The sequence below is a fragment of the Pseudorasbora parva genome, chromosome 23 (genome assembly GCF_024679245.1).
Source record: "Pseudorasbora parva isolate DD20220531a chromosome 23, ASM2467924v1, whole genome shotgun sequence".
Taxonomy (NCBI): domain Eukaryota; kingdom Metazoa; phylum Chordata; class Actinopteri; order Cypriniformes; family Gobionidae; genus Pseudorasbora; species Pseudorasbora parva.
Window position 1 is genome coordinate 17,073,810 of NC_090194.1, and position 52,802 is coordinate 17,126,611.

A 52,802-nucleotide genomic window follows, 5' to 3' on the forward strand; every position below is an offset into this window, starting at 1 on the left:
TCAAAGCAGATTTACAGGAATAAACATGAAAATAATTATTTAATTATTCAAACAGAGTTAAATTCTGCAGTAAAGCAGCCCTAAAAAGAAAATAGTGTCACAGCTGAAGTCAGGTCAGTGTTGATTCAGTTCTGTTCAATAACTGTGTAAGGTTCATCAATTATGAAATCAGTTCAATTTGCTATAAAGCAGCTTTGCAGAAAACATGATCCAGCGCAGTTCAGTTCTCCTCCAATAGCATCAGTGCAATTAAATCAATATTATATAGACATTAGAAATACCATAGACATTTTGTAATTCTTGCTGCCAATGATACAAAAAAATTGTGCTTAGAAACAGTCTCTCTGACAGCGTGCACATGTCGTCAAACGAGGTGTCTTTCACTGCTTACTGCACTTTAGCAGTTTAAAATCCCTTGTTTTTTAACCATAATGCTTAAAAATGCAGGCAGATGATAAGATTTCATTACCACACAAGCAGAACAGCAACGTAACTACGATAGAGATGATGGTCCAAAATCAGTAGCAGTTGATACATTTCTACCAGTTAATCATATCTACCAGTATATAGCCCACCCCTATTGTAGAATATTAAGCGTCCCAAACTAAACAAGCCAAAGGCGACAGTGGCAAGGAACCCAAAATCCATCAGGTGCCAGAAATGGAGAAGAAAAAACGCTTGGTAGAAACCAGGCTGAGTTGGGGGACCAGTTGTCTCTGGCCAACGAACATGGTGTGAATATGATTCAGGCTGCATTACAAGTCAGACTATGGATTGCAATAATTCAGAATATTTCATCTAGATCCACCAGCTTGAAGATCAGGATACAACATGCCGACATGGAGTTGAAGCTGGCCTTAGGGGTCTGTGCAGAGGACAGAGGATCTGTGTTGATGGCTGTTAGCAAGTTCCTCACAGGGGATCCGTCTCTAGGAGTTGTCTAGTTGACATGTTATCTGTTGACATTTAGGGCTGCGTTGATGTCTAGGTGCAGGTCCACCATCTGATCTGGATTTGGAGCAGATCCAGCTGACAATGGTAACCTCGGGATAAGAATGAAAGATTGTTAGCAAAGAATACACCAAATAAAACCATTACTGTACCTTATCGCTGCCATATTTATATAAAAATGTGTATGTCACTTTTATGTATATAGATTATAACATCCTAAACACTATAATTTATTGTTATTATATTATTATTTGTGTATTATTATCAGGACCCACAAATATTCCCCCATTGCATTATTATTAATTATATTTAACATTATGTTTTGTCATTGTATGATTCTATGTAATGAGATTATTAATGTAATAGTGTCACTGAAACTCTGTAAATTAAAAAACAAAAATCCCTCACGAATTACTCGCACTTTAAATGCAGGCAGCATTGCTCATGCTCGCTATGTCCTGCTGTTCCTGCTATTAATGCAGTATAAGAATGAACCATCTAAACTGCTTTGAATAATCATACTACTAAAACAGGGTTCTTGCAGGTTTCAGTAAGTTAAATTTAAGACCTTTTTAAGACCTTTTAAGACCATTATGAGTGAAATTTAAGACCAACACGACGCATTACTAAAAGCATTATAAATGATCTCAGAAACTCTCAAACATTCTATTTTTATTGATTCAGTTATAGAAACATTAAATAAACTCAGAAACTGATATCAAAATACTGAGTCCGATATTTTCGCATGCGGTTTTTCGTATTCTGAAAAATTCGTTACGCACAGAGATCTTGCACACTGAGTCCGATGCGTATTAATGAATGCGTTACGGGGATAAAAACGCAAAACAAGACAAAGTGACGTCTAGTGAGGATAATTTGTTTGTCCTGAGGAGATGTGGAGAGACTCCTGTGATCGCGTAGAGTTTCCCCTCCTTATCAAGCGGGATCAAGACCGACCGATTAAAAGTGTCAAATTGGTGCTTTGCTGGCGATACTGGAGACACATATTAAAAAGAAGAACACTAATTTCCGTGAATCAATTGATCCCCCAACACCTGGCAGTATGTCTATGGATCCGATCACACACACACACACACACACACACACACACACACACACACACACACACACACACACACACACACACACACACACACACACACACACACACACACACACACACACACACACACACACACACACACACACACACACAGAGCTTAACAGAGACTTGATGTGCTATAATTATAGCTGTGATATAATAATATTATTTGTGGTATTTTTGCTAGAATAATAATTTACGCACTTCCAAAAATAAATTCGACCTCACGTTATGTCAATCACGCTTGCACACTGCCTCCGAAACTTTCGTCCGTCAAAAAGAAATTTGGAACAGGTTCGATTTTCTGCGTTTTCGCATCCGTAAAAACGCATTTTGAGACGTTTTGACAACTCAGAGCCACCATACATATTATTCTAGCAAAAATGCTACAAATATTATTATATCACAGCTATAATTATAGCACATCAAGTCTCCCCTTACAAAAGGAAAATATATTTACCAAAATATTTTCTTGAAATATATTTTAATATATGGAATAATATATTGATGGCATTATAAAATATATTATATATTCATGCAATATATTGGAAAATATACAAATGATGGCCGCTTTCAATATATTGCAATATATTGGAAAATATAAATATTAAATCCCATAACGTTATATGTGAATATATTGCATGATATTTTCAAATATATTGCAATATATTTTTGTTTCGTAAGGGTCTGTAAAGCTCTGTCTGTGTGTGTGTGTGTGTGTGTGTGTGTGTGTGTGTGTGTGTGTGAGATTGGATCCATAGACATACTGCCAGGTGTTCGGGATCAATTGATTCACAGAAATTAGTGGTCTTCTTTTAAATATGTCTCCAGTATTGCTAGCAAAGCATCAAACTGAGCCACTGAAACTGCAACTTTGAATCGGTCGATCTGGATAATCCCGCTTGATAGGGAAACTCTCCTCTCTACGCGATCACAGGAGTAACGTTAAATGAACCCAATATCTCCTCAGGACAAACAAATCATCCTCACTAGACGTCACTTTGTCTTGTTTTGCGTTTTTCCCCGTAACACATTCATTAATAAGCATCGGACTCAGTGTGCAAGGTCTCTGTGTGTGACGAGTTTTTCGGATCACGAATATGAAAAAACGCATGCGAAAATATCGGACTCAGTGTGCAAAGACCCATGTTCTTTGAAAACGCGCGTAGACACAAGTGCAGACCAGACAAAACAACCAACCTATGATAGGGGCGGATCTATGGTTGGGCCTGAGATTGACAGCTGCCCACCCAGTCAGATCAAATACATCAGAATACATTACGCTCAACCCTATTAGAATGCGAGTGTTGGCGCCAGCATATTAAAGCGCTATTTGACCGTAAATCCTCAACATTTGGCGCGCTTAAAAAAAATCCTTAAAGACAAATAGAGCTTTTTGCCAAAATATGGTTTATTACGGTAATTTCTTGCTTTCCGTTTGCCAATCGCAGCTTTCTGAAAAGCTGAAGGAAAAGTGTAAGGAGTAAAAATGCATGAAGCAGTCGGGTAAAGAAAACTAAAAGGTTTTGTTTCTGAACGGAAGTAAAAGTTAAGACTTTGGTAAATTAAATTTAAGACCTAGGATGAAAATCTGGGCGTTTTTAAGACTTTTTAAGGCCTTAAATGTAACTTTCTGAATTTAAGACTTTTTAAGACCCCGCGGGAACCCTGTAAAACTAAATGTGATCTGGTGATTTAAATTATGTTTGCGCTTTCACTAAGGATTGCCGCTTTAAATGGTGTTTGCACTTTGACTTTGGAGGAGTGCCACTTTAAATAATGTTTGCGCTCTCACTTTGAAGAGGGTCATTCCAGCAGTGCATGCATTTCAGATGATCAATGCAATCAATCACAGTTCTAATCGCAAGAAAGTGTGTCAAAATGGCCGCTCTCAAACTGTAAATGTTTAGCTCATCCAAGAATTTTAACTCACTCTCATGTTGTTTTCGCATGTCACGCAATCATTTGAACGTCTGTGTTTACTACAGAATGTTCACTGTGTTAAAGCTACACTGTGTAACTTTTTTAGTTTATTCTTAGCTAAAAACACTTAGTTCTTTCAAAAATATGTGCTAATTAATGTATGTAATGTGATGTAATGCACTTCTTTCAAGTAATAAAGTATTCTCGTAAGTTTATAATATACCATTGAAAATACATACGGGTGAGGGGTTCGAATGCCGGTCGCCATGTTGCCCCTCCATCTTGAAAGTACATTAGCCAAAGAGGGACATACCCGTAAATTCAAGCTTCGCCTTTCGCGTTTTAACACTCGATGGCACTCATGGACGAGGTTGAACTGGATGCCATGTTAATCTTGGACTAAATTGGCCACTGTAGGAGTTAAAACAAAATCGGAATTGAGAGGAACAGAAACTAATAATCACTGGTTGGTCAAATACCTTTTCACCACTAGATGGGGGAAATTATCACACAGTGTAGCTTTAAATATTTTCACCACATAAAGCCATTGTGTCTATTCAGAAGACTTGAAGATTTCAGAAGATTTGGATTAGACCACTTGATTACTTTATTTTTTGCATCGTTTAAGTTTGAGAGTAATGGACTTTAAAATGGGTTTCATAAAGAATATCTTCATTTGTGTTTGGAAGTTAAACGAAAAACGACATTATGGTGAGAATTATGACAGAATTTACATTTGAGGTACATTTGTAAATTTGTGTCTGGGTAAATTGTACCTTATAAATAAGCTTACTACAGCAAGTTGAGCCTTGGATAAAACAACTATATTGCAAATCATATCGTTTCCATCAACGATACATATAGTCACATTTTATTAATGCGATATAACAATTTATCATTACATCCCTATTAACGTTACTGCAGTGTGAAGCAGAGCAGGAGCGAGTGTTGTGGAGCTGAGCAAGGCTGCTGGAGTGATTGTTAATGAGATGAACAACACAAGCCTCACGAGCAGCGCGAAAAACTTTGATTATGCCATAGTCGCCGGCACTATTTCTGCTTTTCTGGTAATGAGTATGAGGTAACGCAGCTCTGTTTATCATATAACACATTTGAGTGAGTTTTAAATTATGTTATGACGTTACTCTGTGCGTTCACTCAGTGGCTACTGTGACACTTGTTAACACTACAGTCGGAGTAAAGCGCATCAGCAGAATAAAACCAGAAACCGAGGATTAAGAGATATGATGACATCGTTAGGCGACGCCCTCACACGTCCCGGTTCCTTGGTTAAAATAGCAATTTTCTCACGATTTACAAATTGATGGAAACATTTGGGATATTGAAGGTTCTCAACTGAACAAAATATGTAGTATTGGCCTAGTGGTTTTGGGATATCTTACTGCAAATGTTACATAATGCTATTTTACAAATCTAGACGCACCCTAGCGGCAGCAAATCAAATTTGCCATGAGTTTAGTCTAGCAACTCTAAATCAGGGTTCTTGCAGGTTTCAGTAAGTTAAATTTAAGACCTTTTTAAGACCTTTTAAGACCATTATGAGTGAAATTTAAGACCAACACGACGCATTACTAAAGGCATTATAAATGATCTCAGAAACTCTCAAACATTCTATTTTTATTGATTCAGTTATAGAAACATTAAATAAACTCAGAAACTGATATCAAAATACTGAGTCCGATATTTTCACATGCGGTTTTTCGTATTCCGAAAAATTCGTTACGCACAGAGATCTTGCACACTGAGTCCGATGCGTATTAATGAATGCGTTACGGGGATAAAAACGCAAAACAAGACAAAGTGACGTCTAGTGAGGATAATTTGTTTGTCCTGAGGAGATGTGGAGAGACTCCTGTGATCGCGTAGAGTTTCCCCTCCTTATCAAGCGGGATCAAGACCGACCGATTAAAAGTGTCAGTTTGATGCTTTGCTGGCGATACTGGAGACACATATTAAAAAGAAGAACACTAATTTCCGTGAATCAATTGATCCCGAACACCTGGCAGTATGTCTATGGATCCGATCACACACACACACACACACACACACACACACACACACACACACACACACACACACACACACACACACACACACACACACACACACACACACACACACACACACACACACACACACACACACACACACACACACACACAGAGAGAGAGCTTTACAGAGACTTGATGTGCTATAATTATAGCTGTGATATAATAATATTATTTGTGGTATTTTTGCTAGAATAATAATTTACGCACTTCCAAAAATAAATTCGACCTCACGTTATGTCAATCACGCTTGCACACTGCCTCCGAAACTTTCGTCCGTCAAAAAAAAATTTGGAACAGGTTCGATTTTCTGTGTTTTCGCATCCGTAAAAACGCATTTTGAGACGTTTTGACAACTCAGAGCCACCATACATATTATTCTAGCAAAAATACTACAAATATTATTATATCACAGCTATAATTATAGCACATCAAGTCTCCCCTTACGAAAGGAAAATATATTTACCAATATATTTTCTTGAAATATATTTTAATATATGGAATAATATATTGATGGCATTATAAAATATATTATATATTCATGCAATATATTGGAAAATATAAATATTAAATCCCATAACGTTATATGTGAATATATTGCATGATATTTTCAAATGTATTGCAATATATTTTTGTTTCGTAAGGGTCTGTAAAGCTCTGTCTGTCTGTCTGTCTGTGTGTGTATGTGTGTGTGTGTGTGATCGGATCCATAGACATACTGCCAGGTGTTCGGGATCAATTGATTCACAGAAATTAGTGGTCTTCTTTTAAATATGTCTCCAGTATCGCTAGCAAAGCTCAAACTGAGCCACTGAAACTGCAACTTTGAATCGGTCGATCTGGATAATCCCGCTTGATAGGGAAACTCTCCTCTCTACGCGATCACAGGAGTAATGTTAGATGAACCAATTATCTCCTCAGGACAAACAAATCATCCTCACTAGACGTCACTTTGTCTTGTTTTGCATGAATGTAACACATTCATTAATAAGCATCGGACTCAGTGTGCAAGATCTCTGTGCGTGACGAGTTTTTCGGATCACGAATATGAAAAAACGCATGCGAAAATATCGGACTCAGTGTGCAAAGACCCATGTTCTTTGAAAACGCGCGTAGACACAAGTGCAGACCAGACAAAACAACCAACCTATGATAGGGGCGGATCTATGGTTGGGCCTGAGATTGACAGCTGCCCACCCAGTCAGATCAAATACATCAGAATACATTACGCTCAACCCTATTAGAATGCGAGTGTTGGCGCCAGCATATTAAAGCGCTATTTGACCGTAAATCCTCAACATTTGGCGCGCTTAAAAAAAATCCTTAAAGACAAATAGAGCTTTTTGCCAAAATATGGTTTATTACGGTAATTTCTTGCTTTCCGTTTGCCAATCGCAGCTTTCTGAAAAGCTGAAGGAAAAGTGTAAGGAGTAAAAATGCATGAAGCAGTCGGGTAAAGAAAACTAAAAGGTTTTGTTTCTGAACGGAAGTAAAAGTTTTAAGACTTTGGTAAATTAAATTTAAGACCTAGGATGAAAATCTGGGCGTTTTTAAGACTTTTTAAGGCCTTAAATGTAACTTTCTGAATTTAAGACTTTTTAAGACTTTTTAAGACCCCGCGGGAACCCTGTTAAATACACTTCTGAGCTGTAAAAACCAAACTCTGGTCAGGCCAAACACATTGTGTGTAGAGCCAGTGGGCGGGGCTTAACATAATGACGGCAGAGAAGGTTCCGAGAAGGTTGGTTTTAGCGCTATCCTATCGTGTGCAGAGGTAGTTTGAAAGACAACCGTTTATCCCGCCCCTCGGACTGAGCCCTGTCAATGGTGAGTTCCCAGAGCTAACTTCCTGATGTGGCTCTGGCTTGTCAGGCTAACTTAATGCAGTTTTAAGTGAACATTTGGGGAGCAGTTGGGGAAATGATGTCTAACATTATATTAGATCTGTGAATTAGGTCTTTATATTTATGTTAATGAAACAATAAAAGAAAAAAGGTAATCACTCACTGTTCTTAACTGAACTACATTTGTAGCTTTAATAATGATCAATTAATTTGTAACAAACACACTAAAGACTAAACATTGATTTTTATTTTATTTGATTATTTGTTTTTCTTCCCTAAAAAGTTTAGATAAGTAAAACACTACAATATCTATACAGCTCTGGGGGGAAAAAATTAAGAGACCACTGCAATTTTTTTCTTAAATCAGCATCTCTACAAGTATGGAAGCCTACAAGTATATTCTGGCTTTACTGGCATAGGGATACAGTGAGTGTCGGGTTGCTTCCATCCTTAAAATTTTAAAGACGGCGGTTCATAAGAACAAGGTCAAGCAGCAGACATTGGGGACAACAAAGTTACAGACTGGCAGAGGGCGAAAATAACTCTACACTGACTGGAATGACCACCAACTCATTCGAATGTCACTCAACAACCATAGGATGACCTCAGGTGACCTACAAAAAGAATGGCAAAAGGCAGCTGGGGTGAAGTTCACGGCGAGGACAGTTCGAAACAGGCTCCCAGTGGACAGGGCTGAAGTTGTGGAAAGCTAGAAAAAAGCCCTTCATCAATGAGAAGCAAAGAAGAGCCATGCTGAGGTTTGCAAGAGACCATAAGGATTGGACTGTAGAGGACTGGAGTATGGTCATCTTCTCTGATGAGTCCAATTTTCAGCTTTGTCCAACACATGGTCTTCTGATGGTTAGACGGAGACCTGGAGAGGCCTACAAGCCACAGTGTCTCACACCCACTGTGAAACTTGGTGGAGGATCGGTGATGATCTGGGAGTGCTTCAGCAATGCTTGAATTGGCCAGACTTGTCTTTGTGAAGGACGCATGAATTAAACCACGTACAAGGTTGTCCTACAGTCTAAAAAATGCTGGGTTAATAACAACCCAAGTTGGGTTGAAAATGGACAAACCCACACATTGAGTTGTTTGAAAAGGTCCATTCACTGGGTTCAAACAACCCAATTTCTGGGTTTGTCCATTTTCAACCCAACTTGGATTGTTATTAACCCAGCGTGTTTAGAGTGTAGAAGAAAACATGCTTCCTTCTGCTCTGACAATGTTCCCCAACTCTGAGGACTAGTTTTTTTGCAGTGGTCTTTTAATTTTTTTCAGAGCTGTATATATATATATATATATATATATATATATATATATATATATATATATATATATATATATATATATATATATATATATATATATTAGGGATGCCACAATACTCAATATAATATTGAACCGTTAGGTACGGCATTCATGGTTCAATATGCGCTGGTGAATTGTGTTTTTTTTCGGTTTTGCATTTAATTATTTATTTCCATTTCCCCCCGTTTGAAATATTCCCATAGACAGTAAAAGAAATGGACAGAGCTATCCCATTGACTTCTACGGCGTTAAGTGAGATCAGTAAAGGAGCACTCACTTCCTGATGGCTGAGCGAACTGTGCAGGCTCAGACTGAGATTGAGGACGTAGATGTGACGTGAGCCTCCTGTCTGACAGCTGTGAGTCTTCTAGTAGTTGTGGAAAGTGAAATCTGAATCACATTGTTTAAATATTTTCTCCCATTGCTTTTGGTTCTCTATGGGCTTCTCCCCATTCTTCTCCCTTGACTTTATCAGACTTTATGTCTCCACGTCCCCCCGACGGCCTCATAGACAGTAAAAGATTGCCTGCGAGTGTCTCCTCAGGTCTATATGGTAATTTCTCAACTGTGCGACAGAGTCGCGTTGGTTATGACGCAATAGTTAGCCTATTTTTACAAAAACAGCTTCTGCGGGGCGATAGTGTAAGATACAAGGTAACGGAGCCTTTTATGCATTGTCGTGTTTCTTTAGAAATAAACAATGGACAAATGGAGTCTTTAAACGCCTCTGATGTAAAGTTATTCACCGTCAAAGTGACTCAAAAATGAATGGGAGTCAATGGGATGCTAACAGCAGGTGATGGCTTGGTTAGCAATGGTCTGATCAAGTCAAGGGAGAAGAATGGGGAGAAGCCCATAGTGAGCCAAAAGCAACGGGAGAAAATATTTAAACACCCTATGGGTGGAACGCTTTCCGAGCGCTAGATTACCCCCTTGAATATTCCTCTTTATTTATTCTGCTCTTTTTTTAATGGTTTGCCTGAGTCTATGCGCTGATTTGAGCAAATATCCAATCATATGCACTAAAGTTAAGGGTGTTTACCCGCATTTACGTTTATACTCTACATTTATTCATTCAATTTCATACTTAAATGCTACTGTACATCTCTGAGCTGCCACTGTAAATCTTTATATATATTTATTTTAGTTAATACAATACACTGGGAATGTGTATATATTTTTTTATGTAAAGTTTTAAGTTTAAGTAAGGGTTTTCAAGTCTTTTAAGTAAAATAAAGAAAGAGTATTGCAATAAAAACCATTTTCTCCTTAACCTTTTTCTGTTCCTGTCACCTAAGAATAGAAGAGCAAAAAAAAAACCGAACCGAACCGGAAATCCGTGGTTAAAAACCAAAGTAAGGTTATGTATTGAACCATGGACTAAATGTATTGTTGCATCCCTAAATATATATATATATATATATATATATATATATATATATATATATATATATATATATATATATATATATATATATATATACAGTTTCTATTACTGTTTTTTATTGCATATTTCTTCTAATTTTTATTAACAAAGATGAAATAGATGAGATAGACCTAACAAGTGAAGTGAAGTGTAGTCCCGGATTTACTCCAAATGATTACAAAAATTAGTAAAATAGACCGTGTAAATTACTTGCGTGTCCATTTTCGTTACTCCTTTTCTCTTCTCCCTCTGTCTCACTTGCAATTTGAAGCCATCTGTTGAAGTGGGATTCTACAGCTTACTCGCTTGCTCTGTGATCCTGTTGTTTCTGTAATACAAGTAATACAACTAGTTAGTGCAGTTTAATGTCAAATTTATACATAGATGAATTTCAAATTATACATTATAATTATAACATTATAATTGGGAAAATACGTTGACCATACAGAACTGACTGCAGGTTGGTATACAGTGAGTGAAAGTGAAATCATGCTGGTCCAAGCTTTTTTTTCAGCAGAAGACAATGTGATTTTCAGTTCGAAGGACTTCTTTGTAACGTTAGTGATGGGAAGATCAGATCATTTTACTGACTTGGATCTTTAAATCATTTAGCAATCACCTCAAGTAGCGCAAACTTTGATAACAACTTCATATTTAAAATAAATAATAAAATAATGATAATAAAAACTATACATATTGCAGGCAAAATAACAAATTATGAGAAACAGATGATTCATTTAGGTTATTCTGGTAACGTTAGGCCTTGTTCATACTTTTGTCACGTGAGAGCCGCATAGACTAACGTTAGTACAGCAATGAAACAGACAGATATTAATATTTTATCACCATTTATTTAGCAATTAGTAATTATCAAAAATCACGTGACAAATGTATGAAAGAGAGGTGAACTAACGATAATCAACTTGAATTGCTAACGTTATGTCACTTACAAAATCCTTCAGGCAATGGAAAAAGTTTTGAATTGACAAAATAACTAATGTTTGATAGCTAACAATTGTAGCTTTCATTAGCTAACGTTTTAATATCACATAACATGCAGTAAGTTACTCCAACTGAATATAACGAAGCAATCCCCAAAACGAAGCAATATTTTTTTTATTAAATCTTACCTTAACTTTCTTTGCCGTTTTCCACCGTCAAATCTCCAAACAATAATCCTCCTCTGCAGCTCCGTCTTTTGGGCGCCTTTTCCGCGGCTATTTTTTAAATTTAAAGGGCCGGAAATAGGAACTCGAACCAGTTGATTTTACACATATATATATATATATATATATATATATATATATATATATATATATATATATATATATATATATATATATATATATATATATATATATATATATATATATATATATATATATATATATATATATATATATATATATATATATTCTAGCAAGGGATAAAAAATGTTTTTTGTAATGAAAGCATAACAAAAAAAAAGGGTTGAAAAAAGTTGGCTTCAAAATAACAATAAAATGTTCTCATAGCAGGTTTTGCTGATTTGTCATTCATTTAGCTTACTCTTAAATGCATATCTCAATTAATATACTGACAGGTTAAAGGACAGGACATATATGATACAGATAATATTCAATATTTAAGTCAATATTTAGCAAAAATGAAAGACAAATTGAGTATTTTATTTATAATAATTTAGAATATCAGGGTCACTTGAAGCGGTTTATAAGATGACACTGCCTTACAGTTCCATACATTTACAGGTGAATGTGATTTCAACAAGACTGTTTCTGGATATTTATAACATTGTTCATCCTGCATTCCAATCAACAAATCATATTTCAGTGACAAGCTTAAAGTTTATGTCAAGTTTATGTTTAAATGCAGGGTTTGGTGCTAGTTATTTACCTATCATTTCCCTCTGGGTTAGGTTAGGGTTAGGGGGTTAGGACTATGTTTCATGACAGGAATTGTGTTCCAGGATAAATATATACATATGTTGACCCAGGAATATGTCCTACTTAAAATCATGACAAAGATTTTCACATACAGCAACTCAAAATGTATCTCAGCCAAATATTCAAGTCAGGACCATTAAAAACAGTTCACAAATTTGACCTGTTGCAAACAATTCATAATCAGACACACACACACACACGCACGCACACACACACACACACACACACACACACACACACACACACACACACGCACACACACACACACACATATTTTCAACCTACTGTAGCTGTCTGTGTGTACACAGTATACACACAAACATGATTTTTATACTGTAAAAACTGTATATTGTATCACCCTACACTAAACCTACCCCTAAAACTTCTACCCTTCACAGAGAAATCTAAACTTTTTTTTTAAATTTCAAAAAGCATAATTTTTAATTTAGTTTTCTTCATAGAGACCAAAAACATCCCCACATGGACAAGGATTTCAAATATTGCCATTTTTGTGTCCCCATAACATAGGGTTTACCTAGACCACACACACACACACACACACACATTGTTTTTTGTGTGAATTGTGGGGACTTTCCATAAGCGTAATGGATTTTACACTGTACATTCTATCCCCCTACACTGCCCCTACCCCTAATCACAGGAAACATGCTGCAGTTTTACATTTTCAAAAAACATAGTATGTTTATGAATCCGTTTACATTGTGGGGACCGCTGGCTGGTGATCTCAGGTTTATATTACATTGTTTGGTCCCTACAATATAATATAAACAAGTACACACACACACACACACACACACACACACACACACACACACACACACACACACACACACACACACACACACACACACACACACACACACACACACACACACACATATTGCCCCTAAACCTACCCATCACAGGAAACATTCTGCATTTTTATTTTCTCAACAAAAAAAAAACTCATCCTGTATGATTTATAAGCATTTTGAAAAATAGGGTCATGGGTAATGTCCTCATATTTCACCCTCTCCCACATGTGTCATACCCATGTCATAATACACATTTAATCAGTGTCCTGATATTTAACAAAAACATGCCCACACACACACACCTCACACACACACACACACACACACACACACACACACACACACACAATTAAAGTTATGTACTTTTTTTATCACAAGGCAGGCCAATCCACAACTGATATAGTCTTTTTGTCCAGATTAAACTGTACAATTAAGAGTTGCATCCTATCAAACATAGCCCAATTTCGTTACTAAGTATTATGCCATATTTTCAAATGTGGGCATTTTTAGCTATACATCTAAATTAACTGTAATTATATTTATGGCATATTTTCCATGTCAACTAGCCTAGAAATCTAGACACACCCTAGCGGCAGCAAATCTAATCTGCCGCGAGTGTCGTCTAGCAACTCTCAATACCCTTCTGAGCTGTAAACGCCAAACTCTGGTCAGGCCAATCACATCGTGTATAGAGTTGGTGTGCGGGGCTTAAAATAATGCCGCCAGAGTTGCGCTTGCGTGCTTCTAGTAAACACAGAAACTGGCGAACGGCGGCGGTCTTTCGGATCAGCTTTGACCGCGACTCTGGAAGACTTGGAGTTAAGCTTTTCTCTGAGAAAAGAACAAAGAACAGCACTGAAGTCATTCTGAAGAAGGGATGATGTGTTCGGAGTTTAGCCGATCGGATACGGCGAATGTTTAATCTATCAACGAGCTCTGCTTCACCTTCGTTGCTCTGGTTGGTGTAGCGCTATCCTATTGCGTGCAGAGGGAGTTTGACAGACAGCCAGTTATCCGGCCCTCAGATTGAGCCGTCAATGATGAGTTTCCAGACCAAACATCTTGATGTGGGTCTGGCTTGTCAGGCTACATGTCAACTGTACTGTATATTTGGCAAACATGGCTGTAAATGTTATTAACTATTAACAGGCTTACACCCTGGTTAGCCAGTGCTGACTTTGCTGTACATTTACCAAATGTGGCCCAAATTTGGTGTAATGTATTCGGGCCATATTTGCTATGCCATGTCTGGGCCACTTTAGGTTCACATTCAGATTTGCCAGTGATTACTGTCCCTCACCTTTGCCAAAACTGCCCCAGATATGTTTTAACATAATTGGGCCTCATTTGCTGTACTATTTATGGGCCAGTTTAGGTTTACAGCCTGGTTAGCCAGTGCTGACTTTGCCATATATTTGCCAAATGTGGCCTACATTTGGTGTAATGTATTCTGGCCATATTGGCTATGCCATGTCTGGGCCACTTTAGGGTCACAATCAGATTTACTGTCCCTATTGGCCAAAACTGGCCCAGATATTTTTTTAATAAAACTGGGCCACATTTGCTGCATAATATGTGGGCCAGTTTAGGCTCACGCTCTGGTTAGCCAGTGCTGACTTTGCTGTACTTTTGCCAAATGTGGCCCAAATTTGGTGTAATGTATTCGGGCCATATTTGCTATGCCATGTGTGGCCCGCTTTAGGTTCATATTCAGATTTGCTAGTGATTTCTATCCCTCACCTTTGCCAAAACTGGCCCAGATATGTTTTAACATAATTGGGCCACATTTGCAGCACTTAATGTGGGCCAGTTTAGGTTCAAGCCCTGGTTGGCCAGTGTTGACTTTGCCATATATTTTCCAAATGTGGCCCAAATTTGGTGTTATGTATTCGGGCCATATTTGCTATGCCATGTCTGGGCCACCATAGGTTCAAATTCAGATTCACCATTAATTACTGTCCCTCACCTTTGCCAAAACTGGCCCAGTTATGTTTTAACATAATTGGGCCACATTTGCAGCACTTAATGTGGGCCAGTTTAGGCTCACATTCTGGTTAGCCAGTGCTGACTTTGCTGTACTTTTGCCAAATGTGGCCCAAATTTGGTGTAATGTATTCGGGCCATATTTGCTATGCCATGTGTGGCCCGCTTTAGGTTCATATTTAGATTTGCGAGTGATTTCTATCCCTCACCTTTGCCAAAACTGGCCCAGATATGTTTTAACATAATTGGGCCACATTTGCAGCACTTAATGTGGGCCAGTTTAGGTTCAAGCCCTGGTTGGCCAGTGTTGACTTTGCCATATATTTTCCAAATGTGGCCCAAATTTGGTGTTATGTATTCGGGCCATATTTGCTATGCCATGTCTGGGCCACCATAGGTTCAAATTCAGATTCACCATTAATTACTGTCCCTCACCTTTGCCAAAACTGGCCCAGTTATGTTTTAACATAATTGGGCCACATTTGCAGCACTTAATGTGGGCCAGTTTAGGCTCACATCCTGGTTAGCCAGTGCTGACTTTGCTGTGCTTTTGCCAAATGTGGCCCAAATTTGGTGTAATGTATTCGGGCCATATTTGCTATGCCATGTGTGGCCCACTTTAGGTTCATATTCAGATTTGCGAGGGATTTCTATCCCTCACCTTTACCAAAACTGGCCCAGATATGTTTTAACATAATTGGGCCACATTTGCAGCACTTAATGTGGGCCAGTTTAGGCTCACATCCTGGTTAGCCAGTGCTGACTTTGCTGTACTTTTGCCAAATGTGGCCCAAATTTGATGTAATGTATTCGGGCCATATTTGCTATGCCATGTGTGGCCCACTTTAGGTTCATATTCAGATTTGCGAGTGATTTCTATCCCTCACCTTTGCCAAAACTGGCCCAGATATTGTTTTAAGAAAACTGGGCCACATTTGCTGCATTATATGTGGGCCAGTTTAGGCTCACATCCTGGTTAGCCAGTGCTGACTTTGCTGTGCTTTTGCCAAATGTGGCCCAAATTTGGTGTAATGTATTCGGGCCATATTTGCTATGCCATGTGTGGCCCACTTTAGGTTCATATTCAGATTTGCGAGTGATTTCTATCCCTCACCTTTGCCAAAACTGGCCCAGATATTGTTTTAAGAAAACTGGGCCACATTTGCTGCATTATATGTGGGCCAGTTTAGGCTCACATCCTGGTTAGCCAGTGCTGACTTTGCTGTGCTTTTGCCAAATGTGGCCCAAATTTGGTGTAATGTATTCGGGCCATATTTGCTATGCCATGTGTGGCCCACTTTAGGTTCATATTCAGATTTGCGAGGGATTTCTATCCCTCACCTTTACCAAAACTGGCCCAGATATGTTTTAACATAATTGGGCCACATTTGCAGCACTTAATGTGGGCCAGTTTAGGCTCACATCCTGGTTAGCCAGTGCTGACTTTGCTGTACTTTTGCCAAATGTGGCCCAAATTTGATGTAATGTATTCGGGCCATATTTGCTATGCCATGTGTGGCCCACTTTAGGTTCATATTCAGATTTGCGAGTGATTGCTATCCCTCACCTTTGCCAAAACTGGCCCAGATATGTTTTAACATAATTGGGCCACATTTGCAGCACTTAATGTGGGCCAGTTTAGGTTCAAGCCCTGGTTGGCCAGTGTTGACTTTGCCATATATTTTCCAAATGTGGCCCAAATTGGGTGTAATGTATTCGGGCCATATTTGCTATGCCATGTCTGGGCCACTTTAGGTTCAAATTCAGATTTGCGAGTGATTTCTATCCCTCACCTTTGCCAAAACTGGCCCAGATATGTTTTAACATAATTGGGCCACATTTGCAGCACTTAATGTGGGCCAGTTTAGGTTCAAGCCCTGGTTGGCCAGTGTTGACTTTGCCATATATTTTCCAAATGTGGCCCAAATTTGGTGTAATGTATTTGGGCCATATTTGCTATGCCATGTCTGGGCCACTTTAGGTTCAAATTCAGATTCACCAGTAATTACTGTCCCTCACCTTTGCCAAAATTGGCCCAGATATGTTTTAACATAATTGGGCCACATTTGCAGCACTTAATGTGGGCCAGTTTAAGTTTACACCCTGGTTAGCCAGTGTTGACTTTGCCATATATTTTCCAAATGTGGCCCAAATTTGGTGTAATATATTCGGCCCATATTTGCTATGCCATGTCTGGGCCACCATAGGTTCACATTCAGATTTGTTAGTGATTACTGTCCCTCACCTTCTCCAAAACTGGCCCAGATATGTTTTTAAGAAAACTGGGCCACATTTGCTGCATTATATGTGGGCCAGTTTAGGCTCACATCCTGGTTAGCCAGTGCTGACTTTGCTGTACTTTTGCCAAATGTGGCCCAAATTTGGTGTAATGTATTCGGCCCATATTTGCTATGCCATGTGTAGCCTACTTTAGGTTCATATTCAGATTTGCGAGTGATTTCTATCCCTCACCTTTGCCAAAACTGGCCTAGATATGTTTTTAAGAAAACTGGGCCACATTTGCTGCATTATATGTGGGCCAGTTTAGGCTCACATTCTGGTTAGCCAGTATTGACTTTGCCATATATTTGCCAAATGTGGCCCAAATTTGATGTAATGTATTCAGGCCATATTTGCTATGCCATGTGTGGCCCAATTTAGGTTCACATTCAGATTGGTTAGTGATTACTGTCCCTAATCTTTGCCAAAACTGGCCCAGATATTTTTTAAGAAAACTGGTCCACATTTGTTGCATTATATGTGGGCCAGTTTAGGTTCACACCCTGGTTAGCCAGTGCTGACTTTGCCATAAATTTGCCAAATGTGGCTCAAATTTGGTGTAATGTGTTCGAGCCATATTTGCTATGCCATATGTGGCCCACTTTAGGTTCACATTCAGATTTGAAAGTGATTACTATCCCTCACCTTTGCCAAAACTGGCCCAGATAGGTTTTACCATAATCGGGCCTCATCTGCTGCACTCAATGTGGGCCAGTTTAGGTGTACACCCTGGTTAGCCAGTGCTGGCTTTGCCATATATTTGCCAAATGTGGCCCAAATTTGATGTAATGTATTCGGGCCATATTTGCTATACCATGTGTGGGCCACCTTAGGTTCACATTCAGATTTGTTCGTGATTACTGTCCCTCACCTTTGCCAAAACTGGCCCAGATATGTTTTAACATAATTGGGCCTCATTTGCTGCACTTAATGTGGGCCAGTTTAGGTTCACTCCCTGGTTAGCCAGTGCTGACTTTGCCATACATTTTCCAAATGTGGCCCAAATTTGCTGTGATGTATTCGGCCCATATTTGCTCTGCCATGTGTGGGCCACAGTAGGTTCACATTCAGATTCGTCAGTGATCAATGTCCCTCATCTTTGCCAAAACTGGGCCAGGTGTTTTTTACTTAATTGGGCCGCATTTGCTGCATTATATGTGGGCCAGTTTAGGTTTACACCCTGGTTAGCCAGTGCTGACTTTGCCATACATTTGCCAAATGTGGCCCAAATTTTGTATAATGTATCCAGGCCATATTTGCAAATTCCATGTGTGGCCCACTTTAGGTTCATATTCAGATTCGCTAGTGATTACTGTCCCTCACCTTTGCCAAAAATGGCCCAGATATGTTTTAACATAATTGGGCCTTATTTGCTGCACTATGTGTGGGCCAGTTTAGGCTCACACCCTGGTTAGCGAGTGCTGACTTTGCCATATATTTGCCAAATGTGGCCCAAATTTGATGTAAAGTATCCGGGCCTTATTTTCTTTGCCAAGTGTGGGCCACTTTAGGTTCACATTCAGATTTGCCAGTGATTACTGTCCCTCATATGTGCCAAAACTGGCCCAGATATGTTATAACATAACTGGGCCACATTTGCTGCAACATATGCGGGCCATATTTGGTTTACACCCAGATTAGTCATTGTCGGTTTTGCCAGATTTTTCCCATAGGTGGCCCACATTTGGTTTGTGATATTTGGGCCATATTCATTAATTATCATATGGGCCACTTTAGGCTCATATTCAGATTACACATTGCCATGAGTGCCGCATCTTTGCCTAAAAAGGCCCACATGTGATTTAAAATATTTGGGCCATATTTGCCATTTTACTTGTGGGCCACATGAGGCTCACATACATTTTATCCGGGCCATAAGAAGGCCTGCAGTGCCGCATCATTGCCTGAAGTGGCCCACATCCGCTTGCTATCTGGGCTAGTATTCTATGTAGAAACCCCCTGCACATTTTTTTCTCTAATAAACTGCATATAATATAAATGATTTCTCCTGATCAGAAGCAAAAATACTAGTTCAGTTTATATAGGAGTCAAATAAAAACATATGGATCCCCTTTATTTTGTTATATTACTACAAGATAAGTTTGTTTTAATATCATGAATCATAAACCTTAAACTCTGCGCTGGTTTTTATACTTTATTGTTGCTTCTCTGCCCGTTTAATCTTTGAACTGTTGCTTTATTTTCTTAGTTAACTGAATTGGCAGGGGCGTCTTTTCTGTGGCGAATTAAAAGCGGCCATAAGTAACTTTTACGAGCTAATGCGTGTGGGCATTCGGTGTAAGTGAGACTGAGAGTGAGGCATTGTGGGTATTATGTATTTTTATTGAGTGGAGCAGTCTCTCTCTTTCTGGATGAGAAGCTATTTTCTAGTGGCCGGGAAGTTTTATGTTGCAAGGCTATGGGAGATAGAAAAGCATCCCATCGACCCTGTTGTTTGCACCATTTTTATGATAAAGATATGATCCAGACGGTATTGACACAGACGTTCCATGCCTGGAATAAGTATCGCAAGTGTATTAACAGGTCTTACATATCATAGATATGAGTTACACCTAGTGCAGTGTGTAAATTTAAAGGTTTAGCCTATTGTTTAATTAAACATTAAATCAAATCAGAAATAAAAACATCTCTGCTGAGGCCAGCATCACTATTACTATTGCTCATAGCTAGGAAAGAACATTTTCTAAGTGATCATATTTGTGATTCTGGTGGATAATAAAACAGGCGACAAAATAGAACTTGTTTAAATACATTATTGACTTACATTAGAAATAGGGACCCAAGTCATATCTAGAGACATTAAGCAAAAACCTAGAAACCACCTAGAACACCTTAGCAACACACTCAGCATACCTTAGTAATCACATAACAATGCCCTAGCAACCATCCTGAACACTTCAGAAAATGTCAAATTAGATTAGTTAACACTTGTAGTACCGTTCTCTTTGGTCCAGACCAAAAACAAAAAAAAGATGAAAAAGTTAGGGTGTGTTCACACCTGTCATGTTTGGTTTGTTTAAAAAGAACTCTGGTGCGATTTCTCTGTTGATGCGGTTTATTCGAATAAGTGTGAACGCTGGCGTCTGGACCCTGGTGCGAACCAAACAAGCGGGCCGAGACCACTGAAAATCAATCCGCTTCCAAACAAATTTTGCACTTCGAATGATATATAGACGCAACACGGACCAAAGACATGTAAACGAATCAAAAACACAACATGATGTCACAAGATGTGAGCCTAAAAAGGGCAGAATGCACAAGCATACCTGATTTTTTTCTATCCATAGTCCCAATGTTGCCCATCACAGTTCAGTACAGGCATCAGAACCACGTCTCCTCGCAGCAGATCTTTGTTTGTGTGTGTAATGGAGGGACTCCTGTTGCTGTTTTGACATCTTTACACATTTTAAAACCTCTTCATGAGTTCTCAGCTGGTCAAAATACCCTCATATGTAGACTACGCACATACTACATGAATTTAGCCCAGAACACAGCATTGTTTTGGATGTTCAGTAAGTTCCGTCTCAAAATATAAGTTATTAAAGCCAACCAATCAGGTTGTGAACGTTTCCCTATGCCTTTAGTTTCGTTATCTTTAGGTTCAGTGTTAAAAATGCCAATGTGTATTCTAAGTTGACCAGGACTAAAGTTTTTTTTTTAGGTTCAAAACTGACCAAGTGAACCGTAATACATGTGTGAACACACCCTAAGTCCTGGTTGGTTTAGCACTTACATTTTTTTTTACACAGAACCTAAAGTAATAAAAAAGCTTTTATGTTGTATTTTGAGATGAAACATTCCAAACAATGCTGTGTGCTGAGATAAATGCACTCGTTGTATGAGTGTATGATGGTATTTTGACCAGCTAAGATCTTGTGAAGAGCTTATAAAATGTGTAAAGAAGTCAAAACAGCAGCAGAAATCCCTACGTCACACTGTGGCATAGCGTCTGGGCATGCAAGGTATGCACGTGCAAATGGGCCCGGGCCAATAGGGAACTTTTAATTAAAACGAAGGAATTCATTTTTAATTTGTGGCCACAATAAATATATATTTGTATGCATGGCATGTGTGGTAATTTCTTGTTTCTCCGTAATAACTCATTTCTTGTATTCGCCTTTATTATTTTTGCACCCCGCATCAATTTCGCAAAGATCCCCATATATAATTACCCTACTGTAATTAAGACATATGTTCAAGAAATGTATTAAAAACAGAAAGACACTATAGTTTCAGTCTTACTCAAAGGCCGCGATAACAGACAAGGATTCGTTAAGCACGTCAATCCATTCCAGACGTTCTTGGTTTGCTTCTTATTTATTAAATATAGGTATATGTCGGACCCCACTTCATGTCTCCAGACATATACGGATATTATAGTCTCTTATGGCATATATCTTGCTCATGCTGCTCACTATTCATAATCAACGTATGAAATATCAAAAAAGATATCACAGGCTAATATTAAACATAGCCAACTATGAAACTAAATGTTGATGAAGTCACCACAACTATGGTCACCACATCTATGGTGACGAAGCCACCGGCACTTCTGATGGACCATTTTTAGCCATATAAATAAGTTACTATCTATTATATTATTACATACAAGACATAATTATAAACTATAAACTGTCAACTTTTATTTGTGTACACTCACAATAACAAAAACTTTTAAACGCAAAGTTTTTAATTTCAAAAGCATTTCTAAATTCAGTTCATATTTTATAACAAACTAAATTCCAAGCCAAAATAAAGAAATGGTAAAAAACAAAAAACAAAAACTGAGTTACCACCATGCAAATTCAAACACTTCACAATGCTTGAATAACATGTCTAGTCTCCTTTGATTAAAAAATAATGGCTAGTACGGAGGCTGGAATATACATAAAACCAACATTTTTGGTTAGGGGGGCCCATACAATTTATTTTGCATATGGGCCCTATGCCACTGCGTCACACACAAACGAAGATCTGCTGCGAGGAGATGTGGTTCTGACGCCTGTACCAAACTGTGATGGGCAACATCGTGACTATGATCAGAAAAAACAGATACGCTAGAGCAGTGTTTCCCAACCCTTTTCATGGAGGCACACCAAAAGTGTACTATTTGGATGTCTCCCTTATCTACCCCTTCTATTTCTGGTCTTGAAGTCAAGAGCACATTCTGCCTTTTTTAGGGTTGCATCCCCTATTGAAAAAACTAGCATATGCTAGTTAGGTATGTTTTGAAGCATGGCAGCTGGTTTGAGCTGGTTTAAGTTGGTCATGAGCTGGTTTAAGCTGGTCCTGAGCTGGAGCTAGTTTTTAGGACCAGCTTAGACCAGCTCATGACCTGCTGAGCACCAGCTTAAACTAGCTCAAACCAGCTCTCATGCTTCAAAACATACCTAACCAACATATGCAGTTTTTTTTTCACCTTCAGTCTTGTGATATAACGTCCTGTTTTTGGTTTGTTTACATGTCTTTGGTCCATGTTGCGTTCATGTTTCATTCTAACCACACCAGAGTGTGTTTTCAGAGGTCTCGGCCCGCTTGTATGGTGCTCGCCAGGGTTCGGATGGCAGCGTTCGCAATTGCAGAGTGTGTTTTAATTAAACCTGCCAAGTGTGAACACTGCACCCTTAAAAGTATGCATCTTACAATCAAACAGAAATATTTCTTGGTTTAACTTGGACAGTTTCACATAACATTACCATGCAGACTCAACTTGTGAACTTCTGAAGTAACTGAATTGAATAAGCCGTCTCTATCTCCCAACTAGTTATATACTAGCAACCAGAATAGAATACTGCAAAATGAATGGATGTGCAGTCTATTAAATGTATAATTTGCATAAAAACTTGTTCTGTTTGGTCTGTTGGGCCGAACTTTTGTATTGTTCTTGTTCAACAAACCATGAATTCACTTGTAACCAATTTGCACTATGCTTTCAGCAGCAAAAATAATCAACAGTATTCCAGCGCGGCACTGGGATTTGCTACTGCTCCGACAGGAAAGGTCTACCATGGGAACCAGTTTATATTTGTTGGGTCCACGGCTCAGTAAAATCTCCAGCCTCAGAAGTGATTCTTGATTTAAGCTCTCCAAATTGAGCGTTCATTTTAGCGTAGATTTTCCTCGCAAGTCATGGAGAATTTGCATACGTGCATCCGGCCCCCGTCTCTATCGCTGCATCTCAGGAGGGAGATTCGGTCCGCGGAGGCCTTCATTTCAATGTTAACATTTGCGGTGAGCAAATGGAAGTGTAGTTTTGAAGATTGCTTGCTTGTCAGATGAAGAATTCCATTACATTTCTGCCTGTTCATTTTCTCAACTCTGTGGCCATGAGGGGAAACTCTCTGCAAGTTTGTGTCCCTCTCTACCCCACCACTGAACACAAAAGCTCTGAGCAGATAAGATTTAAATTAATTTTACAACACTTCATTGCAACCCTGCCAAATACATCGGTGAAGTCAGCACTGACGGAGTCAAAGCCAGTATTTTAAGCACAGTGCTCTTGTTATAAACTTGTGAAGTCAATTTCAATAAGAAGTGTTTCATAAATGGCCTTTGTTTTTTGTTTTTTTTGGTAGCTTTTTAATATTTCTTTATATTATGATTATGATTAGTTATGCAACTGGTTCAAAATTGACTGCAATTTACATAACATTGCCCCCCCCCCCCAATATATCATATCAAAAGGAAAGATAAAACACAGAACTAAAAGTAATGACTAAAGTTATAAATTGTATAGCAATGTGTTACTTGTGGCCAGGGATGTTATTGTTGACTAAAACTAATTGTTAATTGAAATAAAGCTAAAATAAAACTAAATTAAATATAGAAATTAGATGAAAAACTTCTGAAAAACAAAAAAGTTGGACAAAAATAAATAAATAATTAAAGCTAAATAGACATATTAGATGTCTCATAATAATATTACTAAAACTAAAATGAAATATAGAAATTAAAGCTAATTAAAAAATAGGAATACATACCATAACATTATTTAAATAATACTCCAATTACACTGCTTTTTTTGGCTTAAAGACTTGTTTTGACATAAAGTTTTATTTACTTAAAAAAATTGCAAAATTAATTCAATGTTTTAGAATAAATGCATTACAAATAACAAAAACATAAAACAAAATAAATGGGCTGAGCGTTAAATGGAGTTAAACTAAATTCTAGCGGTGACATGCCTTTGCTGTAACTTAATATAAAACAACATACATAAAAATGATTTAATAATAATATAATTTAAAGCTAAATAGTACATGAGAGAAATGATATCAAATACTTTCACTGCTAGATTGCATCCTGTTTGTCACTTCAACTGTTTTATTTTGACAAAAAAGGTTTTACCTCTTTGAACAATGCCTTTGTGCTCATGTGACGCTTTAGCAGTTACACGGCATGTTTATGGCAGCTTGGTTCAATTAAGCTCCAGATCCTGATGTACTGAAGGAGTCAATCTGTTTTCTAAGTATATAAACACCATGTTTTGAGAAAGAGGGAGCGCAGATGGATGGAGTTTGTGAGAAGCAGATGCTGAATGTCAAAAGCAGGATACTGACACTCAGAGAAATGATGCGGTTTCATTGCACACATAACGTGTCGCTAAAGTGACTCTACTTTCCATTCCTGTTGTAGTTATTGTTCTGGAAACCATTTGTAAGGCATTGGCTTGTAAAGGAAGCAGAAGAGGGATATTTGATATTCACCATCTGCAGTGTTTGTGTCAAAGCTTTTTTTTTATTGACTGAGAGGCATCGGTTCTTAAGTGAGAGTGAAAGAAAGAAAATTCTTTTGTAATTTTTGGCTGTTTTACTTAAAGTGTATCTCTGTGTTTTTTACCTGCTGATTTGCTGCTCAAGAAACATTTATTATTATGAATGTTAAAAACAGGGGTAGCTTTATATTTTTGTGGAAAACATGATATATTTTCTTTTAGGACATTTTTCTTTGATGGATAGATCAAGTTCAAAAGAACTTGTTTGTATTAAACTTGAATGAACTTGCTTGTATTGCAATGTATTAAATTTGCTCAAACTTTTGAGGATGGACTGACTGATGGACTGACGGACTGACGGACTGACGGACTGACGGACGGACGGACTGACTGACTGACTGACTGACTGACGGATGGACTGACGGACGGACGGACTGACGGACTGACGGACTGACTGACGGATGGATGGACTGACTGACGGACGGACGGACGGACTGACTGACTGACGGACGGACGGCCGGCCGGACTGACTGACGGACGGACGGACGGACTGACTGACTGACTGACTGACTGACAGACAGAGACAGACAGACAGACAGACAGACAGACAGACCGACCGACCGACCGACCGACCAAACGACCGACCGACCGACCGACCGACAGACAGACAGACAGACAGACAGACCGACAGACCGACAGACCGACAGATAGACAGATAGATAGATAGATAGATAGATAGATAGATAGATAGATAGATAGATAGATAGATAGATAGATAGATAGATAGATAGATAGATAGATAGATAGATATATTTTTATATAACTTTAAAGTCATATACATCTAGGATGGCTTGAATATGGGATAATATTCATTTTTGGGTCAACTATCTATTTAAAATATATAAAAATATTAAGAATGTATATTCTGTAAAAGCATATTATGTGAATGTAGTATAACAACTTATAACCACAACTAAAGTGAAGCCACGAGTGTGGTCATGCTTCATTTCAAATCTGAGGCTATGTCCAAACCTACAAATTTTATAAAACATTTTCTAAGACCATGTCAGGATTTTAATAGAAGATGCTATCACATACAGTGGGGCAAAAAAGTGTTTAATTAGCCACCAATTGTTCAAGTTCCCCAACTTAAAAGATGAGAGAGGCCTGTAATTTTCATCATAGGTATACTTCAACTATGAGAGACAGAATGAGAAAAAATATCCAGAAAATCACATAGATATAATAATAATAATAATGCGTTCGATTTATATAGCGCTTTTCAAGGCACTCAAAGCGCTTTACATAGAAGGGGGGAATCTCCTCAACCACCACCAATGTGCAGCATCCACCTGGATGATGCGACGGCAGCCATATTGCGCCAGAACGCTCACCACACACCAGCTGATTGGTGGAGAGGAGACAGAGTGATGAAGCCAATCAGGATATGGGGATTATTAGGAGGCCATGATGGATAGGGGCCAATGGGCAAATTTGGCCAGGATGCCGGGGTTACACCCCTACTATTTTATAATTTTTATACTACCATTTTCTAATAATTGCTCCTACAGTTGATTTTTTCACACCAATCTGCTTACCTATTGCAGATTCAGTCTTCCCAGCCTGGTGCAAGTCTACAATTTTGTTTCTGGTGTTCTTTGACAGCTCTTTGGTCTTGGACATAGTGGATTTTGGAGTCTGACTGTTTGAGGTTGTAGACAGGTGTCTTTTATACTGATAACAAGTTCAAACAGGTGCCATTAATACAGGAAACGAGTGGAGGACAGAGGAGCCTCTTTAAGAAGAAGTTACAGGTCTGTTATAGCAGATTTTTTTGTTTTTGTAGGTGACCAAATACTTATTTTCCTCCATAATTTGCAAATAAAATCTTTACAGTTCTTTATCAGACAGTGAGTTTCTGGATTTTTTTTCTCTCCTTCTCTCTCTCATAGTTAAAGTGTGACTGTGATGAAAATTACAGACCTCTCTCATCTTTTTATGTGGGAGAACTTGCGCAATTGGTGGCTGGCTGAATACTTTTTTCCCCCACTGTGTGTTGTTGGCCTTCAAACACCCAGTTGCAGCCTTTGTCTGGCGAGGACAGCTCAATTAATGCTACAATGTCTTCACTTGATGATTGTTTTACACCTTTAAGTGTATGAGACGTAATCCTCATTATCGTTTTATCATTATTCTTTTGCTTGTTTACATGTGTAAACTTTTTAATTAAAAGATTAGTAAAGTTTCAACCCCTCATAATTTTGCACAAAGAACTGCTATTTTATAAAACTAAGCACTTTTTGTGTTGTTTATCATAGAAGTGTTCTAAGTTGCTTTATGATAATTGACGATAATGATTTTAGGTTTTCATTGAATTATTTTTGCAGCGTGGGAGACACAGAGTGAAGTTCTCCTTCCCACTCATCAATGCAGAAGCCTGTAGATAACTGACATGCTCCCATATGCTAAGTGTATTAACTACTGCGTTGTATTGACTCGAGGAGCTCAGAGCATCGCCTACATCCGTCATGATGATCCATGCGAGCGGTGTGGAACAGTAGGCCTCTCTGGATTCTCAGGAAGTCAGACTGCAGCCCCAACTGTACTCAAGGTCTGTTTACCAGCTCACAGCGGCCACAACTCTCCAAACTGACATGATGACTGAATTATTTCCTCCTAGACTGCTGTGTTGAACGACTTTGATTGAATCACAGGAAATTGACTGATACGGGGAGTCATATAAACCTTTTGTGCACCAGAGCTTGTTCCATGAGATTCTCAGTTGACTGACTAGTGGCTACAGCTTCTTGAGTCTCACCAACAATTCACTCATTGACCGTCTGATGAATAAAACCGCAAGCACCAATAAGATTGCTGGAATTTATACCAATATTTTGGGGCTGATACAGTGTCATGCCTTGATTTTGCCTGGATCAACATATTTTGTTGATCATGGACCAACATTCCTGTCTGAAAATTGAATCCTATCCCTAAACCTAATGCATTATTGCCAGATAGCCAGTGTGGTCCGATCAAACAGACAAGCTACTTAAATTGCTCAAGAAGTTAATGCTGGTTCTGATGGAAAGGTGTCAGAATACACAGTGCACCGTAGTTTGTTGCGTATGGGGCTGCATAGATGCAGACCAGCACCCTGGCCCATGCTGACCCTTGTCCACTGCTGAAAGAGCCAACAGTGGGGTGCATGTGCTTGGCTTACCTGGGGAACACATGGCACCAGGATGCACTATGGGAAGAAGGCAAGCCGGTGGAGGCAGTGCGATGCTTTGGGCAATTTTCTGCTGGGAAACCTTGGGTCCTGCCTTCCATGTGGATATTACTTTGACCCGTACCACATACTGAAGCATTTTTGCCCACCCTTTCATGGAAAGGTATTCCCTGGTGGCTGTGACCTCTTTCAGCAGGATAATGTGCCCTGCCACAAAGCAAAAATGGTTCAGGAATGGTTTAAGGAGCACAATGAGTTTGAGGTGTCGACTTGGCCTTTAAATTCCCCAGATCTCAATCTAATCGAGCATCTGTGCTGAACAAACAAGTCCGATCCATGGAGGCCCCACCTCGCAACTTACCGGACTTAAAGGATCTGCTGCTAACATCTTGGTGCCAGATACCACAGCACACCACCAGGAGTCTTGTGGAGTTCATGCCTCAACGGGTCAGGGCTGTTTTGGCAGCAAAAGGGAGACCAAACAGTATTAGGAACTTATATGGTACAATGTCATAATGTCATGCCTGATCGGTGTAGATAGAGTCACAAATAACCTGCCTGATCTATCTCAGCTGCAGTTGAGGAAATGACTAACAGTATGGGCACCATTTTTCTAGAACTTTAGAAACTGTTGCACTCATCAGATTAAAAAAGGTTATAGAGAAAAGTACTGCACCGTGGTACAGTATTACGCACCCTATCAAGAGAGAAACTCATAATCTGACTGAAAATGGAAACAGACTAATTTAGAGGTCTTTAGAATTGTGTGAAAAGACAGCATTTGCCAGGGCTGAGCATCTCCGCAAACTCATATACAATAACCAAAACAATCCAATGTTCTTGTTTAGTAATGGCTAGATTAACAAATAAAAATTACTACATATTTCATTACAGTTTAGTATATAGTAATGACTTTTATGATTCAGCATCAATTATTGCCCCTCAAGAACAATTGCAGTACTTTACAACTATAGGACAGGACGAGCTAAATAATCGTATCATTGCATTTAAACCAACCACATGTTTATTAGATCCAATATCTACTAAAAGTGTTGTTACCTGTAGCAGAAGAGCCTCTTCTCAAGATTATTAACTCGTCTTTTTCTCTAGGTCATGTCCCAAGACCATTCAAGCTGGCAGTTATTAATTAGTTTATTAACCACAATTAGATTCAAATGAATTAGTAAATTACAGATCCATTTAAAATCTTCCATTTATGTCTAAAATACTAGAAAACAAAATTACACTGGTATTCAGGGACAGGCATTCATTTGGTTTAGATTGTACCTATCAGACTGTTACCATTTTGTCTATTTAAATGATAAAACCGCTTTACAAAATGTGAACTTAATCGAATTAACCCTATAAATTATACTTAAAATCAGAGGGAAATGAGAGGGGAATAACACTGATGCAGAAGGACCAAACCCTAATTGTGAACCTAAACTTAACATAAACTGTAAACTTGTCCCTCAAATCTGATTGGTTGATTGGAATGTTGTTCCAGGATCAACAAAGATGTGGATCCGGTTTGATGGTTTTGTGAAACCCAATCTTTGAAAGATGCTCTGAGTTTGGTTTAAGGCACTTGGTAAATGCAAACAAAACTATTCTGCCATTTTTGGGCTGTTTTATAATCGTGGTGTCAAGGATTTCATATTCGCCAAGCCTTTGTTGGCAAATAAAAGCAAGATTATGCATTTGACATGTTCTTTTTCAGTCTAAGTGGGTAATTCTTGCACATCACTATGCATTACGATGACCTTTTAAACTAAATGTCGGGTTTATAAAACCTATAGGCCCTATATTGGCTTTTCTAGGCCATGCAACGTCTTCTGTTTATTTTCAGTATAGCTTGTTTTCCGTTTGACGGTTTGGCAAAAGTGCTTTCGGTGGTAACCACCTTCTGGTGTGTATTTTGCCCCATGTTGCTGTTTTCTGCTTCCCGCCAACATATGATTAGAGAAATCTCCATGCATGGCGGGACAGATCTATTTCCTCATCTAACGCAGAGAGCCGACTATAAGCCGGCAATCTAAATTATGGATAAAAACACAGTGTGGTGCTTTTGGGAGATATTGTGTGGGCCCGGTGTAATAACACTTGCTATGACCCCTATCATTTTGTCCCGCCACATCACGCAATGGGCTTTCTGGGTGGCTGTCACCCTCCATTTCCGTCAATAGGCTTTGCCATTCAAAGGAATATGACATAGCTGTAAAGCAATCTGGCCCGACTCTCGGAATTAATTTGAAGAAGCTGTCCAATGAATCACATTCAAATACTAGGGACATGTTTTCACGTGCCTCATTGTACAATGTCTCTGGCTTGTCAAGGGAAAAAAAGACCCCCCCCCCCATTTTTTTTTTTGGGGGGGGGGGGGGGGGTGATTGAATGAGCAGCCCAACTTTACATATGCAAAAACAGTAAGCGCATATTCATTGATGTAGCCAGACACAAAGCAGATGGCACAATCAAAAATGCCATTTGCCTTGTAAGCCATGCACCTTTCACAAGCAACTTTCATTTTCACGTCATCACAACTTGAATATGAAAGCACCAGAAACAGATGTGGTCATGACCATTGACAAAATGCATTGCATATTTTACATTTTATTTGATCAGCCTCGTTTTAGTGCAATGCTTAAGTGCATGCTCAAAAAAAAAGAAAAAAAAATCCTGTTTGTGTAAGCAAACAGGAATATACTTTTCAATGCTGATTTCTACAAGAAATAAATCATTTGTTCAGGTCTACCAGATACAATAAAAAAGAATAAAGATTCATCTGAATTTGATTTTCGGCACGACCATAAAAAAGTAATTCAATCATTGTATTAAATGTGTTTATTTTATAATTTTTTTTCATAACGCCATAAACATTTGAATATTTTTACCATTTTTTTTCAAACACTGGTTATTTATTAGTTATTATTATTTATTATTTGTTAGTTTTTTCTTCTGGTGAACAATAGGGATGTAAATCCAATAAAAAATGCTTATGTGGTCCAAGTTACAGCTGGGTAATATTTTGTCTTTGACAATACTCAATATATATTTATTTCTATGTTCTGAAATATCTGACTATTTTTTTTTTTTGCAGAAGAACATAAAAAAACAGACATTGTTGCCAAATTAATTCAATGTATTTGATATATTTAAAGAACTAAAATGTAATTATTAATATAAAAATGTATATTTTAGAATGTACAATAGTACATACGTATTACATACGTATAACAATAGTAATAAACAGCTATCTCTACAACATTTGAATATTTTGTATACATGAAAATTGCAAAGACTTAAATGAACATATTTGAGTGATGACTAACAAATCAGAATCAGTTTAAAAATGAACGAAATTTATGGAAATGAATGGAACGACTTAAAAGCTGTTTTTTTTTCTTTTAGTCTCTTTCTTCAATTGCTAATCAGAAGAAAGGATTTTTGATTTTAAATGTTAAATTAATCACAAAAAAAGCATTAACACAAATATTATGTGTGCTTGGTTTTCACCATTAAAGTTGCACAGATGCATTGCAAATATATTGCTCTGTCCTATAATCAATTGGAATAAGCAAAGAACCATTTTACAAATTTAAATGTAAATGTAATTGGCACAAAATGTTCAAGAATTATGTTACATTAACTCATTTAATTAACCAAACTATTTTTTTTTGTTCTTGTTTTTTTAGTGTTTTTTGAGTGCAAGCAAATAAAAATGAACGATACACTCAGATGAGCATTAATAATCTTGATTATGAACGCTGATCAGAGCATCGTCTATGTTAGATGCTGTTTGATAATCATGATGCAGATGTATTTTTATTTGATCTTTATATGCAGATACAGATACAGGCAGAGGGTACTTTTATGCATTTCGTGGTCAGAGGTAAACACCCTACAGCAGGGTTACTGGCTGTGCGTGTGTGTGTGTGTGTTTGTATCCAAAAGTCTCCTGCTAGATGAAAGCCATTGTCATGCTAATGCACTTCATAGCAGAGCGCCCACACTCCTATTTCAGACGCCCTCTCACTCGACGTCCATCGCCACGCTGGCCCCGTGCTCTCCACCCCCTAGATTTAGCCCCTCTCTCCAGCCCGGAGTCTCTCAAACACTCCCTCTGAAATCAAAGAGCTATAGTAGTACTCCAGGTCTCTAAGAGTCGAGCCTGACCGCCACACACGTATGAATGCACGCCACCTCTCCTCTATATTCAAAGAATGCCGAGATACAGCGGCAGAGAGCAGTAGAAACACTTAAAGATAAAAAGGCACAATGGAGAGCGGGCTACAATCAGATTGAGACGCAGGTCGGGACAGATGGGACCCTGTATTAATTGTACGGTGGTCTATTCACAAGAGCCACTGCTTTTTTTGCATCACACACAGCAGTGAAGGAGCTCCAGCTCTCTGAATACATGCATACACTTCGGATGGCTTTCAATATTCATAACCAAATCAAGTTCGGAGTACCTCTGTTTTTTTGTTGTTGTTTTTTTAAACATTGATCAGTTTTTATTAAAGCTTCTCTTTTTTTTTTTTTTTTTACTTAAATACAACCTAAGACATATACAAATCATTATAAATACCCCATAGAACTTTAAAAAATATTGAATTCATTGCATTCTATTTATAATAAACCATCTGCTGCTGCTTGCGTGGCAGGCAAAAATGACCGTTTCTTAATTTTAATTAAATTAATGTACTATATTTTAGTTTGATAATGTTTTTTTTTTTCCACATTTTGTATGGTACTAAATTATATTTATGATTTATAATCCATTCATTACCTGTTATCACTGTTTGAGCATGAACCAGAAAATGAAGTTTCCAACTTAAACTGCTGTTAAGTAATTAGGTCTCTTTTTAAAAAAGACACTTTGCAGATTATTGCTGAAAATGAATAAGGGGGATAAAAGTAAACTTTAAAAAAGTCATGGAAGTTTAAAGGGATTGTTCAACCAAAAATGAAAATTCTGTCATCATTTACTCACCTTCAAGTTGTTCCAAACCCTTATAAAATTCTTTGTTCTGCTGTACAAAAAGAAAGATATTTAGAAAGATTTCAGAATGTTTTTAACCAAGCAAATCTCGCCCATATACCATAATAGTCATAGGACGAGATCTGCTTAAAGTTCCCTTTAAGTTTATTGTTATGAATAATGCACAGAAAACATGTTTTAATCTAAACTGTGAGGATATCAAAGCCATAAAGCTGAACGAGTTTTGTTCCAACTTTGAGGTTGATATCTCAGAAAATGTGCTTTCAGTAAGATTTGGTTTGTGCGCATTACCAAACTGCATTTCCACGAGATGAAATTAATTTCCAATGCCGTCATCTTTTACCTTGAGTAGCACAAGTTTGAAAAAAATGTTCAGGACATTTTCAAATCATGTCCAATATTTTTTTTGTGTTCACATTGCAAGTTCGGTTGAGCACCATCAAGTATTTAATGTTATTACATAATATGTGCCTAATAATGTACTAATTATGTTTATTAATGTCTAATAATGTTTGACCTTTTAATGTTATAATATATGTGTATAAAAGTTGTATTGTTCCCTTTGTTAAATTTGTCATTAGAAAAGTCTCATATTTCTAAATATTTGTACAAAGTTGTACAAGCAAAACAATTAATCACATTTAAAATGCTGTTAAAGGGATAATTCACCCAAAAATAAAATATTAGATGTTTATCTGCCTACCCCTAGTGCATCCAACATGTAGGTGTGTTTGTTTCTTCAGTAGAACACAAATGAAGATTAACTCCAACCGTTGCTCGTATAATACGTATCAATAGGGTATATTTCTGAGAGTAAAAAGAGAGTAAAAAACACACAGACATACAAACCCATATTAAACCCTGTGGCTCGTTGCGACACATTGATGACTTACGACACGAAACGATCAGATTCTGCGAGAAACCGAGCAGTATTTATGTTACATTTTTACCTTATATCAGACGAATCTCATCTAGTATTCCCCAGCGACATTACTTCCATCGAAGAAGGTCAAAAAAACGTGAACAAATACAGTATTTATATATAAATGCCTCATTAGTGCCTGCGTGGATCGGTCGAATAAGGCATCAACGTAAATATATCTATGATTGCACCAGTATTTTGACCTTCGACGGAAGTAATGGCGCTGGGGAATACTAGATTCATCTACATCAATGTGTCGCCATGAGCCACAGGGTTTAATATTGATTCGTATGTCTGTGTGTTTTTTTACTCTCACAGAATTACACCCCACTGACATGCATTATACGAGCAACGGTTGGAGTTAAAAATCTTCATGTGCGTTCTACTGAAGAAACAAACACACCTACATCTTGGATGCCCTGGAGGTAAGCAGATAAACATCAAATTAAAATTTTTGGGTGAACTATCTCTTTAACACATTTATATTGTTCTTTCAGTGTTCATTCAAACATATATGTACATAAACTTTCAAATATGAATGAGATCTCAATTTAGCATTGGCATGACAGTACAAAATATTTTGCAATCAAACTAAATTAACAAATAGTTATTTAGAAATAAAGTAAAAATGGATAAATGATGTTTAACAATAAAAAGTCAATGTATTGATTAAGTAATTTAGCTGATTATTATTACTATAAGAACAACACAGAACAAACATTGCTTGTTGAAAAAATGGTGTAGAAACAATTTTCACACAGAAATGGCAAGAAAATGTCAAAATTATATATATATATATATACACACACACACACACACACACACACACACACACACACACACACACACACACACACACACACACACACACACACACACAAAATGACAAGTACAAACTCATACTAAAATGTACTCTCCAGTAGTCTTTGCTTTATGTTTAACTTAGAATTATGGTGTAAAAATACATTTGATTCTTCGGCATATTTAAAAAAAAGAATTTTTCATTATAGCAAACTTATTTCATTAATTGAATGAAACTGTTATCAAATTTAAATTTCATAATGCATTGCTTCATTTACTGAAGAATACTAATTGAATTCCACTAGTTTCAGAGGGCAAATATTTATGCCCTTACGTATTTTAATGTTTTTGACAAGGTTCCAATTCTTTTTTTCTGTAATGTAGTTTTTCATTCTGGTCATTATAACTTGAAAGCGAGAGTTATATTCACAAAGGATGCCATGTTTTGAACTTAACCCTCAATTAGAGAAGTGCACCAACTTACCTAATGAGCCACGCAGTTCGGCAGATGCCTACGACTTTATTCCCAGTGGGTAATCGTCTTACCGAAATATATATCAAATTAATTTTTTGATCTGTGTCGGCGTCATGACAGAACATCCCCTCTTAAACTTTTAAACCAAAGCAAGCACACATATCAAACACCCCCTGCTCACTTCTCATTACTTTACCGGAATTTCAGTTGAGCAAAAACAAATAAACAAGTTATTTGCATGAGAAATATTACCGCATTATAACTATCATTAGTGCTTTATTTTTTATTTTTTATAATACAATCTTCCCTTATAAAGACGTAAGGCTCTGTTTCAAGCACTAGGTTAAGAAGATTAAAGTTTTATTTGATTCACTTTCCTTTTTAAACATGCTGTTGTAGAGAAGAAAAGGATTTGAAGCTTTTTTTCAGCTTATTTTTGACTTCAAAGGTTGCTTGTTTTACTTTTTATTCCAATTCACTTTTCATAAAATATTCATTCATTTATTATAACTGGAAAGCTGTAATGCTTCGATTTTCTTTTCCACAATGCCGCATTCCCTCAGAATTTGTCCCCCGACCTTGAGCACTTCTCATGCTGGATTTAAAGCTTTTGATAAATGGATGGTTAATGTTTGCACGTTAAGTGATTGAGCACAATACAAAGCAAAAGTTGAGAAGTTTAAGAAGATGAAGAGATATTAGGTCTTGTTTTGCCTTCTGTCCGCCCGTAAAGAAAGGGATTTTGGCCTAACTGCACTTTATCACAGCGTGCAGGGCTCTTGAAAAGCGGCTCCCGATCTGAACCCCCAATCATGAAATTACACAGAGCGTCTTAAAGAGTGAGGTTAAAGATTATCTGATGATCGTGGGATGCATTAGCCACTCCAAACTCTCCACAAAGATGCTATGCTTTTCACTTTTCATAATTAAAAGAGTGTTTTTATTTGTTCGTTGATAAGTACTTTGAGAAGCTTTCCCTGACTGGGCCTAAGAGCCTTATGATTCGATTGTTCATTGAAACTGGACAAAAAAGCCATCTGAGAACAGATCTTTGAAAAGTAATCCACTGGCTTCAACTCGTACAGTAGTTGCACACGCAGTTGTTGGGTTTAAATTTCTGCGAAACGCTTTACTGGGTATAGCATACCACTTCAATCCTGATTTTCAAAGAATCCTTATTTTGCCGTTAGATGTCGCTTATTCAGAACAGAGGCGTAACTTGATGAAGCCTTGATTTCGCAGAATCATGGGAGTTGTTGTCTTCGCCTCCACAGCCTGTGAAAAAGAATGTGAGGGGCTCGGGCAGAAATCATATTCATGGATGGGCTAATGTAGTAAAGATTTATTAATAGAGTTGGGCTTCTCGAACTTGGGCGCAGACTCAGACTTGTCACGCACTCTGGTGAATTTGTACTTGAACTTGACACGGACTTTGACATTTTGTACTCGGAAAATATAGTATTTCCAAGAAATCCGGTAAAAAGAAGCACTCTGCAGATTGCAAATGTTTGCAAAGAAAAAATCACTCACTCTACTGCTGATTCACTTTAGTACATTTAATAAGAATCACTGTACATGTAATACAGTGAAGTTTGTTTTATTTTACATTTAATTGTTTTATTCAATTTCTATATTTATTCTTACTTGAATAATCCTATACTTGAGAAAAAATATCATTATCGTGAAATATGATTTTAGTATCGCCCACCCCTAATTGAAATAGAATAAAACAGGTTCAATTTTGTTTTTCATGCACTTGTAATAAAAAACAATTCTACATATACATTCTATTCTTTGAAACCACTTTTGATTGGAAACTAGATGAGGTTCTGTTGACAAAATAAAAATGTTAAATGGCAATGTAATAGTGGTATTTTGTTCAATTTTATATTGCCATTGGTTTAATAGGTTGAAAGGTTAAAATATGAATTGAAGGTAAAAATTAACAATAGCAATTTCTAATCTTTTTTTAAATTTAATTACTTTCTGGTCTCAGGCGGAACTTTTGTCCAAATCGGCCCTTTTGGATTTGATTGTTTAAAGGGGTGGTAAAACTCATGCTTTCGAAGGCCTGCGTGTGTTTGTGGGGTGCACTGTAATGTTCATCCTTCGTTTAAAAAAAAAAAGTGCATTATTTTTCATATATTTTACCTTTATTTTGCTCTGTCCCTCCTTGTTAAAACGGTCTGATGGTTCCAGGTTTTATGAAGCCAGTCCCTCAAAAATACGCAATGGGCTCAGATTGGTTATCTGGCCCAGTGTGTTGCGATTCGCGAACTGCCTAGTTCACGTGTTTGATGATCCGTAAGTTATCACGGGCTGTGGGCGATGCGGATCGCCGCCATTATATGTTTTCAACACTGACATGGAGTCGGAGCCTGCTGGATTTACAACACAAGATCATCCACTTCACCTGATATATGTAATGTGACATTACGTAAGGGAACAGGGTCGAAAATGATTGTGTAAGTTGTTACGGGCTGTGGGCGTCCGGCCGCCGGTATATGTTTGAACACTGACGGAGATGAGGCCTGCTGGATTTGCAACCTAAGATCATCCACTTGTCCTGATATATGTGACATTTTTGTGATTGTGTAATGTAATTTGAAGTGTATGAATCCTAAAATGAACATTAAAAGACACTGAGCTCAGTCAGTTTCTCACTCACTCAGACTCTGGCTCAGCGCCAATCAACGCGCGAAAGCAGATTCAAATTTTTGCATTTGGCTGTTGATCTCTGAACGTTCTAATCAAATATATATATATATATATATATATATATATATATATATATATATATATATATATATATATATATATATATATATATATATATATATATATATATATATATATATATATATATGTGATCGTACGCCCCAGGGACCAGCATAGAATGTGATCGTACGTGTCAAAGGGTTAGAAACTGGTTTGCAGAGCCAAACAGCATGGTCATTTGTTTACTTCCTTGCTAAAAACATACAATTAAAGCTACACTGTGTAACTTTTTTAGTTTATTCTTAGCTAAAAACACTTAGTTCTTTCAAAAATATATGTGCTCATTAATGTATATTTACTTCTTTCAAGTAATAATGCATTCTCGTAAGTTTATAATATACCATTGAAAATACATACGTGTTGAGGGTTCGGATGGCGGTCACCATGTTGTCCCTCCATCTTGAAAGTACATTAGCCAAAGAGGGACATACCCATAAATTCAAGCTTCGCTTTTCGCGTTTTTACACTCGATGGCACTGTGTCAAATGTGAAGAGGAGGATTGCTTGAGGCTGCTATATGATGATGGAGGATCACTCTTAAGCCCCTTTCACACTGCACGTCGGACCCGCAATATTCCCGGAACATTGCCGGGTCGCCTTTTGTGTGAAAGCAACCACGTCCCGGAATTGATTACCGAATTCGACCCGGGTCAGGGACCTAGAAACATTGCGGGATATGTATCAGAGTCGCCAAGGAAGCGGAAAAGAGAATTAAGACGGCAACGCAACAGGCAAATCAACAAGACAAAAGTAAATATTGGAGTGGCCTTTCCAAGATGGAAAGAGCTCATGAGGAGAAACGATTTTAAAAAGGACGCCGACGTTGCCTGCTTTCTTCTCGACAGGTAATATTAATTCAGCCTATTTGTGTATATTGGAAGTTTTATTGTTGCTTGGCTAATTATATCATGGGATAGGATAGTTTTCCTCGCGTCAATGATGAAAAAGTATTGTTTACCTTATAACATAAATCCGTGTTCAATGACGGATAACATGAGATTAATATTTTAATTGCATTATAATTTGTTTGCCTTACGCTAGTGGTGTTGTACAATATACAGAATAACGATATCACTGATAAAAGTTACTTTACTAAGATTAGCTTGCATTCGTCTGGGAACCTGATAGCTGATGTTAGCAATGGACTGGTTAAAAATAACGAAAACGTAAAACTATTATTCATTTTACATAGATTAATTTGATCATAGATCATTTGGTAAATTAAATAACTGCAAATTATAATAGTTTTCAAAAGTTACCTCATCACATGAAGCAACACTCACCGAAGAGGTCGAACTGGAAGCCATGACTAAATCGGCCACCGTAGGAGTTGAAACGAAATCGAAATTGAGAGGAACAGAAACTATTAATCACTGGATGGTCATATACCTTTACACCACTAGATGGGGAAAAATATCACACAGTGTAGCTTTAACAAAACAAACTATTACAGAAAAACACATCAATGAAAAATAAGTCATACTTACAGGTTATGGCCCGTAAACAGCTTCTGTTTTTAAAGTTGGAACTGCTCCATCTTTCAGGACAAGCCGTTGTGCGAATCCTGCACTGAACTCGCGACGATTGTTAGCTTTAATTCCTCTGTATAAATGTGCAGCACAGAGAGCGAGTTTCAATTTTAACCATTGATCCCTAACTCCCCCGTCCCTAGGACCTGTCAAAAGTGGACCTACAATACAGATGAAAATAACAGCGTTTCGTCTGCATTGCAAAATGACCTCACCCCTCTTATTTAATATTCTCGGACTCAGAGGAGGGTTTTATGTAAATATTGAACCCGCTGATGTCAGCGAGTCTGGAGGAAAAGGCTGTAGTTCCCTACTGGCTGTTTGCTGTAGTCCTTAGAAATTGATTTCTTTAAAAGCAAATATCTCCCTTTGCTTTAAACTTTGAACGTTGTAACTTTGCAGATGTTGTTTATGCTCAAACAGCAACATTACACATTGGCTAAAGTTAGAAAAGTGAAATCGTGTTTTACCACCTCTTTAAGACTTGGCCTCATCTCAAACTCGACAAAGGTGGACTCAGACCCAACACTATTTATTAACGTTACTGTAGTATGAAGCAGGATGGGGCTGAAAGCCGCTGGAGCGGAACGAGGCCGCTGGAGAGATTTCTAATGAAAGACAAGCGGGACAAACATGCGGTAAAACATGAAACAGAAACGAGACTTAAACATTAAGACTAACGGTGTTGAGCTACATAACAAAGGTTTGTTTTCTGTTAATGAACGTATCCAAACAATTACTCACCTTTCTAATAAAACACATAATATATTAAAGCATCTTTGGTTTTCATGATTTCTACTAAATAAAAAATCGTGGGTAATGCAGGTAGGGTTTCGTCAAAATATAACACTGCTGTAGGGGTTTTTGGATATTTGAATCCAAAAATCTTACACATTGTGCCTTTAACTAATCTTTTCTTATGTTCATGTAGGTTTTTATAGTTAAATGCACTTGCACCTTCGTTCACACATTACCCCACAGCTGTGTGAGGTTATGGAGAAAGATACACAGTGTGTATTAGAATGCAGATGGCGGCAGCTGCACAGGATGCTGTGTATGGATTTGTCTTCCTCTATAAGTTCAGTGATTTGTCTTTTTCTTTTGAGTTGATAGGAAACATACGTCATGCTGCCCAAACATATGTCTGTAAGCAAAGTCTTGTTTCCTTCTCTTGTGTTCTAGAGGTTTGAAGGTGAATTGTTAGTAGATACAGACATGATACTCACCGTGAATACTAAGAATTTTACTCTCATCAAATTAATGATTACGTTTTGATGCTGTTGATTTGAGCATATTTTTTTTTTTAAAATTCCTATGTGACTTATGTACACAAATACAAATCTACATGATACATAAAGAATGTAGTTAAGTATCTGGCTCTAAGGTTCTCTATTGAAATCTGTGGTTACATAAATAACCTTTAACATCCATGGAACCACTACACACTTTTAAAAATATAGGCTGTTTTCACAGCTATAGGGGCTTCGCCTATAGGAACTATAACTATTGGCGGAAGTACCTGCTTTTTGGTGTGTTCGCAACACAGGAACTGAGAACGATTTTGGTTGTAGGAACGCATTTTTGGGAACTCTTACTTCATAATAGGGTCTAACATAGCAATAGGAACTACCAGTGATGCAAGTGTATGTTGATTGGCCAAACGCATGCCATAATGATACCACCAATGGAATCTATCCACCATTTTAAAAAAAGCGGTGAACACACATCGTTTATATATATATATACTTGCTCCAAGAACATGGAAAACAGTGATAGAGGGACTGACACTGAACTATAGGCACTGCTCAAACTTTATGCTAGGGTTATTGATGTTGTTGAATACCGGGCTTAATACAGGGCATTGATGGACTCGATTTACTCCATCTGTGATTAATAATCGCTCTGAATCTGATCTGGATGTAGTCTTTCACAAAAATTGTATTTGTTCAAAATGTTGCATTTTTTAATGAAACTTACCCATATTCACATGTTGATAAAAAAGGAAGGCATTTTTTTTTTGTTTAAGATGGTCAGCTCTTTCTTTTGATATATTGCATGCTCAGATATTCATAAAACAAAATATTCTACGGGCTATCACATTTTTGTGAAAATGGTCAAAAAACCCTAGCAGTGGCTGGCAACTTTAAAAAACAAAAAAACGCTGCCGGGGAAACAGTTAAGATGCAATTTGGTCTATCAGATCACAAGTGGACGACACTAAATGCAGGAGTAAAAAGGGTCTAAAATGATTTGAGCTTGTCTACTTTTGACCACTCCCAGAGGTCGTCGAAAACGCATTCGAGCGGATTGCTTTCTTAGTGTACTCATGTGGGCGAATGTGTCTGGGAGCAGTGACAGAACGAGAGAGGGGAGAGAGGAAAAAAAAATTCTGTTCGTTCCTCAGCCAGCCGAGAGGCCCTTCCTTGCGTTGCCATGCGATGGCACTGGAACGCTCGGTGGACGGCTCGGTCCTCCTCCGCCCCCTGACGGCCGGCGGTGGCTCCTATCGAGGGAACCGCCAGCGAGTCCCTTGCTCCCTGCTCCTCACCTAAACAGTGGACGGCAGCAGGCTCCGGCTCACGGCAAGCACCGGCGACTCCTCGCTCCCTCTCGGACGGCAGCCACCCCACCAGGGGCACGGCAGCGAGCTCTCCGTCCAACCGGATCTTCTCTTGCTCCAGCACCACCGCCTCGGGCAGCCACTGGCGGTCTTTCCTCTTCGACAGTATGTCCCTCCTTCCTCCTGGGCTTCGGCACCAATGTAACATGGTTCGTAGATGGGAAGGAAGGCGGCGGGAACCGGCGAACATTCAGCAACTTTTATTAAATAAACAAAACGAAAGTAAACCGCGGGCAGCCCGGATGACTGCCCGCACACACATAACAATACATTAAAAAAAACTCAACATAAAGTCCAGACGTGGTCCTCTCTCATCTTCCACTGCCTTCGCTCCTCCTTTTATGTTCCCGTCACTCCGCCATGAGACAAGACCGGTGTGGCGCGCTCATTAACACTCGCCACCGGCCCGCTCTCACGGTCCCTCGCCTCGCTGCTTGCCACAATAACTTTTTGCTATGGTTAAGCCTGTCGTCTATACTGCTCCGCCGTTTTTGAACCTCAAAAATGCAGACTTTGGCTGCTCACATTACATTAACACGACGAATAACAGGGCTGCGTTTCACAAAAGCATTACCGGTATCCCTGTAACATACTGGCCTCGACAACCGTGTAATCAATCACACACAGAACTGCATGCTTTGCTGACGTTGTTGTCCTTTTTAGCAGCTTTTGTGCAGCACCTGCCTAAAATGAACAAGAGACAACTGTTTATGTAACCCCTCCTGTTCGAACCCGGGGCCGCCAGCATGAGAGTCGGACGCTCTAACAAGGAGGCTAAAGGCTGCAACCTCTAACGTCAGTCGCTAGAGCGTCTCTTGAGGAATGATGTTTACTTGCACAGTGACTACTGTTACACTCACCCCCTTAAACCTCACTCCCATCTGGGTCACGGCACCAATGTAACCCCTGCTGTTCGAACCGCCCGCTCCAAGCGGGACTCGAGCACGGGTCCGCCGGTATAAGAGTCGGACGCTCTAACAAGGAGGCTAAAGGCTGCAACCTCTATTACTTGCACAATGACTACTAGCTGGCCTGCGTTTCATTTACACTTGCACGCGCATGCCCAGTGTGCGAGAACGATCATGTGGCCCGTCTTCGGTCATGTATGTGGACGGAGACCATTTCTGAAATGCAGTAATGCATAACTAAGTTCCTATAATTACTCAATGAAATAGCTCCTTATGCCATTAAGAATCTTTCAGTGGATAGTTCTTAAAAGAACCATTTTTTTTATTTGCGTGAAGAACATTTCAAACCAAAGAACCTTTTTTCCGCTATAAAAATGGAAAGGAAATGGAAAGTTTTCGTGGATGTTAATGTCATGGAACCATAAATGCCAAAAAAACAAGTTATCATTAAAGTGTGCGTTCCACAAAAGGTACTTTTTGGTGAAATATGGTTCTTTAGATTAGTAAAATGTTCCTTACACAACAAAAATATGCTCCTTTTAAGAACTGTTCCCTAAAATGCAATCACTACAAACACAAATTCTATTTTTGAGAGTGCACGGTTAATGTCTATAAAGGTGAACATCACAGACAGGCTTTCAGTGCTTGCTGACTATGAAACAGGGAGTTCGAAGCTCTGCCCCTGTTAATATGGAGGAAGCGTTCAGAGTCTCAGTGCAAGAGCAGGAGTCCAAGTGAATGTGCTGGCTCCTGGGCATCCCAGCAAGCATGACTTCCCTCTCCCTGTCTCTCTCTCTTGAATGCTGCATCTGCAAGAACTTTATTAAGGCAAGCGAGCGGTGTTATGCATCTCTGTTTGACACTTTAGAATTACAGCACAGGTGTTTCAACTTAAAAGGGTCTATTCATTCACGCCAAGCCGAGTGACAAGGAGGACCACAGGGGCCACACGAGGATAGACGCGGTACAGGCAGACAGCGGAGCGCTCGTAGGGTGTTTGAATGGATGATCGGTGAAAACAGTCGCCCCATACCCAGAGGGATCAGACCCAATGATAGTCTTTCTGCGGCTGCTTAGAACATAATGCATGTGCTATTGGGCCAAAGTGATAATGTGCTTTGTGCATTCCCTGCTCTCCCTTTATCTGGAGGAATGAATCAAATAAAAGAAGAGAAACAAGATTTTCGACCCATTGCTTTTGATTAAGTGATTTAACATGCAGAGTTCCCAGGCTCGGCAATATCTTTAATGGTCTGGAAAAACAGGAGAGAGAGGGAGGCGATAGGAAAGCTTTGGTCAGCCTTGCGCAAGGAACATTATCCAGGGGTTTGTATGTGTGTGTGTGTGTTAGACTGTGAGGGTTTGGGGTGGTGGGTGTGGAGGGCGGAGGGGTAGTTGTTGAGAACTTTAAAATACCCTCTTTGCTTTCTCAAAGGCTAGTTGGTGTATTATGGTTAAGTCGGATTTAGATTTGTGAAAGGCTTTTATAACACACACACACACACACACACACACACACACACACACACACACACACACACACACACACACACACACACACACACACACACACACACACACACACACACACACACACACACACACACACACACACACACACACGGACTCTCCATAGGCGTAATGGTTTTTATACTGTACAAACCGCATTTTCTATCCCCTTACACTGCCCCTGCCCCTAAACCTACCCATCACAGGAAACATTCTGCATTTTTACTTTCTCAGAAAAACATTATTTAGTATGTTTTTAAGGCCATTTGAATTATGAGGACATTTGATATGTCCTCATAACCACATTTATAGTGTAATACCAGTGTAATACCCATGTAGTTATACAAATTTGTGTCCTCATAAACCACATAAACAGGCTCACACACACACACACACACACACACACACACACACACACACACACACACACACACACACACACACACACACCACACACACACACACACACACACACACACACACACACACACACACACACACACACACACACACACACAATAAAACAATACAAATTCAGCAAATCTTAGCAAACTGAATGATATGCTGTATTTGGTAATAATCAAGCCCAATATAATGAAATAGTACCTCCATCAATGTATTATGAACATTTTATGGATGGTTTATTGGTAAGTATCTGTAGAATGTTTTAAGGGGGGGGGGGGGGGGGGGGGGGGGGGGTGAAACACTCAGTTTCAGTCAATCTCATGTCAATCTTGAGTAACTATAGAGGATGTATGGGATGTCACCCATAGGAATAAAGTGGAGCGTGGCGCCTGGATCGACAGGATCTGCACCTGAGAGAGTGTTTATGGGCGTGCATTTCCTCTCTCGCTTTAGTCACGCGCGCGCACCCTACCGGGAGAAGAGCCCGTACGGCCCATACAAGGACCTTCTGCTCTATTAACGTCAAGTCGAGCCATACTCGAAAAAAAATCTCTGAAACTTGTGAGAAACCGGAAGGAGTATTTTTAACACAGAAATACTCCATCAAACGTCCAACATTAGTTTTTGAAACTTTGTCTATGTTTAGGATGGGAATCCAAGTCTTAAACAGTGTAAAAAGCTCAGTATGCATGAAACAGCATTTCACCCCCCCCCCCCCCCCCCCCCCCCTTTAAAGTTTTTTTTTAATGTTACAAGTGTGTGCTAAACACAATTTCGGTGTATGAATTACTTTGAAACAATTGTCGCTCAATAATTGCCTATAAATTTGACAAATAATTACAAATAAATTGCAAGTAACATATCAGACTAAACATGAAATTTTGAAGGAGAAAGACTGAAATAGTGTTTTCTTTTATTAAGCAATTCTTACTCAATTAAATACAGAGTAATATTGTCTGACACAGACGAGGACACAGATGGTTAGTGCAAGTGTAGGTTTATTAAACAGAGGTAACGGACACAGGTTTAACTCAAAGGGGAATCTTGACACGTAGACAGGTAACACAATGATAACAGACTGTCCTTTCTGACGACATGACTAGGACGGTGACCACAAGGATGATGATGGGGATGAGGAAGACGAGTAAGACGGGCAAGTTAGCTTCAGGTAAGTAGTCGGTGGTAGTATTGTTGATCGGCGCAAGACCGGACCCCGAGTGAAGGGATGAGGAGTGTTTATGAAGGGTTACTGGTGATTTTGCACAGGTGTATGGAATACCGGTGATTGGGGATGAGTGGGAGTGGCCAGAGTGTCAGTGTCAAATATATAAAATGTACATTCTATTTTTAGTATTAGTTTTATTTTGTCTGTTTTTATTTATGGTGCTTATTTGTGGAACAACAGTACAAAATGTAAATGGTTATTAATTAATAACATTGTAATAAAAATGTAAAGTACGTCCACAAAGTCATTATATATTAAGTGCTTTAGTTTATAAGCATTAAACTGTTCTTATTTAAAAACACAATATAATATCAAATTAATTATAACGCAAATTATTTGTCTTACTAAAGTGGATGTTTAATCATGTCAGAGACTAAAAAGTGTATTTAGTTTATTAGTAGAATATATGTTTTTAAATACACAGTATTATATAAAAGATAGTTCATAAAGTATATCATATGTCCTGCTAAAGAGCATAAAATCTGACAAGATATAGATGTTTAAACAAAAGTTACTGTACTTTACTTATCTAACGTTAAAGGGGGGGTGAAATGCTGTTTCATGCATACTGAGCTTTTTACACCTTTAAAGACTTGGATTCCCATCCTAAACATAGACAAAGTTTCAAACACTAATGTTGGACGTTTGATAGAGTATTTCTGTGTTAAAAATACTCCTTCCGGTTTCTCACAAGTTTCGGCGAGTTTTTTTCGAGTATGGGTCTACTTGACGTTAAATAGAGCGGAAGGTCCTTGTATGGGCTGTATGGGCTCTTCTCCCGGAAGGGTGCGCGCGCGCGCGCGCGTGCGTGACTAGAGGGAGAGAGAGGAAGATGCCGGTGAGTAAATCAACTTCAAATGTCTCTGCTATTGGCTACCGTCGCATGAGTAAACATCAGTAAACGATACGATCGCGTGCTTCGTCATTCAAATGCGCTAACGGTTACTCCATTGTTGTTCTGTATAACGTTACACTAGTCTGACTCTGACGTGCAAAACCGTTTTGCTTGCTACCTCTAAGGTCTAGTCACATACAATAGTCCATAAACCGAATCATGTCCTCATAAACTGCACACAAAGGCCCCTAAATACAGTACATACCACAGAGACGGACATCCTGATGTTGCCGTTTCTCCTGTTCAATTTATTTCAGCCTCAGATTTGATTGTGGATCATTATCTGTATTAGCTGAGATAGATGGGTTTCTCCACGCTTGAGGACGTCACCGCTTTGCGCTTGTCATTCTTTAGCTCCGCCCACACGATACGCCTCCAGGCGCTCGGTTTTTTCCGGAAAGACTCGGTACAGCCCATATTTCTTTTATAAATATGATAAAACTAAAGACTTTTCGGAGATATGAAGGATGCAATACTACTCTATAGGTACTCAAGATTGACATGAGATTGACTGAAACTGAGTGTTTCACCCCCCTTTAAAAAAAAAGATAGTGAAGGACTAGTTATCTGCCTATAATGTTGTTTTCCATCAGTTTTTCATGTGTGAATTCCATGCACGACGACAACCTCCAAAAAACAACTTTTCTCTACAGGCAATTATCACAAGTGTGTCGAAAAGAACATTACCGGTAATTATGGCAGGCAATAACTGTAATGATCAGAGTGGGACCATTAGAATGCAGAGGAGCAATTAGAAGTTAATCAACTAAAAGGTGGTGAATAATTATAATAGCAATCGAGAGGTTCCTCCCGGACGATATGCCCTCCTCTGTTTCTAAAACGCTGCTGCAACGTTTGCCAAGAACGCTTCACCACAGCTGATTCCGAGCTCAATTTTAATTTTAAAGCCGTTTATGTGCTTTTCCACTCGCAGCTGAGCTTAATGTCTCTGATTCGCTCTCAAATGAATTGCAGGGGATATTTACAACTGAACCTCGAGCTACGTCTACTCGTCTTTGTGTTTTCCCAGCCCTGCAGAGGATGGCCATACAGTAATTGCCATGCATTTGAGATGATACGGGTTGTTTGTTTGGAAGTGGGTCTATGTGTGTGTGTGCGCGCGTGTGTGTTTGTACAGCAAAGCGGAGTTTGTTTGTGTCATATATCTCCAATGAGACTGAACCATAGGCTGCTGAAACTCACACACGTGAGTACATCCGCGCGCACGGTACTAATGGTCTGTCTGACAGAGGTAATAACTTGTTGTGTTTAATTGCACTTTGTGTATGAGGTAAAGAATTGACTAATTAAGAAGAAGTAATCAGTGCAGCGGCACTAGGAAAAGCCCATCAATAATTAAAGCAGGGAATGCATCAGTGTTCAGTGAAATTAAACAAGAGAGAGAGTGTGTGTGTAAACAAATGCAAAAGAGCTAATAAGGGCCGGAACTAGGCGATGCAAGATCATGAATGCAAACACAGCTATGCATTTTGTTTCAAAAAGTGTTTCACAACCTATTGAAGAGCATGTTTATATTGCATTCCCAGGTGGTGCAGTGGACATTACCTGGCTTCTGGCGCCTTTTTTTTAACCGTATATACCCGAATATAAGATGATGTTTTGTATGCTAAAAAATAGGCTGAACAATGGGGGGTCGTCTTATATTCTCGATATAGACAAAATCACAAATCTATTAAACTGACGATAACAAGGTTGCGCTGTTGACGCTCCGCAGCCTCTCGAGGATAAATCACAACACATCAGACACTGAGAAACTGCATTAAACATTCAAAACGTTGTTTTTATATTAATAACATATGATACAATTAAACAACATCACTCAACCAAAAGAGTGTTTTCCTGAATACCACGACTGAAAATGACACTGATTTCATATGACAGCTCCATAAACAACTAACATTAAGTCACTTACATTTAGATGCAATATTGCGTTTTTGTTCTATTTCAGCGGCGAAAATAGAAATTAAATTCCGAAACAACAGAATCATAACGCGTCTCACAGCAACAGTTTGTGTTACTGAATGATTTAGTGTTTGAATGAATCGTTTGAATCAAAGATTCAATAACATGTTCGTAAACGACTGCCTCATTCTTGAATGAATCAGCCGTTTGAATGAATCGTTTGAATGAATCGACTCGATGACTCACTCATGCTGCCACCTTCTGGTGGTTTATTTTCATGTTTAAACATACTTTCTAAAATTTCTTATCTATCCAAAAATACAAATCTCATAACATTATTTAATGCAGTTGTCATTTTTCAGTGTAAATTATTTCATTTGATTGGTAACAGTCCTATAGTGTCTTATTTTAATTGAATGTATAGATCAAATTTAAGAATACAATATACGATGAGAGGTAAAAATGCCCTTTAAAAAAGGTAAAAATATCACAAATATGCAGATTTTAATATGCCAAATAAGCTGATTGAACACTGATGAGAATATTGCTTCCGAATAATTTTTATTTACAACACAAAACAATAAATAAAAAAAAAAAAAATTCCAGACAAGCACACAATGTTGAGCCCTGTAATGAGTGGTGTTTAAAAATGAATTATCAGTAGAATTTTCAAAAAACAAGCAAACACAAAAAACACATAAATCTCTTTTTCCCCCAAAATAAGTCTGGAAAATGGGGGGGGGGGGGTCATCTTATATTCAGGGTCATCCTTTATTCGGTACGGTAATTATTGAAATGGCACTGCAAAGTTTGAAGAGCATCTTAAAAAAATATAATATTTAAAGGTCATTCTATTGTCCCCTAATGAAGATTGTTACTGCCAAAAAATAGAAGAACACACATTACAGGGTGGGTTGAAATAAGATATTTCGAAGAATGTTGGTAACCAGACAGTTGACGGTAACTATTGACTTCCATAATAGAAAAAAGGAATTCAATGGCTAACTGTCAACTCTCTGGTTACCAACATTTTTCAAAATATCTTCTTTTGTGTTTAACAGAAAATCACAGAGTAAATAAAGACTTACCCTCTAGCCATCCTAGGTGTATATTACATTCTACTTTCAGACAAATACAATTTGAGTTATATTTAAAAAAATGTCCTGGTTAATTCAAGCATTATAATGGCAGTCAGGGCTGACATTTACTTTTGTTTTCTCAGCTGCCACTGTGGCTAGTGGTTTTACAAATTTACTAGCCACTCAGCATTTTCACTGGCCAAAATGTTGTTGCTGGAAAATTTGTTGTTGGCTATATGTAAATGACCACTGTACACACCCAAATCAAGTCTACATGAAATGTATAACATGACATCATCATTAAATAGGTCTATTTAGCTCTGATACGGTTGTGTATAGATCTCTTTAATCTTGACAGAGAAAACAGTAACTGCAACAGTTGCAGCAAAGAATTTTTGGTGTAAATATAACTTATTATATTAAATATTATATATTAATATTTGTTCTCAAACAATATTCTCATAAGTGTTATATTAGCTATGACAGGCCTATTTAAATCTAGCATATTTTGTGTATAAGCCCAAGCCCATACAGTAGCCTAATGAAATACATATCCATATTTTAATGTGATTTGACAGTTTATTTTATTAAATATCAACAATCTAAAAGGTGTGCATCGTACCTGACACATAGATGAACACCATTTGGTTTTATGACTGTAAGTCATTCAAATGCCATTGAAGTTTGAACATGTATACTAAAGTCGTATGTAACTTTATAGGCGGTCCCTAAATTTGTGAATATCGAATGCATAACTTTATGCCAGTCACATCAGAGGCTCTATAGTTCTGCTGTGATTATTGTTTGAATCTATTTTCGCTGCTGAAATAGAACAAAAACAGTCAATCACTGTGATGAATGAATCTCTGTGCATCTCTACTTTGTTGTTCATGATGAGAGTGTGAGTGCGCTCTGAACAAAATGCCAGCATTTCAGCGATGACTAACCTGAACGCATCTGATTGTGAGATCTCAACAGAACAGAATCGCGTGTGATTGGTTATGATGCGCAACGCGACTATAACAGATGCCTTTTGAGAAGACTACAATAAAATTCAACCCGCCAAAGTGGCTAGTGGGAGTGACTGTGTAACACACAACAGCTGAAATATACCCGCAGATGGCATTGTTGGCAGTGAATGGCAGGCCAAAATTTGAAGCCCAAAAAAGTCCATCAATCCATTATAAAAGTAATCCATATGGCTCCGGGGGTTAATAAAGGCCTTCTGAAGCCAATCATTGGGTTTGTGTAAGAAAAATATCCATATTTAAAACTTCATAAAGTAAAATATTGAGAAAGTAAAATAATGAGAACTGCTGCCAGACAGCCTTCTGAATTCAAGAATTCAGGAACTGGCGTCGGACGTAGCATAAGCATTTTGAACTGCGAGAGGCATTACACTTTACACAAGTCTGTTTTGTACCTGAATAAATAATTATAGGAAAAACATAATTATTAAAAACATAACACTATCAAATATAATGCATCACACCTGGATTTGTAAGAATGTGTCACGTCACAGACACAAGGGAAAATGGTGCGAGGACTCAAGTGCAGAAAATGATTAAATATTTATTTATAACAAATAAAACATAAATGCAAAACAAAAACCCACGAGGGGGAAAACGTAACTAGAAAACACATAAACTGAAACTGAACACATACCACAAGGAAGTCACAGGGGAACGGAAGACGTAGACAGTACACAAGGATCCAACACAGACTGACAAACACAAGGAGATTATAAAGGGAACAAACAAGGCAGATAATGAGGGAGAACAGGTGGGGCAAATGAACCAATAATCAGATAACAAGAAGGGCGGGGTTGACAGTAGACATGACAAACCCACATGTGCACACAAGACAGGACAGGCATGTGACATTACCCCCTCCTTAAGGAGCGGCTACCAGACGCTCCACTAGGGACGGGCGGGACAGACCAGGGCGGGACGGGAGGGATAGACCAGGGCGGGACGGGAGGGACAGACCAGGGGGGCACGGGAGGGACAGACCAGGGGGGCACGGGAGGGACAGACCAGGGGGGCACGGGAGGGACAGACCAGGGGGGCACGGGAGGGACAGACCAGGAAGAAACAGACAAGGGAGGGGTAAAC

General features: G+C 38.4%; 1 long non-coding RNA gene across 1 annotated transcript; it reads right to left on the minus strand.

The window, feature by feature from the left end:
- Positions 1–659: 659 nt before the first annotated feature.
- LOC137062608 (uncharacterized) lies at positions 660–11,868 on the minus strand. The gene is made up of 3 exons (XR_010901253.1): positions 11,760–11,868; positions 10,840–10,957; positions 660–1,043 (listed from the first exon to the last, which is right to left on the minus strand). It is a non-coding gene; the product is annotated as an uncharacterized lncRNA (long non-coding RNA).
- Between the last annotated feature and the right edge of the window lie 40,934 nt (positions 11,869–52,802).